Source organism: Eumetopias jubatus, unplaced genomic scaffold (assembly GCF_037043125.1).
Source record: "Eumetopias jubatus isolate StellerSeaLion01/CBP00866 unplaced genomic scaffold, mEumJub1_p1.0 scaffold_1, whole genome shotgun sequence".
Lineage (NCBI taxonomy): Eukaryota > Metazoa > Chordata > Mammalia > Carnivora > Otariidae > Eumetopias > Eumetopias jubatus.
In genome coordinates, this window is record NW_028274807.1 from 147,417,720 (window position 1) to 147,489,367 (window position 71,648).

General features: G+C 43.7%; 2 protein-coding genes and 1 pseudogene across 6 annotated transcripts; 1 reads left to right on the forward strand and 2 right to left on the reverse strand.

The window, feature by feature from the left end:
* Nucleotides 1-13,194: 13,194 nt before the first annotated feature.
* LOC114212336 (small ribosomal subunit protein uS10 pseudogene) lies at nucleotides 13,195-13,692 on the forward strand (annotated as a pseudogene).
* Nucleotides 13,693-16,677: 2,985 nt separating this feature from the next.
* On the reverse strand, nucleotides 16,678-30,358 carry ZNF621 (zinc finger protein 621). 3 transcript variants are annotated; one of them, XM_028107101.2, is made up of 5 exons: nucleotides 30,283-30,358; nucleotides 29,510-29,595; nucleotides 20,998-21,124; nucleotides 20,103-20,207; nucleotides 16,678-18,468 (listed from the first exon to the last, which is right to left on the reverse strand). In XM_028107101.2, the coding sequence occupies exons 2-5, from the start codon at nucleotides 29,531-29,533 to the stop codon at nucleotides 17,408-17,410; spliced, it is 1,317 nt and encodes a 438-aa protein (XP_027962902.1). In that variant the 5' UTR covers nucleotides 29,534-29,595; nucleotides 30,283-30,358; the 3' UTR covers nucleotides 16,678-17,407. The 3 variants fall into 3 exon arrangements, with proteins under 3 accessions (XP_027962902.1, XP_027962901.1, XP_027962900.1); XM_028107100.2 differs by having other exon boundaries at nucleotides 29,891-30,343; XM_028107099.2 differs by having other exon boundaries at nucleotides 29,737-30,343.
* Nucleotides 30,359-35,284: 4,926 nt separating this feature from the next.
* On the reverse strand, nucleotides 35,285-55,098 carry ZNF620 (zinc finger protein 620). 3 transcript variants are annotated; one of them, XM_088026601.1, is made up of 5 exons: nucleotides 54,924-55,098; nucleotides 54,751-54,821; nucleotides 40,587-40,713; nucleotides 39,985-40,098; nucleotides 35,286-37,899 (listed from the first exon to the last, which is right to left on the reverse strand). In XM_088026601.1, exons 2-5 carry the CDS (start codon nucleotides 54,772-54,774, stop codon nucleotides 36,902-36,904), a joined length of 1,263 nt encoding a protein of 420 aa, XP_087882727.1. In that variant the 5' UTR covers nucleotides 54,775-54,821; nucleotides 54,924-55,098; the 3' UTR covers nucleotides 35,286-36,901. The 3 variants fall into 3 exon arrangements, with proteins under 3 accessions (XP_027962906.2, XP_087882727.1, XP_027962903.2); XM_028107102.2 differs by having other exon boundaries at nucleotides 40,587-40,740; XM_028107105.2 differs by lacking the exon at nucleotides 39,985-40,098 and having other exon boundaries at nucleotides 35,285-37,899; nucleotides 40,587-40,740; nucleotides 54,751-55,098.
* Nucleotides 55,099-71,648: the final 16,550 nt, after the last annotated feature.

Here is a 71,648-nt window from a genome sequence, read left to right on the forward strand (position 1 = left end):
GAAGTATTTTGATCTGAATGAAAATAAAAACACGATATATTAAAATGTATGGGATGCAGCTAAAGTGGTGCTTAGAAAGAGTTTTAAATGCCTACATTAGAAAAGAAAAAAAGAAAATGCCTGTATTAGAGAAGATCTCAAATCAATGATCTAATCTTTCATTTTAAAAATCTGGAAAAAGGGACACCTGTGTGGCTCCATCAGTTGGGTGTCCAACTCTTGATTTTGGCTTGCATTGTGATCTCAGGGTTGTGATCTCAGTGTCCTGGGATGGAGCTCTGTGCAGGGCTCTGCGCTCAGCAAGTAGTCTGCTTCTCCCTCATCTTCACCTGCTGCCCCTCTCCTCTACTCGAGCACATGCACTCTCTCTCTCAAATAAATAAATAAATCCTTTCAATTAATTAATTAAAAATCTAGAAAAAGAGCAAACAAAAATGGAAGGTCAGCATAAGGAAGAAAGTAATAAATATTAGAGCAGAAATTAATTAAATAGAAAACCAAAAATAGAGAAAATTAATGAAACCAACATTGATTTTTTTAAAAGATCAATGAAATCAACAAATCCTTACCTGCACTAAGAAACTGAGATGATACAGATCACAAAAATTAGTAAGGAAAGAGGGGACATTACCACTGACCCCTCAGAAATTAAAGGGAATACTACAAATGACTTAATGCTTATAAATTTGATAACTTGGGAGAAATCTGTCCAAATTCCCAAGAAATACAAAAACCAATTCAAGAAAAAAATAGAACATCTCAATAGATCTATAACACATAAAGACAATGAATTAGCCACTCAAAATCTTTCCACACACATAAAAAAAAAATCCCAGATGGCTTTCACTTGTGAAATTCATACTGATATTCTACAAATTCAGAAAATAAAGGATAAAAGAACACTGCCTAAATCATTCTACTGAGGCTAGGATCATTCTATACCAAAATCAGACAAAAACATCACAAGAAAAGAAAACTATAAACCAGTATCCCTCATGAATATAGATGTAAAAATTCTCAACAAAGTATTAGCAAGCTGAACGTAACAACATGTATGAGATTATATACCATGACCAAGTGGGATTTATCCCACAAATGCGTGTCCATTTAGCATCCAAAAATCAATATTAATAACACCATATTATATGTTTTTATATTACATGTTATAATTAACACCATCTTAACAAAACAAAGGACAAAAAATTACAGCATCCCAATAGACACAGCAAAAAATTTGACAAAATCAACCACCTATTCTTGATAAAAACTCTTAACAAACAAGGAAGGGAAGGGAACTTCCTCAACCTGATAAAGAGCATCTACCCAAAACCTACACTGATTTCACTCAAATTAACTAAAAATGGACCAATGACTTAAATGTAAGAGCTAAAGCAGTAAAACTTGTAGAAGAAAACATAGGAGTAAATTTTCAAGGTTAGGAAAAAATTAGGTTAGGAAAAGGTTTCATAGATATGACACTGAGGGACACCTGGGTGGCTCAGTCGGTTAAGCGGCTGCCTTCGGCCCGGGTCATGATCCCAGGGTCCTGGGATCGAGTCCCACATCAGGCTCCTTGCTCAGCAGGGAGCCTGCTTCTCCCTCTCTCTCTCCCTCTGCTTGTGCTCTCTCTGTCAAATAAATAAAATCTTTTAAAAAAAAAAGATATGACGCCGAAATGATAATCGTATAGGAAAAAATAATAAATTAAATCTCACCAAAATTCAAAACTTTTGCACTTCAAAGGGCACCATTAAGAAAATGAAAGAACAAGCAACAAACAGGGAGAAAAGATTTGCAAAACATGTATCCAATAAAAGACTTGTATCCAGAATACACAAAGAATTCTCACAACTCAGTAAGACGAATGACCCAGTCAAAAAATGGGCAAAAGATATAAACAGACATTTCACCAAAGTAGATACACAAATGACTAATGAGCACGTGAAAAGATGTTTAACCTCAGTCACTAGAGAAATACAAATTAAACTCACATGAGATACCATTTCACACCTGCTAGAATGGCTAGAATGAAAAAGACAAATGACAGACTTTGTCAAGGGTGTGGCAAAACAGGAGCCCCCAGACATTAATGGTAGAAATGTTAGTTGGTGCAGCCGCTTTGGAAAAGAGCTTGGCAGCTTCTCAAAAATGTAAATCTAAAACTGGCATCAGACCTAGCAATTCTACTCCTAAGGATTTATCCAAGAGAAATGAAAACATACATCCATACAAAGACTTATACATGAATGTTCATAGCAGTTTTATTCATAATAGCCAAAAACTGGAAAGAATCCAAATGTCCATCAACTAGTGAATGGACAAAATTCGGTATATCCATACAAAGGAATGTTAATTCAGCAATAAAAACGAATGAACTACTGACATATGCTGCAACATGGATAAACATTATGCTTAGTGAAAGAAGCCAGATATACAGGAAATGTTCATAAAAAGCAAATTTATAGAGACAGAAAGTAGATTAGTGGTTGCTTGGGCATGAAGGATCTTATTGGGAGGAGGAAAATATTGTTAAACTAATTAAAGGCCATGTTTTCACCACTCAGTAAAGTTTCGAAAAATCATTGAACTGTATAGTTGAAATGGGTGAATTATGTATATGTGAAATAGACCTCAATAAAGCCATGTTTAAAAATCAGTATTTGGGGGCGCCTGGGTGGCTCAGTTGGTTAAGCGACTGCCTTCGGCTCAGGTCATGATCCTGGAGTCCCGGGATCGAGTCCCACATCGGGCTCCCTGCTTGGCGGGGAGTCTGCTTCTCCCTCTGACCCTCTTCCCTCTCGTGCTTTCTCTCTCTCATTCTCTCTCTCTCTGAAATAAATAAATAAAATTTTTTAAAAAATCGGTATTTGGGAGTGCCTGGGTGGCTCAGTCACTTAAGTGTCTGCCTTCGGCTCAGGTCATGATCCCAGGGTCCTGGTATCGAGTCCCGCATCAGGCTCCCAGCTCTGCGGGAAGCCTGCTTCTCTTTCTCCCTCTGCCTGTCGCTCTGCCTACTTGTGCTCTCTCCCTATCTCTCTGCCAAATCAATAAATAAAATCTTTTAAAAAATAAAAATCAGTATTTGTTGAATCACTATATCGTACACCCAGAAATAATGTAACACTGTATGTTAAATACACTGGAATTTAAAATAAAACTGTAAAAAAATAAAAAGTCAATATCGCTTTTTTTTTTTTTAAGAAGACTATTCCAGAAGAGATATAGCCACCAAATCCATGCAAAAACCTAATTTGGTCCTGGATTGGGGGGAAAAAAATAGCTTTAAAAACACATTTGGGGGCGGGGCACCTGGCTGGCTCAGTCACTATAGTGTGTGACTCTTGATCTCAGGGTTGTAAGTTGAAGCCCCACGTTGGCTGTAGAGATTATTTAAAGTTTTTTTAAAAATTAAGTCATTAAAAGACACACACATATTTTGGGGAAACTTTTCAATGGACTATAACGTAGATGATGGTACCAAATTGTTGGTACATTTTGTTGGCTTTGAGAATGATATTAGGTAGGTAAAATATCCTTAAATTCTCAGGAGATACAGCTGAAGAAGTCAGGGGTGAAACATGATGTCTACAACTTACTTTCAAATGATTTAGGGAAACATATACATACATACGTATGAAGATAGACAATATAAATGTGAAAAAATGTTAACAATTGTTGAATATATGGAAGGTATACAAGTATTCATTGTACCATTCTCTCAACTTTTCTAGAGCTTTAACAATTTTCAAAATAAAATGTGTGGGTAAAAACAGTCCAGGCACCACACTCATCTGCTTTAGGATAGATCTTCAAAAAATCTTTACTTAATAAGCAAGTTGCACTAGTAAAATGACTCTATACTTTGTGTTTCCTCCATTCCTCACATATTACCCCAGCCACACTAGATTTCCTTCAGTATTTCAAGGGAATTTGAACTTTTTTTAGGAGTTATTTACTTAAGCAATCTCTGAACCCAACTTGGGGCTTGAACTCACCACCCCCAAGATCAAGTCTCATGCTCTTCCAACTGGGCCAGCCAAGCGCCCCTCAAATGAGTTTGAATTTCATGTGCCTTCCTATCTCAGGCCCTCCCCTCCCCCGGCTTCTCTCACAATACCCCATAACTTTGCTTCAAATGCTTGCCACAATTATAATAATTCGTTCAATTATTTGTCCCACGATCTGTCTCTCACAAAGGATTGTAACATTCAGGAGGGTGAGGACTTGTCCACATCATGTCTCCAGTCCTGTGCAGGGCTTGGTATGTAGTAAGCACCCAGTAAATATTTTTAAGAGAGTGAATGAATGAATTTAATAAATCTACCAATCACTAGTGTTAGGGAAGCACCACTGCACCTTAAAACAGATCTGTCTCTAAGGAACAGTTATCATTTTAGATCCAGTCTGGTTGATATTCCCTGGAGGTCTGTGCTCACCTGTTTCTCACTATGTCTATAATGGACCTCCATTTGGGAGTAGGTAGAAAATCAAACAGACCGAACATGCAGTCATTTAGGGGGGAAATACCTTGTAAAGAACGTGGTAAATCAGTCAAGGACAAGGCAGAAAACATTGCTCAAAGTCTGCCCCGATGACAGACCAGAGCTTACTGCAGCATCTGGTGCATCATGGATGTGGCAGGCTGATTAAGAAAGTGGCTTATGATTCGTTTTCTCAGTTTTGCTGCTGTCAATCATCAAGGAGTCAACATTTTTTTCCTCTCCCAGGAGAGTAGCTAGATATCTTGGATACTAAAATCTGAATTTTCCTCTCCCTGTGGGGGCAGTTAATAAGTGCTTATTTCTTTAAAAAAAAAAAAAAGGACACAGCAAATTGGAGGCTACTGCCGTGTAAAACAATACCTTTGTTTAGAAGCAGGGATTTGCTATTAATTTTTTTAAAGATTTTATTTATTTATTTGAGAAAGAGAGACTACAAGGAGAGGAGAGGCAGAAGGAGAAGCAGATTCCCCGCTGAGCAGGGAGCCCGATGCCAGACTCGATCCCAGGACCCTGAGATCATGACCTGAGCTGAAGGCAGACGCTTAACTGGCTGAGCCACACAGGTGCCCCAGGGATTTGCTATTAAAAGTATAAGTTTATTGAGAGAATTAACTAGAATGGGGAGAGAATGCAATGCAGGCTTTGTGTTTTTCTGGATGAAAAGGGGGCTTCTAGAATGAAGACAGCTGTTCCCCTATGAGGAGGAAGAGAAATGGGAGGAATAGGGACATGAGTCATGCATATTCAGAGGGTCTGAGGTGGCAGAACTCCAGATCACTTATCCACTAGTACTTGGGAAGACTGAGCTATAATCCTTGCAATGTGGCAATCTCTGAGGACAGCACCTAGTAATCTGTGTTTAAGAAGTCCTCCAGACCCAAAAATCAAATAATCCAAATAAAAAATGGGCAGAAGACCTGAACAGACATCTCTCCAAAGAAGACATCCAGATGGCCAACAGACGCATGAAAAGATGCTCGACATCACTCATTATCGGGGAAATGCAAATCAAAGCTACAACGAGATATCACCTCAGTTCTGTCAATATGGCTAAAATCAACAACACAAGAAACAGCAGGCGACGGGCACCTGGGGGCTCAGTCAGTTGAGCGTCTGCCTTCAGCTCAGGTCATGATCTCAGGGTCCTGGGTTCAAGCCCCTGTCGGGCTCCCTGCTCAGCAGGGAGCCTGCTTCTCCCCCTGTCCCTCCCACCTCCCCCCTGCTCATGCTCTCTCTCTCTCTCTCTCTCTCTCTCTCTCTCAAATAAATAAATAAAATCTTAAAACACACACACACAGCTGGTGTTAGCAAGGATGTGGAGCAAAAGGAACCTCATGCACTGTTGGTGGGAATGCAAACTGGTGCAGTCACTGTGGAAAACAGTATGGAAGTTCCTCAAAAAGTTAAAAATAGAGCTACCCTAAAATCCAGTAATCCCACTACTAAGTATTTACCCAAAGAATACAAAAATACTAATTCAAAGGGATACATGCACCCTGATGTTTATAGCAGCATTATCAACAATAGCCATACTATGGAAAGAGCCCAAATGTTGCCCAGTGATTAGTGAACAGATAAAGATATGTGTACACACACACACACACACATACACACACAATGGAATAGTATTCAGCCATAAAAAAACAATGAAATCCAGCCGTTTTCAATGACATGGATGGAGCTAGAGTATAATGCTAAGTAAAATAAGTCAGTCAGAGAAAGACAAATAAATACCATATGATTTCACTCATATGTGGAGTTTAAGAACAAAACAAATGAGCAAAGGGGGAAAAAAAGAGAGAGAGAGAGAGGCAAGCCAAGAAACAAACTATAGAGAACTATAGAGGACACACTGCTGGTTCCCAGAGGGGAGGTGGGTGGGGGGATGGGTGCAATAGGTGATGAGGATGAAGGAGGGCGCTTGTGATGAGCACCAGGTGATTTAAAAAGTCCTCCAGATAATTCTTAAGCACATTTGAGTTTGAGAAGTGCTGATCTATAGTATGATTCCATTGGGAGTTATAAAAAATTGTGTGTATGCATATATACACACACATGCATATATTTAAAAATCATACAAACATACAGAGACCTGAATAATGTACAGTAATGTCTTGATGAAGAATTCAGATGGCAATAAGTAGTTTTCTTTTAACTTTATATTATGTTATGTTAATTTTATCTTTAAAGATACTTCCAAAAGAAAATATAAAGTGTAGTGTGATCAGGACTCCACCTTTCTGGGACTCTCTGGGTTCAGCCCTGTCACCTTGTCTGACTTCCCACTGGCTCAGAAGATGGGGGCTGCAGGAGCTCTCAATACCACATCCAGATATGACAATGCCTAAAGGCCACTTACTTGTGTCTCTTTTGTAAGAGTAAAACTCCTTTTTGAATAGAATGTACTCTATTTTGGCTTTATCTCATGCTTCCTTGTGAGATTCAGGATATTCAACCCATGCTAGAATACTCATAAGTAATGTGCCTTTCTTAGGTTATCACCTACAGAGGATGTGATTTCCATTGGCCCCCTCATTGGTGGTGGTATTTTTTTTTTAAGATTTTATTTATTTATTTGAGAGAAAGCAAGAGAGCGCATGAGGTGGGGGAGGGGCAGAGGGAGAGGGAGAAGCAGACTCCCTGCTGAGCAGATAGCCCAATGCGGGGCTCAATCCCAAGACCCCAAGATCATGACCTGAGCCAAAAGCAGACACTTAACTGACTGAGCCACCCAGGCACCCCTGGTTGTGGTAATTTTGATTATCCAGTCAAGGTGTTGTACAATTTCTAGACTCTTACTGTGCTTTCTCTTGCAACTTACAATCTTTCCACTGTTAAACATCTTAAGACTATACAAATAATCTAATCCTCATTACATCTTACCATTGAAGATTCTTAACTGAACCTATCTTCATTATAATGGTTGTAAAATGGTTTTCCAACTTCAGCACTACCAGTACATTTATCAGTTAGCACCTGACATTCTACTTGCATTAACTTATTTTTTTTTTAAGTAAGCTCTACACCCAACAAATGGCTTAAACTCATGACTCCAAGATCAAGAGTTGTGTGCTCTACCAACTGAGCCAGCTAGGTGCCCCATATTAATTTACTTTTAATGGATAGTTTGGCTAGGAATGGAATCCTACGTTGAAAAGAATTTTCCTCAATTTTAAAGGAATTACTCCACTATCTTGGATCATCCCATATTGCTAATGAGAATCTGATGTCATCCTGATACCAGTTCCTTGATGTCCCCCATCACCTCCCACCCCCAAAAGCCCTTAGGATCTTTTCTTTATCTTTGACATTCTAACACTGTATAATGATGGACCTGGAATGAGGATTTTTTTTTTCCTTTTTTCCTAGAGGCCTCCGACAATTTTTCATCATCCTACTCCAAGTTGAACTGGTTGGTGCCTAAGACAAATGAATGACTGTCTTCCCAGCCCTTCACTATTCTATGAATGTTGGATCCTCCATCCCCTGGACTCTAAATATTTTTTTTAGATTTTATTTATTTATTTATTTATTTATTTATTTATTTATTTATTTATCTGAAAGAGAGAGAAAGCACACACAAGTGAGGGGAGAGGCAGAGGGGGAGGGAGATGGAGAGACAGAATCTGAAGCAGACTCTGTTGCTGAGCAAGGAACCTGACAAGGGGCTCAATCCCATGACCCTGAGATCATGACCTGAGCTGAAACCACAGGTCAGACATTTAACTGACTGAGCCACCCAGGCACCCCTAAATATTTCTTTTGGTTCACTCCCTCATTTTGCTGAACCACAGTCCTCTAGTAGTATCACTCAAGCAGAATGTTAAGAGAAAAAAGGCAAGTTGCTGAGTAAGAGACTAATAACCCACAGAGACTAACAGAGAAGCACGTATGTGGTTGTACGCGGCATAACTCTCTCTAGCATTCCTGGGACACTAGCACCTACATCAACTTTTTTAAATGTGCAAAGGATTGCCATTTATTATTCATGGATTAACTCTGGAGAAATAATGGAAGAGGCAAATAGGAAAGAGAAGAACAAAAGGGACCCCTACCTTATTGAAAATACTCCATTTTTATTCAAAAAGTATGCAGAAATAAACTTAAAAAATAATGACTGTAACAATTACGTATGTACTCGATGTTCATCACAGTATTTAAGAGATTCGAAATGGAACTATCCTACATGTTCAATAATAACGGGTTATGTAAAGAATATAAATCCAGGCAATGTAATATTATGCAGCTAATACACATAATATTAATTGTTGACTAGGACATGCACATGATATTTTGCTAACTGAAAAAAGGAATCTGTGATAGAATATGCATTTTATAATTTGTGTATGCATGCATGTGTGCATGATTGTGTGATTGATTGGGTGCATGTTTGTGTATATACCAAAGTATTAAAAGTGTTGAAATTCAGGACAAGGTGTTTTCTAGGTAAGATTTTGGTCTAAGTATGTATTTCTCCTATAATTAGAAAAACAATGTTTTTAGTTTTAAGAGATACTTTATATGCAGGGCACCTGGCTGGCTCAGTCGATTAGTACAGCACGTGGCGTGAGTTCAAGCTCCATGTTGGGCACAGAGCTTACTTAAAAAAAAAAAAAAAGTGTAAAACAAAAAAAAAAACCTGCTTTATATGATCAAGAAGTTAAAAGTGGAGAATTTATACAAATGATGGAGACCCTCAGCGTTTACGAAACAACTAGCCATCCTGTTTATGGAAAATGAGAGACCTGAGAAGTACAGGAAAACTGACCTATTCCCAGAACACAGCACCTGTAAAGAAAGAGAATCTCTCTTCTCAGAAACAGGCACAACATGGCTTCAGATTTCTGCTGCGTCTACGGCTAAGATTCATTATTTACACTTTGACAGTCTAATGGACATTGCTCCTGCAATTAATTAAGCCATCTGCTAGTAGTCACTTACAACAAACAAATTAGAACTGAACTGCTAAGATAGCCTGCAAAACAAGGGCAAAAAAAAAAGACCTCTGCCCTGTAACGATCACTTGATAGACTGAAAAGCACTATACTTGTGATGTTTCCTTCAAAAGTTAATGTCAAGAGCTGAAAGTGGGCATCAAAATATTTCACTTCTGTCCCCAACCACTGGGACCTTGAGAAAGGCCCTTTACCATCTCTGGAGCTTCTTTTTATACAGACCTGAGATAGGAAGCCTCATATGCAACATACTGTGCTTAAATATTAAGTGGTAAACCAGGAAAGTATCTATCATTATTGAAATCCAAGGTGTCCTTGTAGAGGTAACAAAAAGGAGTAGACTGAAACTTTTGGGCCAATTAAATTTCCTGTAACATCATAAATTCACTGTAATTAGCAAGTAGATCAGCAGAAATAAAGTTATAACATTGATTACTGATTTATTTAAGAGAAAGACATGAGCCAGTCTTATAATTGGGCTTCAGGTAATAAAACTAACAAAATGTTTTCTTTAGGGGCGCCTGGGTGGCTCAATTAGGCATCTGAATTTTGATTTCGGCTCAGGTCATGATTTCAAGGTCGTGAGATTGAGCCCCAAGTCAGGCTCCAAGCTCACTGGGGAGTCTGCTTGAAATTCTTTCTCTCCCTCTCCCTCTGCCACTCCCTGCTGCATGCACGCTCATGCTCACTCTCTCTAAAATAAATAAAATCTTTAAAAAAAATGTTTTCTTTACACATTCAATCATCTGGCTTTTAAAATTATACGATTTTTTTTTTTAGTTTTTTTTTATTATTTGACAGAGAAAGACAGTGAGAGAGGGAACACAAGCAGGGGGAGTGGGAGAGGGAGAAGCAGGCTTCCCGCTAAGCAGGGAGCCCGATGTGGGACTCGATCCCAAGACCCTGGGATCATGACCTGAGCCGAAGGCAGCCGCTGAACGACTGAGCCACCCAGGTGCCCCTGATTTTTAAAGATTTATTTATTTGAGAGAGAGTGCTAGAGCATGAGTGGGGGGAGGGGCAGAGGAAAAGAATCTCAAGCAGACTCCCTACTGAGCATGGAGCCTGAGTGGAGGGCTAGCATTAGGGTGCGACTCAGTCTTCAGCTTTGGCCTCAGGGTGATGCTCCTAGTGGGGCTGAGTTTCAGGTGTTTCACTAGAATCATGTTCTCCAGCAATATCCATGGGTTCCAAGGGGCATGGGTTCCTTCTCTGGCCCTGACAGATGCATGATCTCATGACCCTTGAGATCATGACCTGAGCCAAAAGCAAGAGTCGGACACTCAACCGACTGAGCCACCCAGGGACCCCTAACATTGTATGATTTTTAGTTACATAACTTCTGGAGAGCCATGAAGTAAGATACTAGTACTGCTCTACTTACAGAGAGATTAAAAGACCACATTTCATACTTTGAGAATTATTAACTCAAGATTTTTTTTTTAAAGATTTCATTTATTTATTTGAGAGAGAGAGCACACGCACAAGCAAGGGGAGGGCCGAGGCAGAGGGAGAAGCAGGCTCCCTGCCGAGCAAGGAACCCGATGAGGGACTCAGTCCCGGGACCCTGGGATCACGACCCGAGCCGAAGGCAGACGCTTAACCGACTGAGCCACCCAGGCGTCCCTAACTCAAGATATTTTAGAAATAAAATATCTGACTCGTTTTCAGACAAGAAAGAGGTGGCAACAGTGAAGGGTGTTGGACAACTGGTGAGCAGCATTTGGGATTGGGTTCCAGACATTTGGGACAAAATGAGAAAAATAGTAAGAGAGAAATGAAGGTGGATCTTTTATATTTTCCCAGCCTATGCCACTGATGCTTGTAGATTTCATTTCTCTATAACTTTGCATTTTGTATAAAATGTATATATTACTAAATAGTATATTTTGGGCTGAGATTTGTTTTTAATTTATGCAAATCATATTACAGTGTATCTATTTTACAACTTAGATTTTTGAGGGGTTTTCTTTGTTTTGTTCTTTTCAATGATCGTTATATTTAATATCTGGAAGAACAAAATCTCCCACCTTGCTCTTCAAAATTGTCTTGGCTATCCTTTGTTCTTTGCTCTCCTATATAAACTTTAGCATCAGTTTTTCAGGTCCCATACACAATCCCCTTTGCAATTTTGGTTGGAATTGCTTTTAATCTATAAATTCATTTGGCAAAAGTTGAAATCTTGACGGTACTGATCTTCCCCACTCAAGAGCAGAGTGCATCCCTCGGTCATTTGGATCATCTTCTGTGCCTCTAATGGATATCCGATATTTTATGACTGCCCAAAATATTTTGAAAACCCTTTTCCCATTTTAGGACTTCTCAACCTTATAAATCTCACTTCCCCCAGGTAAAATCCAAAAAGTATTTCCCAGAAGCCCTTGCTATGCAGATGTACACATATAACCGACTTCAGTGGCAGGTACACCCTTGCAGAAGATGGAAGATCACAGTGCCCTACGGTCTCTTACCAAAATAGTTGTGTGGGTACTTGCTTTTTCTCCAGAACATGTAGGAACCTCCTGGTGGTCCAGTCCCTCTATTCAATGCGGGTAGAGGACAATCCAGTAGCAGACACCAGCTGCTGCTGGGTTTCCACTAGAACCATTTGGTACTGTCATTGTTGGTTATTTTTCTTGGCTTCTGCCTATGTGACATTCTACGTTGGTTCCCTCTTGGAAATTCTGCAAGTTAACTAGGAATATATACCAAATCTCTTTGCACTTAAACTAGTGAAGGTGGATCTGCAGTCAGCAACTGAACACCGGCCAACAGAGAATTAGGAACCAGAAGTGGGTTGCCAAGTGGGTGAACCTTGGATGTGGAAGTGTCTTGGTGTACGTGATTGAGAATATGGCGGTGGAAAACCAGATACTGCAAGCTGGAAGGCAGGTGGGCAAGACAAGGTGGCCGCAGCAATCCCGGGCCCAACTTGGCTCCACCTGACTTCTACACGTGTCACCCAGGCTCTCTGGAGCCTAACTGTTCTCCCGGCAGAGGAGAGAAATGATCATGAGCCCGAGGACTGAGAAGGAGACACCACAGAATTGAGAAGAGAGAAGCTACAGAACAGTGGTCCAAGGGAGTGGGGGAGTGCCGTGGACCCCAGAAATGTAGTATGACTGTCGGGAAGCATCAGGGGCCCACTTGCAGTTACTGGTCATGAACTTCAGGTGAAACAACTGAGCATGTAGTGTGTTTTCCTGGTCGCCTTCGGTAGGGAAGGTGCAGTCACGGAGAAGGCAAAGAACTGCGTTCAGTCTGAGGTGGGGCAAGTGAACATGACAAGGGAGTTAAGGGAGACTGTGAAGGCACTGTTATGATAGTTGAGCATGGAATTCATGCCGGGCGAAGGAGAAAGGACAGGCACGAAGGAAGTGAAGGACAGTTGATATCAGGATTCTAAAGAGAATGAAAAGAGCTAAGAGGGCAGGATATTTAAAGTGCTGAGGCCACGGAGGAGGTGAGGTGCTTGGTAGCAGCAAGGTCTAAGATCTGATCAGAGGAGAGCCTGGGATAAAATGGAGGGCCAGGAAGGAAATGAGAGGGCGAGGTTACTGGAGGGATCAGCTATTGAAATCACCAAGAACTCTGACAAGAATAATGTTGAAGAGAGTGCAAGCAGGCCAGGAACTAAAAGCTTCTAGAAATAAATGGGTGTGACCCAGAAGCCTGGCAGTACAGCCTGATGACCTGAGATTCAAAGGTGGTTTTTAGGAAAGGGGAGGAGAGGCAGAATGGTCTGGAACTGGCTCTTTTTGAGGAAGACGCGGTCGCAGCTACAGCGGAGGTTTGGACGCCCCACGCCTGCTTCTGACTCACCGCTGTTCGCTCTCACTGAGGAACAAGTCGGTCAGGAAGCCGCGTCGCAGCCATGGCTTTTTAAAGACACCGGGAAGACACCCGTGGAACCGGAGGTGGCGATTCACCGAATTAGAACTACTCTCACCAGCCGCAACGTAAAATCTTTGGGAAAGGTGTGTGCTGACTTGATCAGAGGCGCAAAGGAAAAGAATCTCAAAGTGAAAGGACCAGTTCGGATGCCTACCGAGACCCTGAGAATCACTACAAGAAAAACTCCTTGCGCTGAAGGTTCTAAGACCTGGGATCCTTTTCAGATGAGGATCCACAAGCGACTCATTGATTTGCACAGTCCTTCTGAGATTGTTAAGCAGATTACTTCCATCAGTACTGAGCCAGGAGTGGAGGTTGAAGTCACCATTGCAGATGCTTAAATCAGCCTTTTTAATAAATTATCAGTTGTTAAAAAAAAAAAAAAAAAGAATGGTCTGGAACTGGCAAAGAGAAACAAAGAGGACCCAGGCGATCTGGAATCAGCCCTGTGTGAGAGGGGGACCACCCTGTCAGAGGGCGCTGGGGCAGCAATATCCTCAAGGGACTGGCAGGTTCTGATTAGAGCACAAAGGTAAAGGCAATGTTGAGAGGTTCAGCACACAGGCGACTTCGCTACCAGTGGACTGGCCATTTCAGAGAGCAGAAGGAAGAAAGGTATGCAGGAGCTGAAGAGGGAGCAGATGAAGACAAAGGGGGAATGCAGAGATGTGGAGGATTAAATTTGCAGGAGACAGGGGTTATCCTGGGAGGTCAGGGCTCCTCATGGTGACCGAGGTAAACGTCTGATGCAGGCAGAGACTATCCCAAGGCTCCGGACTAGAAAACTGGGCAGGCTGAGGTTGGAGCATGGTAGGTTGGGGTATGGGTCTGGAGTCCCACTTTATTACTGCCAGGAGGGACATGAAGGCCTGCAGCGGGGTAACTTTACTCCAAGTACTTAACACATGCTGATGACGGCACGAAACCCTAGGCTTCCATTCTAGGAAGTCGCCTGGCAGCATTTCTTTTAGGATTTGCTTCTCTGTTCCCCTCTAACACCTGTTAGGTCACCTACACTGCACCTCTTTTGGTCACTTTCACCTTTTTGCCATGCTTTCTAGGGGATTCCCTTGCCTTTATTTTTCAGTGCTCACTCTCTCATTTCTGATACCAACTTTTAGTTTTCAAGAGGTTTTTCCCGTTCTCTGAGTTTTCCTTTGTTTGGAGCAGCCTATCATTTCATAGATGTGAACCTCTTCTCTCTAAACTCAGAATAAATTCTTCCCGCCATAGTCTCTTTCAAGTGGGCTTTTTCCTTGCTCCAGCCTCTTTCATATCCTTGGCTATTGGTTTATATCTAAGAATGGAGCATTAAAAGGCTGGCTAAGGGAGGGGCGCCTGGGTGGCTCAGTCGGTTGAGCATCCAACTCTTGATTTTGGCTCAGATCCTACTATCCAGTCTCATGTTGGGCTCTGTGCTCAGCAGGGAGTCAGCTTTGGATTCTCTCTCCTTCTTCCTCTGCCCCTCCCCCCACCGTTCGCATGCTCTCACAAAATAAAATCTTTAAAATTTTTTTTTTTAATTTAAAAAATAAAAGGCTGGCTAAGAAGCTCTACATGCACAGTTGGAACATCGCCAGAGAGTCAAAAAAGACATTGTCTTTTCTCTTGATTCATCCGATCTCCCAAAGAAAGTTCTTCCGATTTCTAGCTGAGAAGGTGCACAAGTCTAATTGGCAGCATTCTGGAATAGAAGCAGGGGCAGAAAGGTAGAGGGTGGGGGAGAAGGACCTGACATTCAGCATGGTACCCCTGACCTCCAAAACTCCTCTGTTTTACTGCTCCACTGAACAGAGGGATAGGGGAGGTGACCTGAGAATCTAAGTGCTTCGTAAAGGCTTTGTAAATTCTATGTTTAGCTCCACCAGCATCCTCTACTTCCACAGAAACCTAAATCTTCAACTCCTAAGCCTCTGTGCGGAATCTGCCACATAGGATGGCTGCTTAGCTTCCCCTGGTGGCTGTTCAAAGTTATAACTCTTCACCCGCCTTCCAGCTTCCAAGCTCTTCACATCATATTTTCATCGTCCTTGTCAGCGGGTGTTTAATTTTTAATCTTTTGCTATTTTAGTGGGGTTTCAGGAGGGCACGAATGCTAACATGTTTAACCACCATTTTCACCAAAAACTCTGCTGCGTATCTTATTTTTGCCAACTGTGTTTTGGATTTTTTGGTCTGTTTTCTTTAGTTTGTGCTTAATTTGTTTCCCACCACCAGACACCATCCCCAGCTCTCTGAACTGCAAAGCTTCAAACTCGTTTTGTGAAGGATGCATCCAAGCCCGTCAATACTGCTCTGAGTACTGCCGTTTGCCACATCCCCCTGCTACATCCTGTTCTTACTGTTGTTCAGTTCCCGATCATCCATAGCAGGCAATTTGTGCTTGCTTTAGCCCAAGAGCTCCCTGGAGAACTAACTTTCTAATACGAAAATATTTCTTCATTATTTCACCCAACAAGAAAATAGCAAAAGGTAGCCAATGTCAGGCCCCACAAACCTCTGGCAGTGGAGACCTCTAGAACGCCTCATAGCCACCTCAGACCTCTTTGCCCCTTTCTTTCGTTCCCTACCAGCCATGTTTTAATTGCTTTTATCTCTTCTAAACCAATGCCACCCACACTGCTTTTAGAGGTCTCTGTCTTGAAGATCCACTGTGCAGGAAGACAGTCCCTCCCAAACCCTGTATCAACACACACCTCCAACAGCCCACAGCCACTTTGTGCTCAGAGTTTCTCTCTCAGTGTATGTCTAGCCATCACCACAGATATCCAAAATCAGGAGTTCTGGGAGTTAGGCCAGAAAATTACTCTTTTCAGACCAGGTTATTCAGACACACAGGAAAGTATAAGTACCATTAATTTAAAGGTTTTTCTGTGAATTGATGTGCAGAAACACCTGGGTAGCAAAAGCAACTTAGAAGAATAAAATGTACGGTCCCTTTCATCAATGTTTAAGGAGTTACTTTATATTAATGCCGATAATGCAGGACTCAGATTCTTTTTCCAGAAATTGCTTCACGTGGTCCTTTGCACAGCTGTAAAAGATCCCCACCAAGGTCAAAACTAAGAGCAATCCAAAATTCCACTTCACTGACCTATCACAGAAATTTAGCCACTGACCCACCACACAGCTCCCTCTACTCCTAAAAAATAATTTTAGAGACTTATTCAGATTTCCCCCATGTTGGCTTTACACAGATGCTATTTCTTTCATAATTCACCAAATTCATATTTACAATTCATGCTATCTGGAGAACATAAAATGTAGAAGCCAATGCTTGCAAACAGAAAACCAGAATGCCCAAGGAGAAAAATGTACACAACACATGGAAGAAAGATGACTACTTTGGTGTGTATTTACTTAGGAAACCAAAGTTAAAAAGAAACAACTAGATATCAAGAGCAAAACTAAAGAAAAAAAAAAAAACACACTGTGTTTAAAAACACGATTGCTATCAATCACATAAATGATTGTGATCACTGCATACATTAGTTTTTCACTGGTTATCTCACATGATCTTTTGCATAGACATAGGAGATCCTCAATGATCCATGCCAAGGGCAACATGACTTCGATTGCTTTGATGGACCACCTTAGCCCACTGAACAAGCTGCATTAATTTCTGAGTCTGCTGCTGGAAGTGGATTCCAGCGCCCCCCCCCAACCCTCACCCCAGTTCCTATGCGCCTCTTCTGCCTCCCCCAAGCCGCTTGGCTCTAACCACAATGGCCCAGCGCAGGGGAAGCCTCTCTCTCCCAGACACTCGAAGACAACCAAGTGTCCTGCCAGCCCTTCTAACACCCGCACCCCCACAGTACACATACAGCCATTACTGTTCAAGCCTGAAAGAGACCAGTGCTAAGGTCAGGTAGTTTCACTTTCTCCCTGGAAGAAAATACATAAACAGTCTTTCAATATAAGATAGATTACAATGGAGTTTATGCTGAAACAGTAGTAATGCGTGTAAAGTTAAAAAAAAAAAAAACATACAAATGAAACTCAAGTGAAGCTGAAGATCTGCTGGGCCTAAAAGCCGATAGAGTGCTGAAATAAAGCTCATGAGGCATGAGGGGAAGGGACCAGCATAACTGGAGACGGCTTCACAGTGGGAGGAAGGCCCTGGAAGACACGCACTATTTGGACAGGTGAAGAAGGCATTCCAGGTGCAGGCAGTAGCACGAACAAGGGCCCAGAGGTAGGAATGAGCACAGCATGTGGAAAGGTCAGTGAAGGTGCGGCCACGGCGGGAGCAGAGCACAGGCCCTGGACAGGAACGGCAGATAAGGCTGGAGGGGCACACGGGGGACTCATCAGGGATGGCCCAAGAACCTTGGTGTGTTTCTTCTCCAAAGGGTGCAACTTCTGGTGCTGAACAAAACTGCCATACCACTTGAAGGCTTTGCCACACACCTTGCACTCATAGGGCTTCTCGCCGGTGTGCACTCTCTGATGCTGGATGGAGGCTATCTTCTGAGTGAAGGCCTTGCCGCATTCCTCACACTGGTAGGGCTTCTCCCCCGTATGAACCCTCTGATGGACGATAAAAAGTGACCGACACCCAAAAGCCTTCCAGCATTCCTTGCACTTATAGAGCTTCTCTCCGGTGTGCAATCTCTGATGCTGCAGATAGGCTGCGCTTCTTCGGAAGGCCTTCCCACACTCCTTACATTCGTACGGTTTCTCCCCAGTGTGGATCCTCTGATGCTGAGTCAAAGCCGTGTTGGAACTCAAACCTTTGCCACACTCCTTACATTCATAGGGCCCTTCTCCGATGTGATTCTTCTCGTGTACGATACAGTCATAGCTGGACTTAAAAGCTTTGCCACATTCCTTACACTTGAAGGGCTTTTCCCCAGTATGACTCATCTGGTGCCGAAGTAGCTTTGAATTATACCTGAAGATTTTCCCACACTCTTTACATTCGTAGAACTTCATCCCACCCCGAAGTATCAGATTCGGATTCAGACTGAAAGTCTGCCATGTCGCCTTGCTTTTAAAGTCAAAGTGCTGGGAAACGTTTCTGAGAAGTCCTCCTCCTGGCATTCTGGGCAATTCTGCCTCCTCAGAGGTTTCCTGCTTTACAGCTGGCTCCTCCTCCTTGATCCAGAACTCACCACCTGCCCAAAGAAACCATAAGTGTTCTGAGTTACTGAGCTGGGAAGGGAACAGGATCCAGGGCTCCTGTTTTCTCTTGTAGAATATGATTTTGAAAAATGTACTCATGAAGTGGCTACAGGCATCCAGACAGATGGATCATACTCCATCCATACATATGACATCTCGTATGTCATCCATGAGAGAAAAAGATAAATGATAATCTACTAACTGGAGGGAGGATGACACTGGAAATAGGAGGAAGTGCCTCCTATGAGGAAGGCTGGGAAGCAGACTAAGGCAGATGAAAGGAGCACAATGAGACCTTCCAGAATGGAAAGGAAAGAAGACAGGAGGGGGGACAGGAGAAACCAGAATGGGAGAGATAAGAGGATCAGCAAGAAATGGAAAATTTTTGAGAGAGAAAAAGAGAGAGAGAGAGAGAGAGACCCCAAAAAGGGAAGGAAATCCACACTCCTGGGGAGAAGAGATGGGCAGAGCTCTCGCACCAGCAGGGGTCTAGTGGGCTGCAATCCAAACTCAAGAACACTGCATTTCAACGTCCCCACCTGCAAGCCAGGAAACCATCCTAAATTCTAAATAATGGCCCAATGAGTCTATTTTTAAATATTCCACATTGGGGCACCCGGGTGGCACAGTCAGTTAAGTGTCTGACTCTCGATTTCCACTCAGGCCTGATCTCCGGGTTGTGGGATCAAGCCCCGCATTGGGCTCCGTGCTCAGCATGAAGTCCACTTGAGGATTCTCCCTCCCTCTCCTCCTCATTCTCTCTCTCTAAAATAAATAAATCTTAAAGCAAATAAATAAATATTCCACATAATCTTCTGGGATAAAAGATTCTTCCAGAAAGTCAGCTGGAACTCAAATTGAACTGGAGAGCTGTAGGCCACAGGCATAGCTCTGATAAAAGAACTGCGATTTACAAAATCACAGCATATACAGAAAATTTCTTCCAAAAGAAAGAAAACCCAAGTAATCAAGAGCTCCCAGGAATGGTGAGCAGTCTCAGGGAAATTTTAGGCTGTGTGTGTTGGCTGTGTGTGCACATGTGTGTTCATGTATGCACGTGTGTGTGTGTGTGTGTGTGTGTGTGTGTGTGTGTGTGTTTGTGTGTTGGGTGCAGTGGTGGAGAAACAGTCCCTGCCTCTCCCTCTATAGCTATATATAAGACAAATATAATGCAGACCTAAAGATTCTGGCATATAGAACTTTTAGGTAACTTAAACACTAAAAAGGCAAATTAAAGGCATTTATTTCATTGTTGAAGGCCTAGAAACAAAATTCATAGCTGTGACACAAATAAATTAGTCTGACCTATAGAATCATACTTTCCTCAAAGTATGGCTGAAACCCATTTCTTTGCATAAAATTGGCTTAAAATTAAGTATTTCCACTGGTAAGTGAGAAAAGAAGTGGTTTAAGAGCACTGGGTCACAGCCTCTCTGCGGGAGGTGAGTAGCCACACACTCCTGGGGACTGGTCTTCCCAGGCTCAGGGCTGGAACTGGGCGGAGGTCACAGAGTGCACTGAGTACTGCCTTATAAACGACAGGGAGCCACGGCTTCCCTGCTGCGGGAGAAACATTTCTAAGAAATTGGGAAGGCAAAATCAGAAACCACTATGTTCTCTTACTCACCTGGACAGGTGCCTTTCAAAACCTCTGCTTCCCAGGGATCCGGGCTCCATGGCGCTTCCCCTCTCTCCAGCTGGGAGACCAGATCAGGTTTGGGGAATGGAAACGCTACTCCAGCAAGAAAAAGGAAAAACAAGTTGAGGGAAGACTTCCAGAGCTTTCCTGAGATCTTGCTCGGCCCACCTCACAACAGGCTAACAGGGGGAGGGAGGGAGGGATGAGATGAAATGCCCAGGAGACCAGCTGAGCTACCAAGGGGTGCTGAGGGGGTGCCTGGGTGGCTCAGTAGGTTAAGCGGCTGCCTTCAGCTCAGGTCGTGATCCCAGGGTCCTGGGATCGAGCCCCACGTCTGGCTCCCTGCTCAGCGGAGAGCCTGCTTCTTCCTCTCCCTCTGCCTGCCACTCTGCCTACTTGTGCTCACTCTCTCTCTGTCAAATAATAAATAAAAATCTTTGAAAAAAAGGGGGGGTGCTGAGGAAGAGCTCCAAACTATGCTCCAAGGCAAGGCCAAGGAGATAGCCACTCTCCTCAGGAAGAAACTGCAATCTCGCCCTGACCTAAAGGAAGAGATGCCCTCAGGAAGAACATAGGCACTGATTCCCATGGGGGGAGAACAACATCTCCAGAACACTGGCAGCATGGAGGAACAAAGGGCTCACCTAGGGCACAGGGAAGCATCCTCCCCCCCAGGGCCCAGAACCAGGCTCTTCCGGGATGTAGGGAAGTCTGATTTCAAAACCAGAGGGAACCAGGGATTTGTTTCCTCACCCAGCATCTCCAGAGGCTGAGGACTGCAGAACTAATCTCTGAAGTCATCAAATCCAAGGACTTCTAGAAGCCCTAAAACATCTGAGGAAGATGTCAAACTATGACAACGGACCACGGAGAGAGTCCTTACCCAGGGAAGCCACACTCGCATAATTCTCCAGCATCACCTCCCGGTACAGGGCCCTCTGCATGGGGTCCAGGCTGGCCCATTGATTCTGGGTGAAGTACACGGCCACGTCCTCAAAGGTCACTGGCTCCTGAAACAACAGGTTCCTGCTCAAGCCCTGTGTGAGGGCAGAGGAGAGGCCTGAGCTGCAGGGAAGAGGCGGACCTGCCAGGGTCTGCAACTCTGAGCCTCTTGGAAGGTTTGCTCTAGTGAGAAGAGCACCCAGCACCCAAAGGGGCAAGCCCTCAGCGAATGTTCCCACTTCCAAATGGAGAACCCCAACACTCTCCCATCTGCATGGCTCTGAGGCCCCAAACTGTCATCCCCATCTCACAGCATGGCAGCTGGGGCTCTCTGCCTGGTCACTACATCAACCCCCATGTTCCTGACTCTGTCTCTCCAGCACACCTCCTGCCCTCTTGTGGGGGGCACCTGTTTTCTATACACCAGCCACTGTTTTCTATACACCAGCCACTGCAGGCTGCCGCCACTCACCCTGTCTCCACCCACCCAGAGTACACATGCACTCCCCGTTTGTTCCCTGCACCCTGCATCTCCTTGGTCTTCCCCAACACTTCCACTAGTGCAGACAAGCCACTCCTTAAAGATATTTCCAGCATTCTGCAAATTTCTTTTTATACCTTCTTACCTTATCAGAAAGCTCTCTTGAAGGAAACCTGCAGTCTGCCTGTTCTGGCCTTTTCTCTGAACCACCCATCTTCAAAGAAAACTTGGGATTTCCTGTCTCTGGACACAGATCCATCCCCTAGTCTTAAGCTCCATCCCACCTGCCAAGATAGGCCCCTCTCTGCCTCCCCCTGGAGCCATCCACGTTCACAAGGATGAAGGGAATTCATACTTGTTAATTAAGACCCTAGGCACCAAGTTCTTAGGGGGGTACCTTTAGGACATATATTTCATTTAATCTTTTCTTTAAAGATCCATTCATTCATTCATTCATTCATTCATTCGACAGAGAGCACACAAGCACACACAAGCAGGAGGGGCAGAGGCAGAGAGAGAGAATCTCAAGCTGACTCCCTACTAAGCACAGGACCCTGAGATCATGACCTGAGTTAAAATCAGGAGTCAGACGCTTAACTGACTGAGCCACCCAGGCGCCCCTGTATGTCCTTTAATCTTAAAACATACATATGAAGTAGGAATTATTACTCCCATTTTCACATGATGAAACTAAGGTTTAGAAAGATTAATTACTTTGCCCAAGACCACACAGACAGGAACTGGTTGCGCTGGGCTCCATCAGATCCAGATCCATCAAACAGCAGACCTGGGCTCTTCCCACACACCAAGCTGCCTCCCATACCGGGCTCACGAGCTTCCCCTAAAACATGGCTTGCCCCTGATCCTCATCATTACCTGGTGCTGTCCCATCTTTGAAGAACAGTTTCTCAAACTCCTAACTCCCAACAGCACCTGTCAATCTGTCTTTACCATGTTCCCTCCAAGCCACAGGGACTCCCTCCCCGAGTGTGGACTGAGGGGTCAGCTCTTTCAAAACCTCAATACCACCCCAGGAGCCAGAGCCTCTGAACCTTCCATGAGGCCCAAGAGCAATCCCTAATGGTGTCCACTGGCTACTTTCTCTGCTTCTACAGTGGGGTGGCACAGACCACAGAGACTAGATTCTCACATGGGAGGTTTCATGACTTCTGTGCCTTCTCACCTTCTTGTGCCGCCTCCCCCCAAGTCCACATCCTAGGAGACATTCAGTACCCTATAAAGCAGCCTTGTTCTTCCAGTCACCAAAAGTGAAAACACCTACCAAGAGGGGCTCAGCTAAGCCCCCGTCTCTCTGGGTAGCGGCCTTGCACTGGGGGCAGCACCGGGGCCGGGGAGAAAGGAAGGCTATTGTAACTGCTCTTGGAGGAAGCCTGGAAGAAATATATCCCAAGGATAAATGCTGGCACACTGTTCATGGCCTCTCTACACTCAGGTCCTTATGAGGGTGCCCTTTTATTTTTTTAGGGAGAGAGAGCAAGAGCGTGAGTGGGGGTTGGAGCTGGAGGGGGAGGACAGAGAGAGAGAGAGAGAGAGAGAGAGAATCCTAAGCAGGCTCCACGCTCACTGTGGCGCCCGATGAGGGGCTCGATCTCATGACCCTGAGATCATGACCTGAGCCAAAACCAAGATCATGATCTGAGTCGAAACCAGACACTTAACTGACTGAGCCACCCAGGCGCCCAGAGGGTGTCCTTTTAAAACAACAATTAAGGAACCCAGTTCAAAAGGAGACACTGAAAGAAAAAGAACAAATGTGGACACTCCTCAAAGCAAGAAGTGGCCTTTAAACTGGGCAATGACAAGGTCCAAAGGGCCCCCAAAATAATCTGAGCCAAAAAAAAATCCCAACACTAGACAGAACCACAAGGTGGTAAGGCCTCTGAGGACACCAACCACAGGACCACAGGTGAACTAAAGTTCACCTCCACGTAGAGCAAGTCAGACCTCACTTCCTCACTTCTCCAGGGCTGCTCTCACACACCCCTCCTCCTCCTCCTCCCAGCCTGCGGCCACCAATGTCTTCCTCCCCCACTGTCCCTCCCACCTGCCACCAAATATCCCCAGGGTTCCAGAGTCTGGAAAAAGGAAAACTTACTGCTTTAAGGTAGTTGGGTTGTGGATATACCTTTTTTTCTCCCATGGACGGTCCCCATGTACCTCACCTTATTTTTCTCCACAGCCTTTCTCATCATCCAACAAATCAGACTGTTCATTATCAATCTCCCTCCAAAAGAACACAGAGGCAAGGACTCTGTTTTGTTCATAACCGGTTCACTAACACACAGTCCAGTGCCTGGCAGATACTAGCTGCTTAATATAAATTTGCTAAATGAATCTCAGAAATGATTTGACCATAAATAATTTTTTTTAACTTATGAAGAGGGCCAGAAAACACCAGCAAGGGGCACCTGGGTGGCTCAGTCGTTAAGCGTCTGCCTTCGGCTCAGGTCATGATCCCAGGGTCCTGCGATCGAGCCCCGCATCGGGCTCCCTGCTCAGCGAGGAGCCCGCTACTCCCTCTCCCTCTGCCTGTGGCTCCCCCTGCTTGTGCTCTCTCTCTCTGACAAATAAATAAATAAAATATTAAAAATAAATAAATAAATAATAACAGCAACAACAACAGTGTCAACCGAAAAGTAAGTGTGGAAGACTACCCAAAATGTTTTGAAGAAAAGAAGTTTTGAAAGAAAAGATGAGCAGGAATTAATCCCTACATTGAAAGGCCAATACTTCAGGGGTGCCTGGGTGGCTCAAGTCGGTTAAGCGTCTGCCTTCGGCTCAGGTCATGATCCCAGGGTCCTGGGATCGAGCCCCGCGTCAGGCTCCTGGCTCAGTGGTGAGTCGGCTTCTCCCTCTCCCTCTGTGATCTCTCTTGCTCCCACTCTCTCTCAAATAAATAAAAATCTTTTAAAAAAAGAATAAAATTAAATTAAATTAACGGAGAAAATTTGAGATACTTTAGGATTTTGGTCTTGGGTGTTTGTATGAAATTCTGAGGCCTTGATTTAAATCTTTCATTGTATTGTGATTTCCTTTTAGGTGTATTGCACTAAGTGAAACTTGTCAAATATATCTTCCTTTTAAAAACTAAAAGAAAAAAAATAGGATATAAGAAAATGAGAAGGGACACCTGGGTGGCTTAGTCAGTTAAGCATCTGCCTTCGGCTCAGGTCATGATCCTAGGGTCCTGGGATCAAGTCCTGCATCAGGCTCCCTGCTCAGTGGAGAGTCTGCTTCTCCCTCTGCTTGCCGCTTCCCCTGCTTGTGCGCACGCACATGCTCTCTCTCACTCTCTCTCTGACAAATAAAATCTTTTTTAAAAAAATGAGAAAACAAGCCACCACAGGGAAAAAATAGTTGAAAAGACCTATTTGATAAAGGACTTAACCAAAATACACAAAGAACTCTTAAATCTCAAAGGTAACAAACAACCCCATTAAAACATGTGCAAAAGACAAGAAGAGACACCTCACAAAGAAGATACACAGGTGGCACACAGGTATATGAAAAGACGCTCTACATCATATGTCAACAGGAAAACATACATTAAGACACTGAGATACCACTAGAATGGCCAAAACCTAGAACACTGAAAACACCAAATGCTACTGAGGATGTGAAGCAACAGGAAATCTCATTTGTTGCGGACAGGAATGCAAAATGGTGCAGCCACTCTGGAAGGCAGTTTGGTAGTTTCTTACAAAACTAAACATACTCTTACCATATGATCCAGCAACCATGCTCTTTGGGATCTTCCCAAATAAGTTGAAAACTTATATCCATATAAAAACCTGCACACAGATGTTTATAACAGCTTTATTCATAACTGCCAAAACTTGGAAGCAAGCAAGATGTCCTTCAATAGAGCTGAATGGATAAACTGTGGTACATTCAGACTATGGTATGTTATTCACCGCTAAAAAGAATTATGCTATAAAGCTATGAGAAGTCATAGAGGAAACTTAAATGCATATAACCAAGTGAAAGAAACCAATCTGAAAAGGCTACATATTGTACAATTCCAACTACGTAACAAAACTTTGAAGACAGCAAAAAAAAAAAAAAAAATGGTTGCCAAGGAGCTACAGATGAATAGGTACAGCACAGAGGATTTTTAGGACCATGAAAATACCCTGTATGATACTATAATAATACTCTGTATGATTCTATAATGATGGATACATGTCATTATATATTTGTAACCCACAGAATGTTCACCAGCAAGAATGAACCCTAATGTAAACTACGGACTTGGGGTGATTATGACGTGTCAGTGTAGGTTCATCAACTGTAACAAAAGTACCACTCTGGTGGGGGATGTTGATTATGGGGAAGGCTAAGAATAGCCAAAGCAATCTTGAGAAAGAAAAACAAAGCTGGAGGTATCACAATTCCAGATTTCAAGATACACTACTAAGTTGTAGTAATCAAAACAGTATGGTACTGGCACAAAATAGATACACAGATCAATGGAATAAGAAAGAGAGTCCAGAAATAAATCCACACTTATATGGTCAATTAATCTGTAGCAAAGGAGGCAAGAATATACAATGGGGAAAAGACAGTCTCTTCAATAAATGGTCCTGAGAAAACTGGACAGCTACGTGCAAAAGATTGAAACTGAACCACTTTCTTACACCATATACAATAATAAACCCCAAATGGATTAAAGACCTAAAAGTGAGACCTGAAACCATAAAAATCCTTAGAGAGAACACAGACAGTAATTTCTCTGACATCAGCCATAGCAACATTTTTCTAGATGTGTCCTCTAAGGCAAGGGAAACAAAAGCAAAAATAAACTACTGGGACTATACCAAAGTAAAAAGCTTTTGCACAGCAAAGGAAACCATCAACAAAACAAAAAGACAACCTATTGAATGGGAGAAGATATTTACAAATAATATATCCAATAAGGAGTTAATATCCAAAAATATATAAAATGTAAGAACTTCTACAACTCTAGACCAAAAAAACAAAGAAAAAAATCTGATTAAAAAATGGGCAGAGGACTTGAATAGGTATTTCTCCAAAGACCTACAGATGGCCAACAGACACATGAGAAAGGATGCCCAACATCACTCATCATCAGGGAAATGCAAATCAAAACCACAATGAGGTATCACCTCACACCTGCCAGAATGGCTAAAATCAAAAAGACCATAACAAGTGTGGGTGAGGATGCGGAGAAAAGGGAACACATGCACACTACTGGTGGGAAGGCACAGCGGTACAGCCGCTGTGGAAAACAGTATGGAGGTTCCTCAAAAAGTTAAAAACAGAATACCATGTGATCCAATAATTCCACTACTGGGTAGTGGAATTACACTAATTCAAAAAGATACATGTGTCCCTATGTGTAATGCAGCATTATTTAAATAGCCAAGATATGGATTCAATCTAAGTGTCCATCAATAGACAAATGGATAAGGAAGATGTGATATACACACACACACTGAAATATTCTGCAGCCATAAAAAGGATGAGACTGTGTCATTGGTTTTTGTTTGGTTGGGTTTTTTTTAAGATTTTATTTATTTATTTGAGAGAGAGTGAGAGAGAGCGAGCGACCAAGCACGAGCGGGGGGAGGGGCACCAGTTCGCATTCCCACCAACAGTGCAAGAGCATTCCCCTTTCTCCCGATCCTCCCCAACACTTGTTTCTTGTGTTGTTGTTTTTCTGTTTTTTCTTTTTTTAAGATTTTTATTTCTTTGACAGAGAGAGCGAGAGAGCACAGGCAGGGGGGAGCAGCAGAGGGAGGCGGGAGCAGCAGAGGGAGGCGGGAGCAGCAGAGGGAGGGGGGAGAAGCAGACTCCTCGCTGAGCAGGGGCTCGATCCCAGGACCCTGAGATCATGACCTGAGCTGGAAGCAGACGTTTAACTGCCTGAGCCACCCAGGAGCCCAGAGATTGTTATTTGCAACAACATGGATGGACCTAGAGGGTATTAATGCTAATGAAATAAGTCAGACTAAGAAAGACAACAGCATATAATTTCATTCATATGTGGAATCTAAAAAAGAAAAATGAACAAACAAAAAGCAGAATCAGATTGGTAAATACAGAGAACTGATGGTTACAGGGAGTGGGGAGGATAGGCAAAACGGGTGAAGGGGAGAGGGAAACACAGGCTTCCAGTTATGGAATGAATAAATCATAGAAATAAAAGGTACAGCATAAGGAATATAGTGAACGACATTGTAACAGTGTTACAGGGTGAAAGATGGTAACCATGCTTGTGGCAAGAGTAGCATAATGTATAAACTTACCAAATCACTAGGTTACACTCCAACTAATGTAACATTGTCTGTCAACTACACTCAAAAAAAAAAATTTTAGGGGTGCCTGGCTGGCTCATTCCTTAGAGCATGTGATCTCAGGTTCATGAGCTTGAGCCCCATGTTGGGGGTAGAGTTTACTTAATAAATAAACAAAAATTAAAAAAATAAAAAGATAATAGGCTATGCATGTATGGAGGCAGGGGGCAGGGTGTGTATGGAAACTCTCTGTGCTTTCTATTCCACTCTATTATGAACCCACAACTTCTCGGAAAATAAAGCCTATTTTTTTAAAAAGGACAATATTTATCTCTTATCTGGACTACAATATGCTTCTAACTGACTCATACCCTTCTACAACCAACTCACCACTGGGCTGGAAAAATCTTTTTTTTTTTTTTAAGTAATCTGTACACCCAACTTGGGGCCACGGGGCTTGAGCTCACAATGCTGAGATCAAGAGTCACATGCCCTACCGACTGAGACACCCAAAGTCTGCTGGAAAATCTTTTTAATACATATGACCAACCATGTCACCTACCCTGCTTAATAATCCTTCAGCTCCTTCCCACTGAACTCAGAATAGAAATCAGTCTTTACAGTGTCCTACAAGACATGTGCCTACTTCTCCCACCTCACAGTAAACTATTTTCTTTGACCTCTCCCTGTTTCTAGAGTACACCAGGTTTCTCCCAGATATAGAGCCTTTGCATTTGCCATCCTTCTCTCTGGAAAGCTCTTCGTCAGCTCTCTCTTCAGTGCTTCCCAAAACTGTTTCTAGCTCATTCTTGGGATCTCAACCCCCATGTTACTACCTCCACGAGGGCTTCCCTGACCACCACCTTGAGAGGGAGCTTCTTCAAGCCTTCTCAGATTTGAAAAGGTATGGGCATAAGAATCACCTGAAGAGGGGCGCCTGGGTGGCTCAGTCAGGCATCTGCTTTCTGGTTCAGGTCATGGTCCCAGGCTCCTGGGATCGAGCCCCACAGCAGGCTCCCTGCTCAGTGGGGGGGGGGGGGGGCGAGGTTCTGCTTCTCCCTCTGCCCCTCCCTCTGTTAATGCTCTTTCTCAAATAAATCATATCTTAAAAAAAAAAAAGTCACGTGAAGAGCTTGTTACAAGTGATTCCTGGCCCCACTCACAGTCCTCCCTGATTCTGGGTCTAGGGTGGGGCCCAAGAATTTGCAATTCTAATGACCTCCCAGGGATATGGATGCTGCCCATGTAGGGACCACACTTTGAAGAAGCACTGCACTTTAGCAACATGTAATTAACTTACTAGTTTGTTTATGGACTATCCACTTTGCTAGCAGGTACCTTCCATGAGAAAAGGTCTCCCTGGGATACCTCTACAATTTGTGGAACAATTTCTTCAACACAGAATTTCTCTGATCTCAGTAGGCAACTTTTATTTGCAGAACATGATCTGGATTTTCCACATTCTGAGAGAATTTCTTAGCTTGGGTGCCTCTTTTCCCACTTAAGCCTACACATCCACACTCATCACTCTCATACACACAACTCTTATCTCCTCCACCACTATTTACAGCCATACCTGTGGAGATAAACTTAAGGGGGAAAACAGAGCGTGGCCAAATCAGGCCTTCTTGGTCCTTTCCTAATTACCTGATAGCTAACTTAATTTTAAAAGACTGAAAGGAAGCTCAGCTCACCTGAGGCCAAGATGTTTGGAGCATGGCTGATGTCCCCTGGCTTCGTGCACTGTCTTCTTGATTTGGAAAAGCAACAACCTTAGGAGCTAAGAGAAGAAGAGCGATGAGTGCTTTGCACCCTGTCCTACAACACCCACAGCCGCCTATAGCCTTCCCAGTCTCATTTCCAGCACTGGCAGGAGACTCTCTCAGACCCCTCCCCCACCCGGCTGATGGCCCCCAACAACCTCATGAACTGCTCTGCCTGGTCCTCAGGACAATCCTCATCTTCCTGCTCAGTCCAAGAGTGTTCCTGAACCCATTCACACGCAGTGGACGGAGGGATGTAAGACAAATCCTGTCCCTAGTGTTGGGTCTGAACAAACCTAAAAGCGCACTTACAGGAACCATGACGTTGACCCAAAAACGGGGCCAGTGGAAAGGAGGGACAGAGATGGCAAGATGCGGATTAACAGTTACTCAGTGTTCCAGTGGGTGATGCTGACCGGAGACCCGACCGGGATCTCCACCCCCTAAACAGAAACGTCAGTAATGGACGCGGGAAGCTGTTGGGCCAAGTTCTTTAGGACAGAAAAGAGGATCACGCCTCGGTGGGCAGGGGGCTGGGCCAGGGCTCTAGAAGGCCGCGCGGCCACCTCGGGCGGCCTCTGCGAGGCCCAGGCGCCCGAGCTCCGAGTCAGGGAGGGGGGATGAGCCGACACTGGGCCCGAGTTCAGGGGTGGGGGGCGCTGACGAGCCGCTAGGTAAAACGAGGAAGCCGATGCCGGGCGGACCTTGCACGTAGACCTCGCTGGAACCCACGCTCTCCCTCTCCGAACACCGGAAAGCTGGTAGAGGCAAGCCGATGCGGAAGCGAGCGCAAGCGCCCAGCGCCCCTCTAGGCCGCGCGGAGGCAGCCCGTCTCTGTGGTCCCCGCGGCCCGGACCACGTGACCCGGCCGGCCGCGCGGAAGAGGCGGGGCCGCGGCGGGCCGCTGCCGGCCTGCTCATTGGCTGGTGCCTCTCCCGCGGCCGCCGCTGCAGCCTCTAGGGGTCAGGCACGCTGCGGCTCTGGTGCCCGGTCCGGACCCAGGTGGGGCCCGGGTTAATCGAAAGCCCGTCAGCGGTCGGCCGCCTTTATTCCGAGCGTCACCCGGCCTGCGCTGCTGTGGGGAGAATGGCTCCCGGTGTTTCACCTCTTAGAGACCCAAGCACCCAAGCCGACACTGCTTGGGTCCCCCAAGCTAGGCCGCCCTTAGGAAAACTGTTTCCATCCACCCGTGTAAAGCCCTCTCCCTTACTAGAACATGCACGTGTGGGTCCTTTTAGGACAGACTCATTTAGCTACCAAAATAATGGTGACTAAAGTTGCCAGGCATCCTGTATATACAGAACATGTCCTATGTCAGATGATTTTGTTCTGTATTGACTTAAATGTCCTGTTTAGCTTTTCCCAATAAATTTACCAACAAATCTGTAGTTTAGAGCTATTTTTCCACCCGATAACTGGCACTGAAATAATTGGCTAAAAAAAAAAATCATACCTTCCATAAATAAAGATCTGGATAATCCCTTAACAGTCTCTCCTGCAGGTTTGGCTGTGTGAAGTTAAAACAGATTAACAGATTAAAGTTACCTGTTTTTCATATTCAACTAATTGCCGTTAATTTGCACAACTTTGGGTCAGTACACATGTTCTGCAAATTAGCCAATAGAGTGACAGTCTCACTTGGGTGGTCCCAATTTGCTTCTGAAAGTTAGCAAATCAATGGCAGCCCAAGCTTCTGAACATGAGCCAATTAGTGGTAAACACTCCGAAAGTCAGCCAATCAGTGCCCTCAATATAGCGACCAAGACTTTGGAAATCACTGGGTCCCCGTGTTCCAGTGACCACGGCGGGCCGGTGTGGTTGCCAACGTGAACGGACTTTACGCCTCCTACTCACCAAGAACTTCAGTGCTATGGAGGGGAATTGACCTCCCACTGCTATAAGATAGAATGATCCTTGCTATCTGGATGTATGGCTCTATCACAAAAGTTTCTACTCCTTTTGTTACCAAACCCATTTGGTTGTCTGTTACCTGAGAGGTCACTCAAGAGACGAGTTTTGTTTGGAAAGGAATCTGAGCTTTATTCAGGAGGCCGGCAACCGAGGGAGAAGTTGGACTCTTGTCCAAAAGCCCCCTTTGTGATTTTTGCCTGGCCCGGGGGGCTTAAAGGGGTTTAGGGTAGTTAATCGGCAGAGTGGGCAATGGCCTGTAGCATTTCTTGATCACGTGCAGATTTGGGACCAGCTAGAAACATTTTCAGTGCTGGGGTTGTGCATGGGGGTCCTGTTCTTGTGTCGTGATGTGCCCGAGTACTCCTTTCTGGAAAGCAGGGCAAGGTCTATAGATACACAAAGGGAGGTTAGTAAAATCATTTGTGTAGCCTAAAAAAATATTTTGGTTAAAAAAAAATTTGCTAGACTGATCAGAAATCCGAGGTGGCTTCAAACAGACTTGCTAGCCTCTGGGACCTGGGAAGGTTCCGGTTCTTCTCAAGGCCAATGGTCTGCAAATCTCAAAGTAAAATAGTTCTGTTACAGACTGAGGCCTTAGGTCAGCAAGTAAGGAGTGTTAACCCTTAAGACCGGCTGGAGTGCTGTTACACTTCCACAGGAATTAGATTAACAAAACACAGCTTAAAGTCCTGTCATGGAGAGTACAATAGGTATCTCCTGCTGCATAATCATCCCAAAACTTTGTGGCTGAAAACAATATACATTTATTATTGCTTAAAGTTTCTGTAGACCAGGAATTCAGGAGTGGTTTGGCTGGAAGATAGCAGCTTGGGATCTCTCATGAAGTTCCATGCAGGTGTCACCTAGGGCTGCACTCATCTGAAAGCCTTGACTGAGTCTACAGCTTCTGCCTCCAAGATAACTCACGTGACTGGCAAGTTGGTACTGGTTACTGGTGTGAAACTTCAGTCCCTTCCCACACCGGTTTCTGCACACAGCTGAGTGTCCTCACATGGCTACAGGATTCTACCTAAGGTAAGCAATCCAAAAGGCCAAGGCCAGGGGCACCTGGCTGCCTCAGTTGGTGGAGCATGTGACTCTTGATCTCAGGGTCATGAGTTCAAGCCCCACACAGGTTGTACAGTTTACTTAAAAAATGAAAATCTTTTTTAAAAATAAAAATTAAAAAAGGCCAAGGCCAACTAGGGTTATGACCTAGCTTCAGAAGTCATGCGCCATCATCACCTCAATATACTACCAACACAAGCCAGTCATAATACAGTATTAGATGAGATACATAAGGGCATGAATGCAAGGATTAGAATCACTGCGGACCATATGGAGGCTGCCTAACACTGAGATTTTGCCTATCATAGAAACCGTGTATTTTATAAAATTTCCAGTATTTTTATTGTAAAGCTTCTGTACAATTGTTTTAAATAAATGAATTAGATTGCCAGGAACAATAGCGTGATGAGGACTTTTATTTTCATATTGCCCCTTCTCTAAACCTATCAAAATGAACATCTACCATGAGTCTAGAAAGATGGGCACACATATATGGGTGCACACACACACACACATATACACACCACAAACCCTTAAAAAGTACTAGCCAGAGGCTCCTGGGTGGCTCAGTCAGTTAAGCATCTGCTTTTGGCTCAGGTCATGATCCCAGGGTCCTGGGCTGGAGCCTCGTTTTGGACTCCCTGCTCAGCAGAAAGCCTGCTTCTCCCTCTCCCTCTGCTGCTTCCCCTGCTTGTACTCACTTGCTCTCTCTCAAATAAAATCTTTACAAAAAAAAAAAAAATAGCCAATTATCACAATCAGGTCTAACTTGAAGGGGTACAATATTGGACACGGAATTCCTCTATCTGGTATTATACCAGTGCAGGGAGAATATGAGAGTTTTGGGTAGACCCAAATAAAAATCCCCAAGTTGTGAGAATGAGAATTGGAATCATGGGTAGTCAGAGGAGAAAACTGGGAGCATGCAACAAGAGTCCCATTCTTTCCCAGAGCATCCTCACCAGAGGGACAGAGTACAGGCAGTGCTGACCTACAGGCAGCTAGAAAGCAAGGTGAACCAGGACATGGGACACTTGAGCTGCTTTTACAGCTGTCAGTGAGCCTGCTCATGTATCAGCAAAATTGAAGGTCTAGAGCTGGATGTCCCTCACCTGGCCAATGCCACAAGGACTGGCTCTCCCTAACACACTATCCCCAGCCACTAGCCAGTGCAATAAGGCAAGAAAAAAAATCCAGAATTGGAAAGAAGTAAAATGGTTATGAACATGATTCTCAATGTTAGAAAAATGTTATTAAAATAAGTGAGTTGTGCAAGATTGCAGGATACAAGGTCAAAATACAAAAATCAATTGCATTTCTATATACCATCAATGAACATTTAGAAATTTGCTATTATATATGGCATCAAAAAATGATATATTTAGACAAATCTGAGAAAAGGTGTGAAAGACATACAGTAAAAATTACAAAACTGCTGAAATGAAGATCCAAAGGAGAGGCTTACCATGTTTTTGAGTTAAAAGACTATACAGTTAAGAAAGATGTAAATTCTCCCCAAAATTAATCTAAAGAGTCCATACAATCTCTACCAAAATTTGAGGATGTGTTTTGTAAAAATCTGCAAACTGATTCTAAAATTCCTGTGAAATGCAAAGGAATTAGAATGGCCACAACTTTGGCAGAACACAAAATAGGAACACTAACACTGTGTGACTTCAACACTTAGAAAAACTACAGTAACTGGGGCGCCTTGGTGGCTCCATCGTCAAGCGTCTGCCTTCGGCTCAGGTCATGATCCCGGGGTCCTGGGACTGAGCCCCGCACCAGGCTTCCCGCTCAGCGGGGAGTTTATCCTTTTCCTGTCCCTCTCTCCCGATCCCACCCATGCACACTAAATCTCAAATAAAATCTTAAAAAAAAAAAAAAAGAGAGAGAATGAAAAGGCAAGCCACATGCTGGGAGAAAATGTTTAGAAATCACTTATCTGGAAAAGGACTTGTATCCACTATATATAAAGAGCCCCCCCACCCCCCCAAAAGACCTCCCAAATATCAATAAAAAGAAAACAACCCAATAAAAACATAGGCAAAAGATACGGACACTGGCAAATAAGCACATGAAAATATGTTCAACATCATTAGTCATTAGGGAAATGCAAAGTAAAATCACAATGAGACAGCATTATACTTTATAAGAGCTAAAATTTAAAACAATATTAAGCATAGCCAAAGATGTCTTGGAAGTATAACTCTCATACAATGCTGGTACGGATATAAAATGGTACAACTTCTTTGTAGAGGTTTAAGATTCTTGAAAATGTAAATATATACTGGGGCGGGCACCTGGGTGACTCAGCCAGTTGAGCATCTGACTTCAGCTCAGGTAATGATCCCAGGGTCCTGGGATCGAGCCCTGCGTCGGGGCGTCCAGGGTCCCTGATCCGCAGGGAGTCTGCTTGTCCCTCTCCCCCCCCCACCCCGCACCTGTGTGTGCACATGCTGTCTCTCCCTCTTAAATAAAATCTTTTTTAAAAGTGTAAATATAGGGCGCCTGGGTGTCTCAGTCATTAAGCGTCTGCCTTCGGCTCAGGTCATGATCCCAGGGTCCTAGGATCGAGTCCCACATCTGGCTCCCTGCTCCGCGGGAGGCCTGCTTCTCCCTCTCCCACTCCCCCTGCTTGTGTTCCTGCTCTCGCTGTCTCTCTGTCAAATAAATAAAATCTTTTAAAAAAATAAAAAAATAAAAATGTAAATATATACCTACCTTATGACCCAGACATTCCACTCCTCTTAATTACCCAAGAGAAATAAAAGCATATGTCATTACAAAGACTTAAACACAAATGTTCATAGCAGCTTTATTTGTAATAACCAAAAACTGGAAACAGCCCAAATGGCCATCAAGAGATGAACAGACAAATTTGGTATTTCCATAGTGGACTACTACTCAGCCAAAAAAAAAAAAAAGAACCACTGATACAATGAATATGTAACATAGGTAAACCTCAAAATAATTTATGCTGAAAGACACAGACCAGAAAGAATACATATGATGGAATATTTATATAAAATCCTAGAAAAGCAAAACTCAACCAAGTGACAGCAGATCAGCAGTTGCTGTGCAAAGCTGTGAGAGAGGGATTACCAAGGGGCATAAGCAATTTTGGGGGGTTATGGCTCTGTTTATTATCTTGACTATGGTGACTATTTCACTGGTGTATACATAAGTCAACACTTAGCAATGGTATTATAGTAAGTAACATTTTTATTAGGTTCCATTGTTCTAAGCACTCCTATGTGTATTAATGCAATTAATCCTCAACACAAACCTGAGGTAGACTGTCATCCAGATTTTACAGATAAGGAAATTAGTAGGGTCTGTACTTAACCAAGGTAACACACCTGGGCTCATACCAAAGTCAGCCTGGCTCTGTAATATTATCCACTACTCTGCTTCCTGCAGTGGGCGAAGTCAAGCACCTTGCAAAAGGGGGATGCTAAAACAGAACACGTTTATATCTCCCCTCATCTCTACTGGTAACAGAAAATAACGGACACTTCTTCCATGGTAAAATAGAACTAAATGAAGTTGCAAGGAAATGCTTCCTGCTGTGAGGGTCACTTGGAAGAGCAATGAGATGGATGAATAAATAGGGCCTTGCATTTGACTCAAAGGGTACATATATACCCCAACTTTCGCAAAGGCACAGACTACAACTGAGCAATAAGTAACTACAGAGTAAGTAGTGTGGGTGGGCACTGCACCTGAGGTAGGTCTCTGAAAACTTGCAGCCTACTAGGAATATCCTCCAAAATACAGATGGCTCCACATGGACAAGGGCCCTCTGTTTCTGAGTCTAGAAGACTCCTAATATAGATTGTGATAGGGTTTCCTTTCTGGTTGACCCCTTGTGTAGTGTTGCACACCTGAGAATGGATGCATGGGAGATAAAGGTTCAAAATCTAAGTTTATACTAAGCTCTCACTTGAGGGTACTAAACACTGGGTGGAACTTATTTTCCCTTAGAATTTTGCAGGAATACACCACTGTCCTCTAACTTTCAAGACTGCTGTTCTGAAATCTAATGCATTCTTATACCTGATCTTTTGTTTTCTCTAGAACCTTTTTAAGATCTCCTCTTAAAGCCTGGAGTTTTGGTAATTCACAGCGGTGTCCTCTGATGTAGGCCCTCCCACACATCCCTCATTCATCTTGCAGGGCACTCAGGGACACCACAAACTCCACAGAGTATCAGCCAGTTACATTTCCTTGTACATCTGAGTTTGGGGGTTTGTTTCTTCTTTTCTAACTGTAAAGAGTGTGCTGGCGAAGAACGGAGTGGGGAGAAACAAGGAGGCACAGCACACCCAGCTGCAGACAACCCTACTCTTGCACAGGTATCTTCTGTGTGTGTAGTTTCCGATGCAGAGTGAATCGCCCACACCAACTGAAGGTTTTCCCACACACCTCACACTCGTACGGTTTCTCACCAGTGTGAACTCGCTCGTGCTGGACCAGGGTGATTTTCTGACTGAAGGCCTTCCCACACTCCTTACATTCAAAAGGTTTCTCCCCGGTGTGAATGCGCTGATGCTGAGTCAAGGCTGTGGGGGAGCTTAACCGTTTCCCGCACTCTTTACATTCATAGTGCTTCTCCCCAGTGTGCACTCGCTGATGGACGATAAAGCTTGAGCTACAACTGAAAGTCTTCCAACATTCGTTACATTCATAGAGTTTCTCCCCAGTGTGGAACCTCTGGTGCTGGAGGAAAACAGAACTGCTGATGAAGGCCTTGCCGCACTCCTTACATTCATAGGGCTTCTCTCCAGTGTGGATTCTCTGATGCTGAATCAAGGCCGTGTCTGAACTTAAACCTTTCCCACATTCTTTACATTTAAATGGTTTCTTTCCAGTATGAATTACCTGATGCCGAATAAGTAATGAGTTGTATCTGAAGGCTTTTCCACATTCTTTGCATTTGAAAGACCTTTCACCAGTGTGACATCCCTGAAAATCCGCCACTCGACTGAAGTATCTGCCACATTTTCTACATTCGTATGATAGCTGACCACTAGAAACTGTCTGATCCGTACTGAGTTGCGTGCTGACACTAACGTTTTCCCCAGATTTCTCACATTGCTCCCCACTCCCGACAGTGCAGGCCTCGTGATGGCTGGCTGGCCCATCTGTGAAATCTCTCCTGTTTGACTTGGCCTTCTTAGCTACCCAGTGACCATGCTGCTGCTCTGGGCTGCTCCCAAAGTCCAGGCGCTGGGGAACATTCCCTGGCAGCCCTCCTAATGTCAGTCCGTGGGACTCCGTTTCTTTAGAAATGTGTTCCTTTGGAGTTGATTCTTCCTTCTCAGCTCTGGTCTCACCCCCTGAGATCACAGGGAATAAAAAAAAAAAAGGTGTCAGCCTCTGATAGTGCTGAAGGGGAAAAGGATCAAGTGGCTATTTTCCTATAGGCACACAAAATGGCTACCGAAGACCACCACACAGCAGAGCCCCACAAGTGAAATGAAGACACTATGGGTGGGTGGACAGCAAGGCCGGGAGGCATTCCCATAAAGAGTGTAAAGATGGGAAAACAGCCAAGACTGTTACCTACTAGGGTGGAAAGACCAACCGCTTTCTCCCAAGTGAAGGGGTGAGGTAAGAAGGTATGGAAAAATGATGACTACAGACCCCAAGGTCAGAGGAAGACCACCAGACTGAAGAAGGGGCAGGTCAAGCAGCTCGAACTACAAAGGGTCCCACAATTGATTCCTTAAAAGCTGCTTATTTTTTACATTATCCAAGTCATAATCTTTGAAAAGAGAATGGTCTCTGTCATCAAGCTGATGCTAGTAAAGCAGCAGCCTCCAATGTGATGGCTAAGAGGACTATGGTGGGCTAACACGACAGCGGCGGCAAAGAAAGGGGAAGACATGGAGGCTTGCTTCTAAAAAGAAGAGCACTCACTGCACGTGTGAAGAACCCTTCCAAGAACGGACATAAGCCTCAGGGAGGACCTGGTAATGACACTTGTGCTTTTCCTAAACTGCTGCACACTGCATATAGTTTAATATGACAGCAGGAATGTGAAATAGAGAAAACCAAAAGCTATTTTCCCTCTCCTATTAAGGCCTTTTGCAGGCTAATATAATCTTCAGCACTGGGCCGTGGCAACCTCTTGTGTTTACAAGCAAACTGTTTAAAAAATGCTCTTTACCCAGATAGGCTGAAGTCCTGGGAAAGGCAGAACTTTAACACAAGGCTTGGAGTGGGGGGAGTTGGGCATTATTTATGGACATTCTCTGAGAAGAGTCTGAAGAGCACATGAAATTTTTCCAGGCAGAATAGGGGTGAAACAAAGTAAAAAAGGCAAAAAAAAAAAAAATACACTTGTTATTTTTAATTCTCAGATCAATACCTTTCAAAATGAGGAAGCCATTCACCTTTCTTTTATAATAAGTTTTGTTTCAAAAGTTCAGCTGTTAAAATCAAAGTTTTTTTAAGTGTCTGTAGGGGAAAAATTACAGGCTTCAGGTGGGTATTGAGGCAAGGGAATCATGGGGTGTGTTGTGCTGGTGTCTATGTGTGAAAATTTCCATTACGAAAAAGAATTTTTTCATTTTTTTAAATAATTTTTTAAATCATAAAATTTTATTTTATTTTTTATTTTTATTTAAGTAAGTGTTTGGGAACTCATAACTCAGTTTCCCAGAGAGGAGCCTGGCTGGCTGAGTCAGTAGAGTATGCAACTCCTGATCTCAGGATTTTAAGTTCAAGCCCCACATTGGGTGTAGGGTTTACTTAAAAAAAAAAAAAAATTCCCAGGGGTGCCTGGGTGGCTCAGTCATCAAGCGTCTGCCTTTGGCTCAGGTCATGATCCCAGGGTCCTGGGATCGAGCCCCATATCGGGCTCCCTGCTCTGCAGGAAGCCTGCTTCTCCCTCTCCCACTCCCCCTGCTTGTGTTCCCTCTCTCACTATGTCTCTCTGTCAAATAAATAAATAAATACAATCTTCAAAAAAAAAAAAAAATTCCCATAGAAATAATATACTCTGTGAATATGTGGATGGCTAGATAGGCCCCAGAAGCCTATTTTCCTTCTAAGGTGGTAGACATCCTCAACTCTGCAACAACAAACTGGCAGAAAAATAAACTTTCCACAAGACAGGGCTCAAAAGAGCCTTCATGGTTCAAGAGCTGCTCACTCAGTCACATGGTGTCCCTTAGCAGGTGGTGAGGTGGAGAGGCAAAGATGAACATCCACAGAAATCTTGCAGCCATGCCTTTCCTGAAAGAGACTGGCCCTTCCTCATTTAAGAGGGGCTACCACCACGAACGCAGAATCACATGTAATGATTCCAGAAAAAAGAAAACAGTCTCACAAGAGAAGAAACACTTCACACACATTCAAATGTGAAAATAGGAAAGCAGGCTAAGCAAAAAAGACAGCTGGTAGGTTCTCATGCTCACCTGGACAGATGCCTCTGAGGGCTTCCCTGCCTGCAGGCTCCCAGGGTTCCAGGCCCCATGGCAGTTCCCCTCGCTCTAGCTGGGAGACCAGAACAGGTCTGGTGAATAGAAAAGCTGCCCAGGGAAAAGAAACAGGAACAAAAAGTAAAGGGAATCAGGAAGCGAGGTCTCCTCTTGGCTGTCTGTACCTTTCTTCACTGAGCCAGGGAGGGAAATGAAGACAAGTCAGCCTGTGCTATCTTAGAGGACAGAAAATTCCCACAAACAGGGGCAGAGTCCTGGAATAACCCCCCACTCGCATGAGGGAGTCCCAGATCTTCTTCAGGGAACTTGGAAGACAGAGGCAAAGGGCTCTGCTGAGCTCCCAAGAGCTCTTCATTTCCCTTCATGCATGGGGCAGAGTCCCTCCCAGGGCCAGAGGGACAGCAGATTTCCAAACCTGGGAACCCAAAACTCTCCCCACCCAGCAGCCTCTGAGGAGCTCAGCCTTTGGAGCAACTGCCCATGAGGGTTATCAGAGAGGCCACAATATCTAAGGAAGAAAGTAGCCAGGATGCACAAATGGCAGAGGCAGACAACAGCAGGGAGAAGAGAGTCCTTACCCAGGGAAGCCACATTTGCATAATTCTCCAGCATCACCTCCCGGTACAGAGCCCTCTGTGAAGGGTCCAGGATAACCCATTCATTCTGGGTGAAGTACACGGCCACGTCCTCAAAGGTCACTGGCTCCTGAAACAACAGGTTCCTGCTCAAGCCCTGTGTGAAGGCAGAGGAGCCTAAGTATTGGGGCAGAGACCTACCGGGTGTGGTGGTATTGCCAAGGACAGTTCTCCAGTGCCCCGAACTCCCCAAGGGGGCCAGCCCTCAGCCAACATCACCCTCATCTACAGGAAAAGTCCAAGACCCACTGCACCCCTTTGTGGTCATCCCCACAAACAGCCCTTCTTTCCTCTGCTGACCTCTGTGTTGACTCTGCCGGGCCCTGCTCTATGTGCCCGTTGGTCACTCTGGCTCCTTTCCATGGGTTTTCTGTGCACACGCACAGGGAACATCTGTATAAACACAGCCCACCACACTTTTGTACTGATCTCCACTCCGGCCCTGATCCCACTAAAGTGACACCAATATAATGGCCCAAGAGGAGAAGAGTCAAAGCAGACTAGGGAGTTCAGAGAATTTTAGAAAGCAGAAAGGATGAATGTAGATAACTAAATGAGAAAAGCAGAGAAAGCTGAATGTTAACTGCTGGCAGAGGGGGAAGCAAACAAAAAGGAGGCTGATCATCATACAAAACCAAGGATGAGCCCAGGATTTTTTAAGTGTGCTCTGCTTATTAAAACTTGGCAAAATATTCTATCTGTTTAAAAGCACCAAGGAGGAGAGAGGACCCACAAGTATTTAGGGCAGTAAATAAAAAATACCTACACAAAGGTGTATCACTGAGAAGTCTCGGAAAAATGAGAACATTAAAAAAAAAATCCTAAACACTTCCAGAGCAGGAAACACACACACACACACACACACACACACACACACACACACACAAAGACTGGGGAGTCAAGATGACAACAGACCACATGGTGAAAGTAAATGGGGAAATGTTTTTTAAAATGCTGAGTGAAGGGGCACCTGGGTGGCTCAGTCGAAGCCTCAGACTCTTGATTTCTGCTCAGATGGTGATCTCAGTGTCATGAGATCAGCCCTGCATCGGGCTCCACACTCAGTAGGCAGTCTGCTTGGGATTCTCCTCTCTCAAGTAAATAAATTAATTTAAAAAATAAAAAACAGAGGGGCGGAGCAAGATGGCGGAGGAGTAGGAGACCTGGATTTCATCTGGTCTCAGGAATTCAGCGGGATAGGGATCAAACCATTCTGAACACCTATGAACTCAACAGGAGATGGAAAAAAAGAACAGCAACAACTCTGAACAGAAAAGCGACCACTTTCTGGAAGGTAGGACATGCGGAGAAGTGAATCTGAGGCGATATTCGGGAGGATAGACGGCGGGGGAGGGGACCTCCGACGGACGCTTCTGGCAAGTGATAGAGCCGCGGAGCACAAAATCGGAACTTTCAGAAGTCAGCTCCACTGAGGGACGTCGCCACAGTGGCTAAGTTGGGGGGGTGGAACCCTCGGGGGACAGTGTGGTCTCAGGACCCTCGGGGTCACAGAAAGACGGGGGTGCCTGAGTGCAGCAGAGCTCCCAGGTATCGGAGCGGGGAAGCCGGCTGCAGAGACGTAGCGGAGTGGGCTCTCAGCTCGGGGATGCCATAAACCATGATCCGCGGCACAGTTGGGGCACTGCTCCTCCAGCAGGGACCCAACAAGCGGCAGATCCGGGGAGACTCCCCTTCCTCCCCCGGGAGGAGCGGCACAGAAACGCACTGCAGGGATCTGCTGGGTTTGGAGACTCCACACGGGGTCGGGTGCCAGAGATAGAAATGCTCGGTCATAGGCCAGGTGAGCACGGAGTGCGGCCGGACACCGGGGAGACCAGAGTGACTGCTTTTCTCTGCGGGCGCACTGAGGAGCGGGGCCCTAAGTTCTAGGCCCCTCCAGGGCAGAGATTGGGAGGCCACCATTTTCACTCTCATCCTCCAAAGCTGTACGGAAAGCTTGCAGGGAACAAAAGCTCCCGGGAGCAAACCCGAGCAGATTATTCAGCCCGGACCAGGCAAGTGCCGGGCAATTCCGCCTCCAGCAAAGACATTTGGGAACCACGGCAACAGGCCCCTCCCCCAGAAGATCGGCAAGAACAGCCAGCCAACACCAAGTTTACCGATCAATGAGAATGGCAGAACTCCAGTGCTAGGAGAATACTGCACATAGAATTCATGGTTTTACCATGATTCTTTAGTCTTTCAAAGTTAATTTTTTTTAACTGTCTTTTTTTCTGAAATTTTTTTCCCCTTTTTCAACCAACATCTTATCAATTCCTTTTTTAAAAAACATTTTTATTTTTCATTTTTAGAGTCATATTCTATCCATTCATAGTAGTTACCCTTATTTTTGGCATATATATAAGTTGTTCTCCCTTTAAAATTTTGAGATACAGTTCCTTCTAACAGATCAAAATATGCCCTAAATCACTAGTGTATGGATTTGTTCTAACTCCTGCCTGATCGCATTCTCTCCCTTCTTTTTTTTAAAAACTCTTCCTTCTTTTTCAAACAACTTATCAATTCCTTTCATAAAATTTTTTATAATTTTCCTCTTTACAGTCATATTCCATCCCTTCATAGTATCAACCCTTTTTTTGTACATATATAAGTTTTTCTTTAAAATTTTGGGAGGCACTTTCTTCTAACAAACCAAAATACACCCAAAATCTAGTGTATGGCACTGATCTATGCACCAGCCTGAACATATTTCATCATATTCTGTTTTTGTTTTGTTCTGTTTTTGTTTGTTTTTATCTTTTTTTTCTTTTTCTTTTTTCTTTCTTTCCCTTTCATTTCCCCTGGTTTCAGGTCTTTTCTGATTTCTTTAGAGTATATTTTCTGGGGACACTATAACCCTGTTAGCCTTTTGTTCTCTCACTCATCTATTCTCCTCTGGACAAAATAACAAGACTGAAACAATCACATCAACAAAAAGAACAAGAAGTAGTACCAACTGCCAGGGACCTACTCAATACGGACATTAGTACAACGTCGGACCTAGAGTTCAGAATCATGATTTTAAAGATACTACCTGAGCTTGAAAAAAGCATGGAAGTTATTAGAGAAAGGCTTTCTGGAGAAATAAAAGAACTAAAATCTAACCAAGTCGAAATCAAAAAGGCTATTAATGAGGTGCTATCAAAAATGGGGGCACTGGGGCACCTGGGTGGCTCGGTCATTAAGCATCTGCCTTCAGCTCAGGTCATGAACCCAGGGTCCTGGGATCGAGCCCCACATAGCGTGGGGGCCTGCTTCTCCCTCTCCCACTCCCCCTGCTTGTGTTCCCTCTCTCACTGTGCCTCTCTCTGTCAAATAAACAAATAAAATCTTTAAAAAAAAAATGGGGGCACTAACTGCTAGGATAAATGAGGCAGAAGAGAGAATCAGCGATATAGAAGACCAAATGATGGAAAATAAAGAAGCTGAGAAAAAGAGAGAGAAACAACTACTGGACCACGAGGGCAGAGTTCAAGAGATAAGCGATACCATAAGACAAAACAACATTAGAATACTTGGGATCCCAGAAGAAGAAGAGAGAGGGGGGCAGAAGGTATATTGGAGCAAATTATAACAGAGAACTTCCCTAATGTGGGGAAGGAAACAGGCATCAAAATCCAGGAGGCACAGAGAACCCAACTCAAATCAATAAAAATAGGTCAACACTCCGACATCTAATAGTAAAACTTATGAGTCTCAGAGACAAAGAGAAAATCCTGAAAGCAGCTCAGGAGAAGAGATATGTAACCTACAATGGTAGAAACATTAGATTAGCAACAGACCTATCCACAGAGACCTGGCAGGCCAGAAAGGACTGGCATGATACATTCAGAGCACTAAATGAGAAAAATATGCAGCCTGGAATACTATATCCAGCTTGGCTGTCACTGAAAATAGAAGGAGAGATAAAAAGCTTCCAGGACAAACAAAAACTAAAGGAATTTGCAAACACGAAACCAGCCCTCCCAAGAAATATTGAAAGGCGTCCTCTAAGCAAAGAGAGAGCCTAAAATCAGCATAGGCCAGACAGGAACACAGACAATATACAGTAACAGTCACTTTACAGGCAATACAATGGCACTAAATTCACATCTTTCAATAGTTAGCCTGAATGTAAACGGGCTAAATGCCCCAATCAAAAGACACAGGCTATCAGACTGGATTAAAAAACAAGACCCGGGCACCTGGGTGGCTCAGTTGGTTAAGCAACTGCCTTCGGCTCAGGTCATGATCCTGGAGTCCCAGGATCAAGTCCCGCATCAGGCTCCCTGCTCTGCGGGGAGTCTGCTTCTCCCTCTGACCCTCTTCCCTCTCGTGCTCTCTATCTCTCATTCTCTCTCTCTCAAATAAATAATAAAATAAAATCTTTAAAAATAAATAAATTAATTAAATAAATAAATAAATAAAAAACAAGACCCATCGATATGCTGTCTGCAAGAGACTCATTTTAGACCCAGACACCCACAGAATGAAAGTGAGGGGGTGGAAAACCATTTACCATGCTAATGGACACCAAAAGAAAGCTGGGGTGGCAATCCTTATATCAGACAAATCAGATTTTAAACCAAAGACTGTAATAAGAGAGAGGAGGGACACTATATCCTACTTAAAGGGTCTATCCAACAAGAAGATCCAGCAATTGTAAATATCTATGCCCCTAACATGGGAGCAGCCAATTATATAAGGCAATTAATAACAAAAGCAAAGAAACACATTGACAACAATACCATAATAGTGGGGGACTTTAACACCCCCCTCACTGAAATGGACAGATCATCTAAGCAAAAGATCAACAAGGAAATAAAGACTTTAAATGACACACTGGACCAAATGGACTTCACAGACATATTCAGAACATTCCATCCCAAAGCTACGGAATACACATTCTTCTCTAGTGGCCATGGAACATTCTCCAGAATAGGTCACATCCTAGGTCACAAATCGGGTCTCAACCGGTACCAAAAGACTGGGATCATTCCCTGAATATTTTCAGACCACAATGCTTTGAAACTAGAATTCAATCACAAGAGGAAAGTCGGAAAGAACTCAAATACATGGAGGCTAAAGAGCATCCTACTGAAGAATGAATGGGTCAACCAGGAAATTAAAGAAGAATTTAAAAAATTCATGGAAACCAACGGAAATGAAAACAAAACTGTTCAAAATCTTTGGGATGCAGCAAAGGCAGTCCTAAGAGGAAAGTATATAGCAATACAAGCCTTTCTCAAGAAACAAGAAAGGTCTCAAATACACAACCTAACCCTACAACCTAAAGGAGCTAGAGAAAAAACAGCAAATAAAGCCTAAACCCAGCAGAAGAGAAATCATAAAGATCAGAGCACAAATCAATGAAATAAAAACCAAAAGAACAGTAGAACAGATCAATGAAACTAGGAGCTGGTTCTTTGAAAGAATTAACAAGATTGATAAACGCCTGGCCAGACTGATCAAAAAGAAAAGAGAAAGGACCCAATCAACAAAATCATGAATGAAAGAGGAGAGAACACAACCAACACCAAAGAAATACAAACAATTATAAGAACATATTATGAGCAAGTATATGCCAGCAAATAGGTAACCTGGAAGAAATGGATGCATCCCTAGAGATGTATCAACTACCAAAATTGAACCAGGAAGGAATAGAAAACTTGAACAGACCTATAACCACTAAGGAAATTGAAGCAGTCATCAAAGATCTCCCAACAAACAAAAGCCGAGGGCCAGATGGCTTCCAGGGGATTTCTACCAAACATTTCAAGAAGAATTAATACCTATTCTTCTGAAACTGTTCCAAAAAAATAGAAATGGAAGGAAAACTTCCAAACTCGTTTTATGAGGCCACCATTACCTTGATCCCCAAACCAGACAAAGACCCCATCAAAAAGGAGAATTATACACCAATATCCTTGATGAACATGGATGCAAAAATTCTCACCAAAATACTAGCCAATAGGATCCAACAGTACATTAAAAGGATTATTCACCACGACCAAGTGGGATTTATCCCTGGGCTGCAAGGCTGGTTCAACATCCACAAATCAATCAACATGATACAATACATTAACAAAAGAAAGAACAAGAATCATATGATCCTCTCAATAGATGCAGAAAAAGCATTTGACAAAGTACAGCATCCTTTCTTGATCAAAACTCTTCAGAGTATAGGGATAGAGGGTACATACCTCAATATCATAAAAGCCATCTATGAAAAACCTACAGCCAATATCATTCTCAATGGGGAAAAGCTGAGAGCTTTCCCCCTAAGGTCAGGAACGTGGCAGGGATGTCCACTCTCCCCACTGCTATTCAACATAGTATTTGAAGTCCTAGCCACAGCAATCAGACAACAAAAAGAAATCAAAGGCATCCGAATTGGCAAAGAAGTCAAACTCTCACTCTTTACAGATGATATGATACTTTATGTAGAAACCCCAAAAGACTCCACCCCAAAACTGCTAGAACTCATACAGGAATTCAGTAAAGTGGCAGGATATAAAATCAATGCACAGAAACCAGTGGCATTCCTATACACCAACAACAAGACAGAAGAGAGAGAAATTAAGGATTCAATCCCATTTACGATTGCACCCAAAACCATAAGATACCTAGGAATAAATTTAACCAAAGAGGCAAAGGATCTGTACTCAGAAAACTATAAAATACTCATGAAAGAAACTGAGGAAGACACAAAGAAATGGAAAAGGTTCCAGGCTCATGGATTGGAAGAAATATATTGTGACGATGTCAATGCTACCCAGAGCAATCTACACATTCAATACAATCCCCATCAAAATACCATCCACTTTTTTCAAAGAAATGGAATAAATAATCCTAACATTTGTATGGAACCAGAAAAGACCCCGAATAGCCAGAGGAATGTTGAAAAAGAAAAGCAAGGCAAAGCTGGTGGCATCACAATTCTGGACTTCCAGCTCTACTACAAAGCTGTCATCATCAATACAGTATGGTACTGGCACAAAAACAGACACATAGATCAATGGAACAGAACAGAGAGCTCAGAAATGGACCCTCAACTCTATGGTCAACTAATCTTTGACAAAGCAGGAAAGAATGTCCAATGGAAAAACGTGTCTTCAACAAATGGTGTTGGGAAAATTGGACAGCCACATGCAGAAGAATGAAATGAGACCATTTCCTTACACCACACACAAAAATAGACTCCAAATGGTTGAAAGACCAAATGTGAGACAGAGTCCATCAAAATCCTAAAGGAGAACACAGGTAGCAACCTCTTCGACCTCAGCCACAGCAACTTCTTCCTAGAAACATCACCAAAGGCAAGGAAAGCAAGGGCAAAAATGAACTATTGGGATTTCATCAAGACAAAAAGCTCTTGCACAGCAAAAGAAACAATCAACAAAACCAAAAGACAACCGACAGAATGGGAGAAGATATTTGCAAATGACGTATCAGATAAAAGGCTAATATCCAAAATCTATAAAGAACTTATCAAACTCAACACCCAAAGAACAAATAATCCAATCAAGAAATGGGCAGAAGACATGAACAGACATTTTTCCAAAGAAGACATCCACATGGCCAACAGACACATGAAAAAGTGCTCAACATCGCTCAGTATCAGGGAAATCCAAACCAAAACCTCAATGAGATACCACCTCACACCAGTCAGAATGGCTAAAATTAGCAAGTCAGGAAATGACAGATGTTGGCGGGGATGCGGAGAAAGGGGAACCCTCCTACACTGTTGGTGGGAATGCAAGCTGGTGCAACCACTCTGGAAAACAGTATGGAGGTTCCTCAAACAGTTGAAAATAGAGCTACCATACGATCCAGCAATTGCACTACTGGGTATTTAACCCAAAGATACAAATGTAGGGATCTGAATGGGTATGTGCACTCCGATGTTTACAGCAGCAATGTCCACAATAGCCAAACTGTGGAAAGAGCCAAGACGTCCAACGACAGAGGAATGGATCAAGAATATGTGGTATATATATACAATGGAATATTATGCAGCCATCAAAAGGAATGAGATCTTGCCATTTGCAACGACGTGGATGGAACTGGAGGGTGTTATGCTGAGCGAAATAAGTCAATCAGAGAAAGACATGTATCATATGACCTCACTGATATGAGGAATTCTTAATCTCAGGAAGCAAACTGAGGGTTGCTGGAGTGGGGGGCGGGTGGGAGGGATGGGGTGGCAGTGTGATAGACATTGGGGAGGGTATGTATGGTGAGCGCTGTGAATTGTGCAAGACTGTTGAATCACAGGTCTGTACCTCTGAAACAAATAATGCAACATATGTTAAAAAAAGAAGAAGATAGCAGGAGGGGAAGAATGAAGGGGGGGAATCGGAGGGGGAGAGGAACCATTAGAGATGATGGACTCTGAAAAACAAACTGCGGGTTCTAGAGGGGAGGGGGATGGGGGGATGGGTTAGCCTGCTGATGGGTATTAGAGGGCACGTTCTGCATGGAGTATTGGGTGTTATACGCAAACAATGAATCACGGAACACTACATCAAAAACTAATGATGTAATGCATGGCGATTAACATAACAATAAAAAATAAATAAAAAATAAAAATGCTGAGTGAAAACTTCTGCTTCTCGTTCAGATGGAGCTAAAGGGATTGGGTTTATTCTGCCCGAACCAAGACAAATTACACAAAACAAGTTATCAGATACTGGGTGACAGCAATGAAGGACAACAATCCCAGAGGGACGGGAAATAAAGAGGTGAGCCCTATGACTTGCCAAGTTTACTACCTTGAAAGAGTTTCCAGGCTGCAAGACAGGGAGGGGGAGATGAGGCAGAGCCCGGCCGATTCCCTGGTGTATTCTGAGGAGACCAAGACAGCCGAGTTCGGGACAGAATACCATAGAGAAGAGAGGTGTACAGAGAAACCTAATTCCCTGCAGAGGGCTCCCTAGAGTATTCAACAGAATGACCAGGGCACAGGTGTGTGGTAACTACCCAAAGCCAGAGAAAGGATCATTTGAAAGGACTGAAGGGCACAATGCCTGGCGTTCACACAGGGCCAGAAACGGTGCCTATTTCCACTATCCACACTGGAAAATTTCATAATTCATAGGCCATTGGACAGAGCTCTCAGGAAACTCTTGCCTCAGTAGTGGAGAATAATTATTCCTAGGCTGAGCACCACTCCAGGTTCTACTAGCAAATCATAAATATCAGGGCCAGAACGGATCAAATTGTTTCCAAGTAAACTGAACCTTATTCCAGAGAAGATTCCAGAATACTTGGGGGAGGGGCATCTGGCTGGCTCAGTCAGTAGAGCATGCAACTCTTGATCTTGAGATGTTTCTTCTTTTTTTTAAGATTTTATTTATTTATTTGACAGAGAGAGAGAGAGAGCGCGCGCGCGCACAAGTAGGCAGAGAGGCAGGCAGAGGGAGAGGGAAAAGCAGACTCCCCGCTGAGCAGGGAGCCCAACGTGGGGCTAGATCCCAGGACCCTGGGATCATGACCTGAGTCGAAGTCAGGAGCTTAACCGACTGAGCCACTCAGGGGCCCCTTGATCTTGAGGTTTTAAGTTCAAGCCCCATGTTGGGTAGAAATTACTTAAAAATAAAATCTTAAAAAAATTTTTTTAAGAATATTTTGAGAGAGGCGCCTGAGTGGCTCAGTTGTTAAGCATCTGCCTTTGGCTCAGGTCATGATCCCAGAGTCCTGGGATCGAGCCCCACGTCGGGCTCCCTGCTCAGTGGGAAGCCTGCTTCTCCCTCTCCCATTCCTTCTGCTTGTGTTCCCTCTTTCACCGTGTCCTTGTCAAATAAATAAAATCTTTAAAAAAAAAAAAAAGAAGAATATTTTGAGGACTATAAAAAAATCTAGAATCAAACAAGGTAAAATTTACAATATCTGGCATTCAATCATAGATTACTAGGCATTCAAAGAAGCAGGAATACGTGACCTATGATGAGACCAGTCAATCAAAACCAACCCAGAACTGACAGATGTTAGCATTAGCAGAGTGGACCTTAAAGCAGTTATTATAAATGCACTCCAAATGTTCAAAAGTTAACTAGAGACAAGGAAGATATATATTAAAGATTTACTTATTTGAGAGAGAGACAACACGTGTACGCACGTGAGCTGGGGGGGGATGGGTTGAGGGAGAGCGAGAGAATCTCAAGCAGACTCCCAGTTGAGTGTGGAGCCCTACACTTGGCTCGATCTTGATGCATCTGGATCTCACTATCCTGAGATCATGACCTGAGCAGAAATCAAGAATCCGACACTTAACTGCCTGAGCCACCCAGGCACCCCAAAGATGTATTTTTTAAGGCCCAAATCAACCTTCTAGATATGAAAACTGCAATGTCTGAGATGAAAAATATAATTCATGGGATTGACAGCAAATCTGACATTGCAGAAAAAGAAAAAAACAACTTGTGAACTTGAAGGCTTAGCAATAAAAACCAACCAAAAGGAAACAGAGAAAAAGCCTGAAAGCCAAAAGGACAGAGCCATCAGGGAGCTATGAGAGAACCTTGAAAAGCCTAATGGACAAGTAACTGAAGGTAGACTGATAAATTAAAGATGCACACTACAAACCCTACAGCAATCTCTAAAACAGTAACACAAAGTTATAGTTTATATATAGCCAACAAAGAGTAAAACATGGAACAAAACACACCATTAGTCCTAAAGAAGGTGGAAAATCAGGAGAAAAGGGAACAAAGAAAGGACAATTAGAAAACAATTACAAAGATGACAGACTCAAATCTAATATCAATTTGGCATATCAATAATTATGCCAAAATACATAAATCTAAACATCCCAACAGGTAAACATTATCAGATTAGATTTTCTAAAAAGCAAGGGCCTACTATATGCTGCCTTCAAGAAATGCATATTACATGTAAAGACAATAAGTTAAAAGCAAAAAGATGTAAATAAAATATAGACTAGTCAAAGAAAAAGCTGGAGTGGCTATATTAATTTAAGGCAATGTAGATTTCAGAGCAAAGAATATTTTTTTAAAGATTATTTATTTCAGAGAGAGTGCGGGGAGGGGGAGAGGGAGAGGGAGAGGAGGAGAGAATCCTCAGACTCCCTGCTGAGCTCAGAGCCCAACACAGGCTCAATCCCAGGACCCTGAGATCATGACCTGAACTGAAGTCAGAGGCTTAACCAACTGAGCCACGCAGGCGCCCCAGAACAAAGAATATTAAGAGATAAAGTCATTTATAACCATAAAGGGATTAGGTCATCATGACAATTCTACATGTTTATGAAGTTAGTAACAGAGCTTCAAAATACATGAAGCAAAAACTAATGAAACTGCAAAAGAAACAGACAAATAAATCCATAATTATAGCTGGAAATTTCAATAACCCCTGTCAACAAGGATATAGCAAACATTAATAATACTATTACCCAACTTGACTTAATGGACATTTACAGAACACCCAACAACAGCAAAATCCACATTCTTCTCAGGTGTCCAAGGAACACTTTGTAAAGCAGACCATATTCTGGATCATAAAAGAAGAAATCAAGTCATACAAAGAATGTTCACTAACCACAACAGAATTAAATTAGAAGTAACAGAGAAAACACATGGAAAATTCCCAAATATTTATAAACTAAAGAACACACTCTTAATTAACACATAGATCAAAGAATAAAATAGAAAGGAATGCAGAAAGTGTTTTGAACTGAAGGAAAATGAAAACACAATGTACCAAAATTAGGGATGATGCTAAAGCAGTATTTAGGAAGACATTTATAGTATTAAATGCCTGTGTAACAAAATTTAAAAGTAAAAAAGGTCTTCAATCAGTGACCTCAGATTCACCTTTAGAATCTAGAAAAAGAACAGCAAATTTAACAAAAACTAAGTAGAACAAAATAAAGATCGAAATGGAAGCCAGTGACATAAAATAGACAAGAAACAATAGAGAAAATCACCAAAACCAAAAACTGGTTCTTTGTGAAGATAAATGCAACTTATAAATCTCTGGTCAGATTAATCAGAAAAAAGAGAAGAAATAAACTAGCAAAATTAGTTCTAAAAAAGGTGACATCACTGCAGATAATAAAAGGATAATAAGGAAATATTCTGAACAACTTTATACCATTAATGTCTACAACTGAGATAAAATAGACAAATTTCTTTTTTTTAAGGTTTTTTTTTTTGTTTATATTTTTTATTAGAGAGCCAGAGAGCACAAGCAGGGGGAGTGGCAGGCAGAGGGAGAGGGAGAAGCAGGCTCCCCGCTCAGCAGGGAGACCAATGTGGGGCTCAATCCCAGGACCTCGAGATCATGACCTGAGCTGTAGGCAGATGCTTAACCATCTGAGCCCCCCAGGCACACAAAATAGACAAATTACCAACACTCATTCAAAGAGAAATAGAATAGCCCTATATCTACCAAAGGACCTGAAACTCTATTTTAAAACTTAACAGAAAGAAAACTCCATACCTAAGTGGTTTTGGTAAATTCTACCAAACATTTAAGGAAGAAATGTAATCAGTTCTACAAAAATTCTTCCAAAATATTGAAGAGGGCAGAATACTTCCCAACTCATTCAATGGGACAAAGAGATGACAAGAAAAGAAAACTGCAGACCCATACCTCTTACAAACATAGATGCAAAAATTCTAAACAAAATTTTAACAAAAGAGAATCGAAAATATAGTAAAAGAATAACACATCATGACCAAGTGGTTTTTATCCAAGGAGTACAAGGTTGGTTGAACATTTGAAAAATTAATGTAATTCACCACAGTAAGAAACTAAAACAGAAAAATCATATAATCCTCTAAACCAACATAGAAAAAGCATTTGTCAAAATCCAACATCCATTCTTAATAAAAATCCTCAGCAAGCTAGGCATTGAACATCCTCAATCTGATAAAGGGCATTTACAAAACAAAACAAAACCTATGATGGAGATCATACTTAATGGTAAAATATTGAATGCTTTCACCTTAGGATCACAAATGAGATAAGGATATCTGCCCTCACCACCTGTACTCAACATTAAATGAAGGTTCTAGCCAGTGCAGTTAGGCAAGAAAAAGAAATAAAAGGTATCCAGACAGTAAGAAAGAAGTAAAATGTCTTTATTTGTAGATGGTATGTCTACGTAAAAAATCCAATAGGGTCTACCAAAAAAAATACCAGAATTACTTTACCCAAGGAAAGACTGCTCCAATCTTGTGGACAGAGGTGAAAAAGGTCTTCGCTGTACGCAGTGATGCAGATTTCTACTTTTCAGCCTTGATTTCAACTCTATCCCAATCAATCCCCCACACCTGCCTTTCTATCCTGACTGTATCTTAGTTTGGGCATTCTCATCTCTCCATCCCTCTCAGCTCCTCCTCCCACACCTGATAGTGACAGCCACACAATGAAAGCCACAAGCCTGTGAAACAGGAACCTCGGGAACAAGTCCCATGTGCACCTCTGAAACTCCCTGCTGCCTGCTGGCCTTTTCTTTTTTTTTTTTTAGATTTTATTTATTTGACAGAGAGAGACACAGCGAGAGAGGGAACACAAGCAGGGGGAGTGAGAGAGGGAGAAGCAGGCTTTCCGCGGAGCAGGGAGCCCGATGCGGGGCCCGATCCCAGGACTCTGGGATCATGATCTGAGCCGAAGGCAGACACCTAACGACTGAGCCACCCAGGCGCCCCCTACTGGTTATTATCACTTAACTTGCAGAGCAAAGCACCGGCTAAGGAGGAAGCCCCGACCGGTCCAAACCAGTCTCCTCCAAGATCGACCCGAGCGCTGAACTTTCACGACTTTTTCCCTCATTACAATACTAAAAATCATGCCCAGGGCTGGAGATTTAACAAATTCATTACGCAAGCGATGCATGAAGAAACATGACCTCTAAGTGTGTAGGTGCGAATAAATCCCCGCCTCTACTTGCTTAGACCGCACTCTCTTCCCACCTAAGGATCTTTACAAAATTCTCCTTGACCTCTCCTCGGAGAGTAAGCCTGAGGATTCTTTCCTTTGTGCTGCTCCCCTGTGCTCGAGCTTAAACCCCGATAAAGCGACCGACATCTGCTCTCTCTTGACATCTAAGGGTGGGAGGGCGGGTAAGGAGGGCAACGGAGCAGAGAGGATGCTCGCTCACCTGGCACCACGTGATCTGGAGCATGGCTGGGGTCCCCACTTCACAGAGCGCCGTTGGGGTTCGAGGTGAGACTGAAGAGAAAATAAAGAGGCACGGGTAGGGCTGCTGCGGCCGGGCACCCGGCAAATGCCGTCTGTCCGCCCGGGGCCCCCTCTGTCCCGGTACCCCCTCACCCCAGAGGCACAGGAATTGGGGAACCGGGTACTGGAGAACGCCGACGGGATGTGACCCCGTTAGCCGGACCCGGAGCCCAAGCGACCGCTAACGCGGCGCGCCGCAGACGCTGGGAACGCGTGGAAAGGCGGCGAACTAGCGCTCCCGGGAAAGCTTAGGACACGCTCCGCCGGAAGCCCGTAGGGCAGTTTCCCTTCCTCTCTAGGAACCTGAAAACGTGCTCGTCTCTGTGGTTCCCTAGCCCAGGTGCTACCGCCACTATCCCTACTCTCCGAGACTGCGCCAGAGTTGCGGGCTCTAGGCTCCGGTCCTGCAGCGCCCTCTCTCGGTAGCCCCTCCGGGGGATGTCGTCCGGCCAGCCTAGGCCACAGAACGGTTGCAATCCCGGGAATCACCCAGGGTTCCCTGGCGTTTTCCCCTCCTGGCTGCTCTTCCAGGTCCTAAAGGGACCACTGCCAAAGCTGCCTAGGTTCTGTGGCTGCGCGGCAGTGAGGGGGTGTGGGGCCCATCACCTGAGTAGCCAACTGTGTATTGGTGGAGAGCATGGACTACGTAGGTCCGGAAACCTGGCTGTACCACTTCTTAGCTGTGTGAGCAGAAGCAAGCTTCTTGGCCTGTTTCCTTCAACTTAATATGAAGGACCCACTATTCACAGGGAAGGCTGCTGGGCCCTTAGCTGAAATCTGTTTCCAGGCTGGGCCTGGAACACATATCCAGGTAAAGCGTGGGAAAACGGTCTAAGGCTAAATGTTAATAGCCCTTTCCCTAAAGTGTGCCACATCTTGGAAGTCCCAGCAGCACTTGTATCTTCGAAACCAAAAAACACAATTAGAAAACAAAACAACCCGCAAGCACTTAATGTGTGCCAGGCACTACTGTAAATACTTTGTTAATCCATTGACTCATTTAATTACTAAGCCTCAACAGTCCTTTGAGGGTGGTATCACTATTATACCCACTTAACAGACACGGAAACAGGCAAAGAAGCTTGCTGAATGGAATGTTGAATGTTTCATTTAGCTTCTCCTCTGCCAGTCTTCAGAACCACTCTATCCTCAAAGACTTGTCAGAGCACCCCACTACACAGCTAGACCTGCCAATGGGATAGCCACCATGATTTGCCTTTATTGCATGTTTGCAAGCCAAGCAAATGTCTCCACCTTATCCCAAGAGGCTCTTCTTGGAGGTCGCCAGTGTGGGAAGGCTCTGTTTTACCGTGAAGGTTCTAATACTCCTGAGAATAGCTTCAGAGGCATGGCTTCTACTAGCCAAGCTAGTAGCTTCTTTGTATCAAAGCCAAGCTTTGATACTGTTCTATGTAAGAACTGTCCTCCTGAAAGAGGACTTTGGCTGCCTCCATTTTGACCTCAAACTTTTTAGTTGGGTTCTTCTTTCCAGCTTGTCTCTTGGCTCAGGAAGAAGATCCATAGAGCCAAGTATCCCCTGATGGGAACCAAAACTACCCCTTCAAGCAACAAGAACTGCCCTGAGGCAGCAAGACCCTACCGGTGATTGATTCCAAGACTTTGATGGCTTTTAACCTTCACTGCCTACCTGCACGTACCCACCGACTTTGTCCCACATTTTCCTCACATAAACCTGGAAGTATTTTTGGCATTTTGGAGACAGTCTTTGAGACATTAGTCGCTCACTGAAATAAATTCCTTTCTTGTTTCACCACCACTCATTTCTCTGCCTTTGGGTTTTGTCAGTCGCAGAACCTAGTCTGTTTGGGACCCCAGGATCCAGGGGCTCTTGAGCTACACTCCCTCTTCTCCAGGATTAGGAAGAATGATTGGAGCATTCTAGACGCTGAGCAGGGAGAGGAGCCTAGAGATTCGGTATGCGTCCTTTGATAATCCCAGTTTTCTAGAAACTGGGTGGCTCACTCATGCCCCCTCAGCTTTGCATGAAAAACATCTATGGTTCACCAGTTCAAGAAAATGCACTTCCAGATTTCTCCCTGGGTAGGGGAAGGAGAGTCTCTAGGCTACATGGAATCAGGAAAAGGATTTGGGATCAGGCTGAGACAGGGAAACTAAAGCGATCCATGAAAAACTGCTTTTTCATTCCTTTTCCTGCTTCTATTCTTATCAGGACCTACACCCCTCCCTTACACAGGTGTTATAGAACAGATAGTGTGTGTCCTCCTTGTAAAGGTCAAGGATTTAATGATTTCGTTGGAGTCTTCCAACGCAACAGATAATATCTAAGGACCGAGCAGGGTCTTCATGAAAGTTTTCCAAGACCAAGACCAATGACTCATCAAGAACCCTGGCTCCAGGGCATAAGTGATTTATGGAGGACACCTAACACTTTGTTTCTGGATTACTGAGAAGACAGGTGCACCAGACAATTGTCCTCAATAAAAACCCCAGGTCTCAAGCAAAGACGACACTCATTTTCCTTCCCTTTCCTTTCCAAATCTCCCAGATGCTCTGTATCTATAGTTGTCTGCTCTTACTTCTCTCAGATTGTGTTTGATTTCCATCCTATGTGAAGCCAAGTACCCTCTTGGCTGGGCCTGCAGGACCTCTTCTGGGTCCTTGGACCCAGCTAACCTGCATCAAGGCTGTTTCTTTTAAGACTCTTAAACAAGAGCACCTTCCCGCTAGTATGAGGGCAATGTGTTTATTTTTTTTTTAAGATTTTATTTATTTGACAGAGAGAGACACAGCGAGAGAGGGAACACAAGCTCGGAGAGTGAGAGAGGGAGAAGCAGGCTTCCTGCCAAGCAGGGAGCCCGATATGGGGCTCGAACCCAGGACCCTGGGATCATGACCTGAGCCAAAGGCAGACGCTTAACGACTGAGCCACCCAGGCGCCTCGAGGGAAATGTGTTTAAAAACAAAAAACTTTAAGGCCATTTATTATAAGTCAATTAAACTATTATACTATTAATCTCCATGGGAAAGATTTTACATATTTCCAAGCTCTAAAATTGTAAATTATGCCAGAACACAAATTTTATTAAGATAAACACAATTGGAGCACCTGGGTGGCTCAGCAGTTGGGTGTCCGACCCTTGATTTTGGCTCAGGTCATGATCTCGGGGTCATGGGATTGAGCCCCACATCAGGCTCCACACTCAGCATGGAGTCTGCTTGTCACTCTCCCTCTCCCCACTTGCATTCTCTCTCTCTGTCTCTTTTTCTCTGTCTCCCTCTCTCTGTGTCTAAAATAAATATATAAAATTTTTTTAAAGATAAACAATTATTTCAACATCTGACAGAGCACAAAAATGTCATTTCTTTAATTAATTACAACATGGCTCTGTGACCATCTTCATTCAGCATTGTCTTAGGAAGGTGTTATATACAATACACTTAAGACTTTACAAAGCACACATATAATATCTAATGTCCATTTATCTGAACATTTATGCCGAAAAGGAAAAAGAAATATGAAACTAATGGAAACGATGCCAAATTATCACTGCTTATAGCTTTGCTAGTTTATAACTAGCAAACAACAAATGCCTTGAGAAAACTTCATGCAACATTTACATATGGTTGAGTAAGATTTAATTAGCAAAGTTTTACAAAATTTTATTGGAAATGAGGTAACCAAAGAAAGCAGAAGCAGGGGTGCCTGGGTGGCTCAGTTGGTTAAATGTCTGACTCTTGATCTCAGCTCAGGTCATGATCTCAGCATCCTGAGATCAAGCCCCACATTAGAATACTGGAGTGGGTCCTTCTATATCATAGCAACTCATCTTTTGTGAGCCATGCTTTTATACTCAAGCTAATCAGAAGAATTTACACACACACACACACACACACACACACACAAATGTATGCACTGTTGTGTAAAGGAATGTTTATAAATTCTGGACCCTTTGGTCATCCCTACAATATAGCCAGAATCTGTCAGGTGGCAATAATGATTGCAGTGCCCAGATGTCACCCAACAATATCTCTACCTCCAGTTACTCCAGCAACTCAGAAAGACCTTTTCCCTTACCATGTAAATAGTGCTCACTATAGAGCCAAATATACAAAGTATACAAAGATTATATTTCTTTTATTGCACAAATTTTTTAAAAATTCCTAGTTGCCCTTGTATTTTTCCACTGCTTGACTTTATGATACCCTAGGTTTTTTTTTTTAAAGATTTTATTTATTTATTTGAGAGAGAGAATGAGATAGAGATGGAGAGCACATGAGAGGGGGGAGGGTCAGAGGGAGAAGCAGACCCCCTACCGAGCAGGGAGCCCGATGTGGGACTCGATCCCGGGACTCCAGGATCATGACCTGAGCCGAAGGCAGTCGCTTAACCAACTGAGCCACCCGGGCGCCCCCCCTAGGTTTTTTTTACAAACCCTCCTTGGTATTGTTGCTGGGTGAACTGGGGAGACCTCGGGCCCTGGGGCCTTGACCCAGCCAGACTCAAAGGAGTTGCTGAAAGTTCTTGGACTTGTCATGAGAATGAATTCAAGGACAGTGGACAAGTGACACAGGTGGGAAAGTTTATTAAAGTGAAAAGTACACTCTCAAGATATGAGAGCTGTGAGCTCGAGAGAGAGAGAGAGAGAGAGAGAGAGAGAGAGAGAGAGAGAGAGAGAGAGATGCATGCCCAGGGGGTTGGGTTTCTTTCTTTTACTGACAGTTGTTAACCAGAGGGCAGAATATTCATTACCTGGGGTGTGAAGCGGGGTTTCCTACTTTTTCTTCCCAATTTGGTCAGGAGTTTCCTGTTGTGGCATCCACCATCTTGGACTTGTCTGGTTTGATCCGGCTTATTGCGAAGTGCTACCAGGACAGGACTCTGACCTTCCTGATAGCTGGCCACGACTTCCTTCGTGCTGGCCTCCAGGTGTCCTGTTAGAACCTATATGTCTACTCTTAACAGTATGAAGACACAAATTTCCAGCTCTGCTGCTGAGCATGGACAACTGTCATGCTGAGTCCACCATTTCCCCACAATGGACCCATGCTTTTCGGGACACGATGTCCTCCTCATTCTTCCTTCTTTTACACCCTCCAATAATGAAGATGTTTAGTCATATCTTCAGGGCCAGTTATATATAGGAACGTCCTGCTCCCTTTTATATCTGCCTGGCTTGGCTTTTATGGACTCAAACTTTCTTCTAAGGAAACTCTCCCTCCCACTCGGCTTATCTTCTTTCATTTTGCTACCACTTGCCCCATGTTCCTGCCCTGACTATATGCCTAAATCCTATTTCCAAAACTAATTCCATTAGTTGTTGAGTATCTGAGAAAAACTTTTCTGTTAAGTATTGGAAAAGCATTTACATTTTTTTTCTTATCTGTACAGTTTACAAAGGTTTTTCTCTCCATCAGAATGTTATCTTTCCTGTACTGTATATAAGGCATTATTCTAGATGGGCTTTTATTCTGTTTTATCTTGTTATTGGAAAAAAAAAAACTAACCTACTGCAGATTAGGTATCTGAAATCTACTATGACGATCAAGTTCTTTATAAATAAACTATCTGCCCACCAAGGACTATTACAAACAATTTAAGGCATGCAGTCTCAGCCTTCCCATGTTCCTGTCCCCATATGATGGACTATGAGAACAAATTCCTGTCCATCAAATAGGACCACAGAGATCCCATATTTTTCTTTCCTGCTCTAAACTGCTATAATACAATGGTTTTTCAGAGGTTTTCATCCTAATTACTACTGGAAAACACAGTTAATAAATATAATTTCCAGAAATCAAAATCATTGTCTTTTTTCTTATAGGTTTTCTTAGAGAGGATCTGGGATTGACTCAAAGTGCATCTGGATACACTAAGCTTGAATTCTGATTTTTTTTCTCCTGAGTCCTACCTATTGCCTATCTATTATAAGAGAATGAAAGAAAAGTTCCCTGAATCCCCCTGTGAAGGTCATTAACAGGCTAAACAGACAACCCATAAAGAGAATTCCCAGTAGATGCAGGGAAGTTTTCTCACCAAAATAGTCTTAAGTCCTTCCTTGGGTAGAGCTCTTCCTGAGAAGGCACCACCTCAAAGTAACAGTAGGACTGAATTAGAAGGGGAAATGCTATATAAAAACTCTGTATAGTTTGAGAAATTGGAACAGGCTGAGAAGAATAGGAAAGGACACCAATATACTCTTCTGGATTTTTAAAAATCTCACTTAATGGACTTCTTTCAAATGAAGAAAGCTAGTTTCCATCCCAGTTACAACCACGAATTCCTTACAAAGTTTATTTTTAGGTCACTGTTTAGAAACATTACATTTTCAGGATGCCTGGGTGGCTCAGTCACTTAAGCGTCTGACTCTTGGTTTCGGCTCAGGTCATGATCTCAGGGTTGTGGGATCAAGCCCCACGTGGGGCTCCACACTCAGTGTGAATCTGCTTGGGATTCTTGCTCTTCTCCCTGTATCTTTCTCCCAACTCATGCATGCTTGCTCTCTCGCTTAAATAAATAAATAAAACATTAAAAAAAAAAACCAAAAACATTTCCTCATTGAAACAATGAGTAATAATGTTATGTATGTTCCCCCAGGCTAGTTCATGGAAGCCTAAATTCCTCTTATTGTAATTAAAATACATCTTTGTATTGAAAACAGTAGAAAATTAAATTATCCTATTACATGAACAAAAGATGTGTGGCTGGAGGAGGGTGGTAACACAAATAAGTGGCAAAACGTGCAGAACCTTTGCAGGCAGGATACCTGGGGAATATCCTTTCTGGTTCAGGGCTGGTGCTCCACTGAGCCTCCGTCAAATGTCCTACAATACTTTAAGAGTGACCATTTTCATCCCCGACAGCAGCCATTTGAGAAAGAAAACCCCTTTGTCTGATAAATTATTAAAACAAAGGGAGAGTAGAAGTAGGAAAGGAAGCTCACAGGTTCTCTTACTTACCTATACTGACACCTCTCAGAACCCTTCTGCAAACCTGTGCCCAGGGATCTGGGCCCATGGGACCTCCCCTTGCTCCAGCAAAGCAATCAGAACAGGAGAGTACTCGGAGAGTTGATTCTGGAGCTCCTTTCAGCTCCAGCTTTCAGTTCCTCCTGGAACACCCAGGAGGACAAAGTTGGTGGGTCTTAGGAGCCCTCTAAAGAAGGAGCCCAACCGTCCTACTCAGGAAGAAACTATTTTTTATTTATTTATTTATTTATTTATTTATTTATTTATTTGACAGAGGAGTTGCGCACAAGTAGGCAGAGCGGCAGGCAGAGAGAGAGAGGGAGAAGCAGGCTCCCCGCCGAGCAGGGAGCCCAGTGCAGGGCTCGATCCCAGGACCCTGGGATCATGACCTGAGCTGAAGGCAGACGCCCAACTGACTGAGCCACCCAAGGGCCCAGAAACTTAAGAAACTTACCTTATGAGGCCCTATCTGCGTATGCGCTAAAATAGGGGTAGCAGTAGAGGACCAAGGTCTCAAGAAAACAAGGATGAGGTAGGGACCAAGGGCTTAAGAAGGACATCAGAAAACTTTTCATTTCCCATTTTGCCCAGAGCAGAGCCTCTTCTAGGGAATTGGGGAATGTCTGTTTTCATACCAAAAAGAACCTAGGGCTCTTCCCAACCAGGAACCTCTGAGGCTGATGACCCTGGGGAACTCAGCTCACAGACTTATGAAAACTGAGCTGAGGAGAGACACCTGAGCCTATAAGAGGAAAGAAACTAGGAAGTTCCAGAGTACAGAGTTTGAGTCCTAGAGGAAAGAGAGGCCTTACCTAGAGAAGCTACAGTCCCATATATCTCCAAAATTGTGGAGATTCAGGGTAGGGTGTTCTAAAGAGGCATCAGACTGGCCTGTTGCTTCTGGGTGAAGTACACAACCATGTCCTCGAAGGTCACTGGCTCCTTAAACAAAAGTTTCCTACTCAAGCCCTGAGCTAGGCGCAGAAGGGGAGGAGGCATGAGCTGTCAAAAATTAGATGGCCAGATGAAGATCATGACAGAAAAATAAATAGTGGGGTACCTGGGTGGCTCAGTCATTAAGTGGCTGCCTTCGGCTCAGGTCATGATCCCAGGGTCCTGGGATCGAGTCCTGTGTTGGGCTCCCTGCTCAGGTCCCTCTCCCTCTGCTGCTTCCCCTACTTGTGCTCTCTCTCTCTCTTTCTGTCAAATACATAAATAAAATCTTTTAAAAAAGGAAAAAAAAATACTCTGCCCCGAAAATCAATTAGAAATTGGACATGATCTATAGTTTACACACACACACACTCCTTCACTGAAGAACATAAGAGCTGAACAAATGACAACAGAACATGTTCCTGAATGAGAAGCATTCGTTTTATGAAACTGTCATTTCTCAAATTAATCTATAAGTCAAGGCAATCCCAATAGAAATCATTTTTCTTCTAAAATCCCAAAGAATCTGGATTCTGAAATTTATATGAAAGAATAGATGAAAAGACTAACTAAGAATATTTTGAGAAAATAAAAAGAAAGGGATTTGCTCGACCCAGATAGCAATGCATCCTATAGCAAGAGAGCAACCATTTCTTCGGTGGGCTCCTACAATAGTCTAACTAGCCTCTTAAACCCCAACAGGGTCTTTCTATGCAGTAGACCCAGTAATATCATAAAATCTGCACGAAGCACTCAAAAACCTTTCAACGGCCAATTGTTGCTCTTATGATGAAATCCAAAGTCTTTCCCATGAGTAAAGGTCCTATATTATCAGGCCCCTGCATCTCTCTACAACTTCAACCAGCGCCATACTTTCCTTGGGTTCTGTGTGGTCTGACCACCCAGCTTCCCTTTCTCTTCAACAAATCCAATTCTCTCCTACCTCCTGGTTTGTTCTCCCACTGGCCTGGCAGTCTCTCCCCTGGTTCTTCCTTTCCTGTAGATCTCCGAGCAAACATCACCTATTCAGTGAGACCTTCCTTTACAACTCCAGGTAGAGGAGGCTGTGCCCAAGTACACAATATCAAAGCCACACAAGAAGTGGCCCGCCTCTCTCCCTCTGTCCCTCTCCCTGTCTTTTCTCTTTCTCTCACATCATCTCTAACTGCCCTGACTAGCTCATTGCACTTATGAAATATTTGCCTTCTTTCTGTTGCTTAAAAACCCAAATATTTTAAGACAGTTCACGCCTTAGGACCTTAATGCTCCCTCTGCCTGTTTTGCTCTGTTGCATTATTCTGCTCAAATATCATTGCCCTGAATTCAATGCACTATTGTCACTTTATATTCCCTTCCCCACCTTTCCATTTTAACATGTATCACTCCCTTATAGTGTATTATACACTCACTGGTGTGCTGTCTGTGTCATTCATTAGAATCAAGAGTTCTGTGAAGGCAATTTTGGTGACCATTGGCACAAAGTAGGAACTCCATAAATATTTATTAAATGACTGAATCTATCAAAATAAGAACTCAGTACATTATGTAACTATTAGTAGTGTTCCCCTGATACTTCCAAAGCCTCTTTCACAGCATGGCACACACAGAGCTCAGTATATACCTGTTAACAGAGAAGTCCTAATCTTATGCTATTCTTCATGCACAATTTACAGAGCGAACATATTCCCCTAAAAGGCTTTTCTTGCCTGTTGGTAGACTTCATCTGTTGAAAGTGATATGGATTTATAGTTCCCAGAAACTTTTACTGGCAGGTGCTTCCACTTCACACATTTAAATGGATCGTCTGAATATCATGTCCTCTCTTTAATACAAGATATTTCCCTGGATAATCTCATCTCACCTCAAACCACTTTCCCCAAACAAATACACCCTCATGTGCAGAGACACACGTATACACCTTCCATAACTGCGTAGCAAGGGGGAGCCCTGTCAGGCCTGAGTCCTGTATGGATTTCTCTGAGAGCTCATCTAAAAAAGGTTATCAGGATCACCTAAGACCACACTTTCTGGAGCACAGCTGCTGAGTCCCAGCTTCCCGCTTGGCTCCCTGACTTTGGAAAAGGAAGAGTCTAAGACAGAAGACCTCTGAGTGAGACTGCCCCTCTCTTGCAGCCCATAAGCGCATTACTCCCCCATCTCTCCCCACCATCCCTGGACTCCTGGACTCCGAACAATGACTATCCTACCACACCAGGGCAGCCTGGCCCCTACCCTCACCCACAGTTAAAATTACTCGGTTTATTTTCCAATCACTTGCTGGCAAGGGACAAGGCTTCTCAAAATAAACCACTACAACACTCCATTGTCCAGAACTGAGCCTTAGCTGGAGGAGAATCCTGGCTTCAATGACTGCTTGGGTTCGAGGAGAAATAGTCTTTACTGAATGTGTTCAGTGACCCTACTATTGACAAAGATTCTGTCCTTGGCCAAACTCTAGCCAGGCTCTCCTGAGCCCTTTCTCTACTAAGCCTTAACCTTGGCCTGTAAAGACGAACAAAACATTAACAGCTCAAGGCCACATCTCAAGGGGCCACATCCCAAAGATGACCGTAGCCCCTCTTAGAGTGTCAGAAAATTCAGGGCTGCCAAAAGAATTTACTGTTTGTTCCAGCCAACACCTAAAGACAGGGCCCCTGTCTCCCAGTCTCTGGAGGAGGGCAGGAGTCAAACTTCCCTAAGCTCGGTCAGCAAACTCATATGGGTTTCACGTACTCTACGGAGCCCCCACTCACCCCGCTCCCTCCTCCTCCATTCTCCCTTTAAAAGGTCCAGTCCCTTCTGTACCAGTCAAAACTGCGTCCAGTTCACCCTGGACTCTTTTCCCTCCTGCAATAATTATTACTGATTAAAACCTGCCGGCTTTGTTCATCTTTGACACCATGACTAAGAGAGGCCGCCTCCGGAGAGAAAGAGGGCAGAGGACGCCTGGACCGAGAAGGGCTACGGGACAAGATGCAGGTGGCGGCTCGGCCGCGGATCAAAGCTGGAAAAAGATGCTCAAGTGCGCCGCTGGGTGGCAGTGGGCACAGACCCGCTCGGACCTCCAGGAAGCCGGCAACGCCAGCCAACACCTCCAGCTGCAATAGGAAGGCGGGCCGGAGGCAGGTGCGCACGAGAACCAAGGAACCCTCTCCGCGGCCGGGGCATAGGCGCAGGTATCGGCCCTCCTCGGCCAGGCACTTCCAAGTCAAGGCTGCCAGACCTTGCAGAGGCCGAGCGGCCCCGCTTCAGAGCAGCCGCTCTACGGTACCCAGAGCACCCGCAACCGAGTTCCCCTCCCACGGGAGCGCCCGGCTCCACCAACCAGCGACGAGCCGGAAGCACCGCGGGAGCCCGCCTTCCCTTCTAGGAAGCCTGGAGGTTTCCCTCTCGGTGGTGCGCTGGTTCCGGACGCTCCCGCGCCCGGCTTGCAAAGCCGCCGCCTCTCGCAGCAGGTGTCAGTGTTGCAGCTGTCTAGCAGCGGCATCGACCGACCGTCTGGCTGCAACCCTGCCTGCAGACGATAGCAGCTAGCTGCAGATGGGGCCGCAGCAGGGCCAGGAACCACGCAAATGTTTGGGGGTTCCACGTGCAACTGTGATGGGAAAGCCAGACTTCTTGGCCTGCAGGGCACCTCATACAGGAGACAGCTGTTTGCATCTCTTAAGCCCGCACTATTGCTGGAACCCAGTCCAGGGGCTGGACTGGTAAAAATGATAGTGTGGAGTCTTTGGTCCAACCTCTGAGGTCTTAATAGGGCCAGACTTGACATACTGAGTGCTAACCTGAGGACGAGGCCAGAAACTAGAGAATTAGCCAGATTTCACACTACAAACACTGAGGACAGCTAAGCACATTACAATTTAGACTGGACTGTTGGAGGAGGTGTGCCACCTCCTTTACAGTAAAGGATACAGGGAGTGTACACAATGAGCTCTCTGACGGTGCTACTTAGAAATCTCAGCTTCAGGGGATGAGGACTAGGGTAGGATCGGTTAAGGGAGATGGAAGGAGTACCTGCTGGAGGCCTATTACTTCGGGAGGCATGGCAGTGGTAGCTAGATTAAAGGAGAAATCATGCAGCCATATTGTTTTTATCACCAGCCAACTTCCATGTTGGAGTGGCTGTGGAAAAACAAAGAAAATCAAGAACTATAACAAGAAATGAACCAGATGGAGAGCTCTAACCAGGGAGCCAGCCTTGCAGCTGTTGAGTGAGCTATATACAAAGACCCCAGAGAAAAAGTTCCAAGAGCCACAGAGATTTACCCTCATTCAGCCCATGGCCAGAAGTGCCTGTTTACCCCAAACAGAGCATATGGAAATCAGAGGGGACCATAACCTCACTTCCCATAACGTCACCAGCTCTTCCACCCAAAGACTAGCCAGTCACAAGTCATCAACAAAAGAAGATCTGAATGAAGACTGAGAGCTCACTGTGAACCAAGAAACATTAATGGAGGATGATCAACACCTCCCACAGAGGGCTGTCAAAGCTGAATTGTTAAAAGCTTCCAGGCATTGGGGAAAAAATATCCTGAAGCTTCTCCTGTTATCGTAGTTGCCAGGAGACCTGGAATAACAAAAACAAGAGAAAAGTTTGTGATCTCAGAAGTCGGCAAGATACCTCTCGGGTGTCTGATCAGCCCCGTTAACTCCCCCGTACCAGAGTGGGACCCCAGCAGCCTCATTCACACTGTGTGATCTAACCCCTCAGCCAGGGGAGAGTAGACAAGTGAACACCTCACCTAAATTGGGCAGATCAGATTCTCTCTCCCAGGAAATGTGCCACAGTCTGGGAGATCGTTGCTGCTCCCTGGATGGAGCTGTAAACATGAAACCCATGGCAAATTCTTTTTTTTTTTATAAGTTTTTATTGTTATGTTAATCACCATACATTACATCATTAGTTTTTGATGTGTTCCATGATTCATTGTTTGTGCATCACACCCAGTGCTCCATGCAGAATGTGCCATCTTTAATACCCATCACCAGGCTAACCCATCCCCTCTAGAACCCTCAGTTTGTTTTTCAGAGTCCATCATCTCTAATGGTTCCTCTCCCCCTCCGACTTACTCCACTTCATTCTTCCCCTCCTGCTATCTTCTTCTTCTTTTTTTTTCTTAACATATATTGCATTATGTGTTTCAGAAGTACAGATCCGTGATTCATCAGTCTTGTACAATTCACAGTGCTCACCATAGCACATACCCTCCCCAATGTCTATCACCCAGCCACCCCATCCCTCCCACCCCCCACCACTGCAGCAACCCTCAGTTTGTTTCCTGAGATTAAGAATTCCTCATATCAGTGAGGTCATAGGACACATGTCTTTCTCTGATTGACTTATTTCACTCAGCATAACACCCTCCAGTTCCATCCACGTAGCACCATAGCACATACCCTCCCCAATGTCTATCACCCAGCCACCCCATCCCTCCCACCCCCCACCACTCCAGCAACCCTCAGTTTGTTTCCTGAGATTAAGAATTCCTCATATCAGTGAGGTCATAGGACACATGTCTTTCTCTGATTGACTTATTTCACTCAGCATAACACCCTCCAGTTCCATCCACATCGCTGCAAATGGCAAGATCTCATTCCTTTTGATGGCTGGATAATATTCCATTGTGTATATATACCACATCTTTTTTATCCATTCATCTGTCGGTGGACATCTTGGCTCTTTCCACAGTTTGCCTATTGTGGACATTGCTGCTATAAACATTGGGGTGCATGTACCCCTTTGGATCCCTACATTTGTATCTTTGTGGTAAATACCCAGTAGTGCAATTGCTGGATCGTATGGTAGCTCTATTTTCAACTGTTTGAGGAACCTCCATACTGTTTTCCAGAGTGGCTGCACCAGCTTGCATTCCCACCAACAGTGTAGGAGGGTTCCCCTTTCTCCACATCCCCGCCAACATCTGTCGTTTTCTGACTTGTTAATTTTAGCCATTCTGATGGGTGTGAGGTAGTATCTCATTGAGGTTTTGATGTGGATTTCCCTGATGCCGAGCGATGTGGAGCACTTTTTCATGTGTCTGTTGGCCACTTGGATGTCTTCTTTGGAAAAATGTCTGTTCATGTCATCTGCCCATTTCTTGATTGGATTATTTGTTCTTTGGGTGTTGAGTTTGATAAGTTCTTTATAGATTTTGGATCCTAGCCCTTTATCTGATATGTCATTTGCAAATATTTTCTCCCATTCTGTTGGTTGTCTTTTGGTTTTGTGGACTGTTTCTTTTGCTGTGCAAAAGCTTTTTATCTCGATGAAATCCCAATAGGTCATTTTTGCCCTGGCTTCCCTTGCCTTTGGCGATGTTTCTAGGAAGAAGTTGCTGTGGCTGAGGTCGAAGAGGTTGCTGACTGTGTTCTCCTTTAGGATTTTGATGGACTCCTGTCTCACGTTTAGGTCTTTCAACCATTTGGAGTCTTTTTTTTTTTTAAGATTTTATTTATTTATTTGAGAGAGAGAATGAGAGACAGACAGCATGAGAGGGAGGAGGGTGAGAAGGAGAAGCAGACTCTCTGCTGAGCAGGGAGCCCGATGTGGGACTCGATCCTGGGACTCCAGGATCATGACCTGAGCCGAAGGCAGTCGCTTAACCAACTGAGCCACCCAGGCGCCCTGGAGTCTATTTTTGTATGTGGTGTAAGGAAATGGTCCAGTTTCATTCTTCTGCATGTGGCTGTCCCATTTTCCCAACACCATTTGTTGAAGAGACTGTCTTTTTTCCATTGGACATTCTTTCCTGCTTTGTCGAAGATGAGTTGACCATAGAGTTGAGGGTCCATTTCTGGGCTCTCGATTCTGTTCCATTGATCTATGTGTCTGTTTTTGTGCCAGTACCATACTGTCTTAATGATGACAGCTTTGTAATAGAGCTGGAAGTCTGGAATTGTGATGCTGCCAGCTTTGCTTTGCTTTTTCAACATTCCTCTGGCTATTCGGGGTCTCTTCTGGTTCCATACAAATTTTAAGATTATTTCTTCCATTTCTTTGAAAAAAAGTGGATGGTATTTTGATGGGGATTGCATTGAATGTGTAGATTGCTCTGGTAGCATTGACATCTTCACAATGTTTGTTCTTCCAATCCATGAGCATGGAACGTTTTTCCATTTCTTTGTGTCTTCTTCAATTTCTTTCATGAGTATTTTATAGTTTTCTGAGTACAGATCCTTTGCCTCTTTGGTTAAATTTATTCCTAGGTATCTTATGGTTTTGGGTGCAATTGTAAATGGGATCGACTCCTTGATTTGTCTCTCTTCTGTCTTGTTGTTGGTGTATAGGAATGCTACTGATTTCTGTGCATTGATTTTATATCCTGCCACTTTACTGAATTCCTGCATGAGTTCTAGCAGTTTTGGGGTGGAGTCTTTTGGGTTTCCACATACAGTATCATATCATCTGCAAAGAGTGAGAGTTTGACTTCCTCTTTGCTGATTTGGATGCCTTTGATTTCTTTTTGTTGTCTGATTGCTGTGGCTAGGACTTCTAATACTATGTTGAATAGCAGTGGTGAGAGTGGACATCCCTGCCACATTCCTGACCTTAGGGGGAAAGCTCTCAGCTTTTCCCCATTGAGAATGATATTGGCTGTAGGTTTTTCATAGATGGCTTTTATGATAGAGGTATGTACCCTCTATCCCTATACTCTGAAGAGTTTTGATCAAGAAAGGATGCTGTACTTTGTCAAATGCTTTTTCTGCATCTATTGAGAGGATCATATGATTCTTGTTCTTTCTTTTGTTAATGTATTGTACCATGTTGATTGATTTGCGGATGTTGAACCAGCCTTGCAGCCCAGGGATAAATCCCAATTGGTCATGGTGAATAATCCTTTTAATGTACTGTTGGATCCTATTGGCTAGTATTTTGGTGAGAATTTTTGCATCCATGTTCATCAGGGATATTGGTCTGTAATTCTCCTTTTTGATGGGGTCTTTGTCTGGTTTGGGGATCAAGGTAATGGTGGCCTCATAAAACGAGTTTGGAAGTTTTCCTTCCATTTCTATTTTTCGGAACAGTTTCAGGAGAGTAGGTATTAATTCTGCTTGAAATGTCTGATAGAATTCCCCTGGGAAGCCATCTGGCCCCAGGCTTTTGTTTGTTGGGAGATTTTTGATGACTGCTTTAATTTCCTTAGTGGTTATAGGTCTGTTCAGGTTTTCTATTTCTTCTTGCTTCAATTTTGGTAGTTGATACATCTCTAGGAATGCACCCATTTCTTCCAGGTTATCTAATTTGCTGGCATAGAGTTCCTCATAATATGTTCTTGTAATTGTATTTCTTTGGTGTTGGTTGTGATCTCTCCTCTTTCATTCATGATTTTGTTGATTTGGGTCCTCTTTTCTTTTTGATAAGTCTGGCCAAGGGTTTATCAATCTTGTTCATTCTTTCAAAGAACCAGCTCCTAGTTTCGTTGATCTGTTCTACTGTTCTTTTGGTTTCTATTTCATTGATTTGTGCTCTGATCTTTATGATTTCTCTTCTCCTGCTGGGTTTAGGCTTTATTTGCTGTTTTTTCTCTAGCTCCTTTAGGTTGTAGGGTTAGGTTGTGTATTTGAGACCTTTTTTGTTTCTTGAGAAAGGCTTGTATTGCTATATACTTTCCTCTCAGGACTGCCTTTGCTGTATCCCAAAGATTTTGAACAGTTGTGTTTTCATTTTCATTGGTTTCCATGAGTTTTTTAATTCTTCTTTAATTTCCTGGTTGACCCATTCATTCTTTAGTAGGATGCTCTTTAGCCTCCATGTATTTGAGTTCTTTCCGACTTTCCTCTTGTGATTGAGTTCTAGTTTCAAAGCATTGTGGTCTGAAAATATGCAGGGAATAATCTCAATCTTTTGGTACCAGTTGAGACCTGATTTGTGACCTAGGATGTGATCAATTCTAACCCATGGCAAATTCTGCTGTGTGCCTAGGGACAGAG

Bases quoted from the DNA above. Each gene is read 5' to 3' on its own strand.
- ZNF621 (XM_028107101.2), bottom strand. From the start codon at position 29,533: ATGCTCCAAACATCTTGGCCTCAG. The intron at 20,208-20,997 runs GTAAGGACTCTC...TTGCTGGAGTAG, and splicing joins TGCGAGTGTGGCTTCCCTGG to CGTTTCCATTCCCCAAACCT. The intron at 18,469-20,102 runs GTGAGTAAGAGA...TTCTTTGGGCAG, and splicing joins TTTGAAAGGCACCTGTCCAG to GTGGTGAGTTCTGGATCAAG.
- ZNF620 (XM_028107102.2), bottom strand. From the start codon at position 54,774: ATGCTCCAGATCACGTGGTGCCAG. The intron at 40,741-54,750 runs GTGAGCGAGCAT...GCCTTCACACAG, and splicing joins TCCAGATCACGTGGTGCCAG to GGCTTGAGCAGGAACCTGTT. The intron at 40,099-40,586 runs GTAAGGACTCTC...TTCCCTGGGCAG, and splicing joins TGCAAATGTGGCTTCCCTGG to CTTTTCTATTCACCAGACCT.